At 46.1% G+C, this 71,522-nt stretch overlaps 1 protein-coding gene across 3 annotated transcripts; it reads right to left on the bottom strand.

Moving 5' to 3' along the window:
* Positions 1 to 27,180: 27,180 nt before the first annotated feature.
* LOC129834902 (mitogen-activated protein kinase 6-like) lies at positions 27,181 to 66,096 on the bottom strand. Of its 3 annotated transcripts, XM_055900272.1 has the most exons (8): positions 61,652 to 62,319; positions 53,261 to 54,171; positions 52,483 to 52,800; positions 34,394 to 34,538; positions 32,228 to 32,392; positions 31,661 to 31,856; positions 31,387 to 31,510; positions 27,181 to 31,227 (listed from the first exon to the last, which is right to left on the bottom strand). In XM_055900272.1, exons 2-8 carry the CDS (start codon positions 53,495 to 53,497, stop codon positions 29,878 to 29,880), a joined length of 2,535 nt encoding a protein of 844 aa, XP_055756247.1. In that variant the 5' UTR covers positions 53,498 to 54,171; positions 61,652 to 62,319; the 3' UTR covers positions 27,181 to 29,877. The 3 variants fall into 3 exon arrangements, with proteins under 3 accessions (XP_055756247.1, XP_055756246.1, XP_055756245.1); XM_055900271.1 differs by lacking the exons at positions 27,181 to 31,227; positions 31,387 to 31,510; positions 31,661 to 31,856; positions 61,652 to 62,319 and adding an exon at positions 65,832 to 66,096 and having other exon boundaries at positions 32,186 to 32,392; XM_055900270.1 differs by lacking the exons at positions 27,181 to 31,227; positions 31,387 to 31,510; positions 31,661 to 31,856; positions 61,652 to 62,319 and adding an exon at positions 62,461 to 63,166 and having other exon boundaries at positions 32,186 to 32,392.
* Between the last annotated feature and the right edge of the window lie 5,426 nt (positions 66,097 to 71,522).

Below are 71,522 nucleotides of genomic sequence, written 5' to 3'. Positions count from 1 at the left end.
GACTAGGGGCTGGGTTGGCACTTCGTGGGCTCTGGGCTAGACTAGGGGCTGGGTTGGCACTTCGTGGGCTCTGGGCTAGACTAGGGGCTGGGTTGGCACTTCGTGGGCTCTGGGCTAGACTAGGGGCTGGGTTGGCACTTCGTGGGCTCTGGGCTAGACTAGGGGCTGGGTTGGCACTTCGTGGGCTCTGGGCTAGACTAGGGGCTGGGTTGGCACTTCGTGGGCTCTGGGCTAGACTAGGGGCTGGGTTGGCACTTCGTGGGCTCTGGGCTAGACTAGGGGCTGGGTTGGCACTTCGTGGGCTCTGGGCTAGACTAGGGGCTGGGTTGGCACTTCGTGGGCTCTGGGCTAGACTAGGGGCTGGGTTGGCACTTCGTGGGCTCTGGGCTAGACTAGGGGCTGGGTTGGCACTTCGTGGGCTCTGGGCTAGACTAGGGGCTGGGTTGGCACTTCGTGGGCTCTGGGCTAGACTAGGGGCTGGGTTGGCACTTCGTGGGCTCTGGGCTAGACTAGGGGCTGGGTTGGCACTTCGTGGGCTCTGGGCTAGACTAGGGGCTGGGTTGGCACTTCGTGGGCTCTGGGCTAGACTAGGGGCTGGGTTGGCACTTCGTGGGCTCTGGGCTAGACTAGGGGCTGGGTTGGCACTTCGTGGGCTCTGGGCTAGACTAGGGGCTGGGTTGGCACTTCGTGGGCTCTGGGCTAGACTAGGGGCTGGGTTGGCACTTCGTGGGCTCTGGGCTAGACTAGGGGCTGGGTTGGCACTTCGTGGGCTCTGGGCTAGACTAGGGGCTGGGTTGGCACTTCGTGGGCTCTGGGCTAGACTAGGGGCTGGGTTGGCACTTCGTGGGCTCTGGGCTAGACTAGGGGCTGGGTTGGCACTTCGTGGGCTCTGGGCTAGACTAGGGGCTGGGTTGGCACTTCGTGGGCTCTGGGCTAGACTAGGGGCTGGGTTGGCACTTCGTGGGCTCTGGGCTAGACTAGGGGCTGGGTTGGCACTTCGTGGGCTCTGGGCTCTACCAGTCTGCGTCTTGATCAGAGCCACGGTATGTTTTTGGCCTGTGGTGTGTCAGATATGGGGCATGATGGGTAAGTTGGGCCTGTGGTGTGTCAGATATGGGGCATGATGGGTAAGTTGGGCCTGTGGTGTGTCAGATATGGGGCATGATGGGTAAGTTGGGCCTGTGGTGTGTCAGATATGGGGCATGATGGGTAAGTTGGGCCTGTGGTGGGTCCCAGTTAGAGGATATGATGGGGCTAAAGCCGTGGTAAATTGTGCCTGTGGTGGGTCTCAGAGGATATGATGGGCCTAAAGCCGTGGTAAGTTGGACCGGTGGTGGGTCCCAGTTAGAGGATATTCTGGGCCTAAAGCCGTGGTAAGTCGTGGAATTAGTAGTGGCTAAGAGAGCACGGGTCCTAGTTGGATCCTGGGACTGGGTATGTTTTTGGCCTGTGGTGGGTCAGATCCGGGGTATGGTGGGTCTGTGGTGGGTCAGATCCTGGGGATGTTGGGTCTGTGGAAGGGCTGACGGCTGTACAGCAGGATGTAGGCATTAGGAGACTGCACCAAGAAGTCCACGACCTCGCTCACGGCCGTGTCGTCAAAGTGGTGCCAGCTGCTGGACAGGGGACTGTGGCACAGGGCCGTGTAGTGACCCATGTCCAGGTCTCCTGTGTGGTTCTGGACGGGGGGGTGAAGACACACACCGATGGATTCATGTGTTCATGGTTGGCTGGCTGTTTTTCCAGACAGGAGCATCAGGTGTGTGTATATGTGTTCACATGTGTAGGTGCATGTGTGTCTTTCTGTGTGGGTGGGTGTATCACAGGAGGCTGGTGGCTCATTAACTGGGGAGGACAGGATTGTGGTAATGGCTGGATTGAAATTGGTGGAATGGTATCAAATTCACATTCCCATGAATTTGATGCCGTTCCATCTCTGTTCCAGTCATTATAATGAGCTGTCCTCCCCTCAGTGGTGTGTGTGTGTGTGTGTGTGTGTGTGTGTGTGTGTGTGTGTGTGTGTGTGTGTGTGTGTGTGTGTGTGCGTGTAGAAACTCACCACCACTGCGTAGAGAGAGTAGCTAGTGTGATTGGCTGAGGGGCTGGACAGGAAGGGGGTTAGGTCTAAACTGTCCAATGAGAACAACACGTTGGTCCTCAACTTCCTCTTCTCACTTCCATGGCAACCAAAACTGTAATGTCACACAGGTTGTGTTATTTCTACCGGTTTGTCTCATTGAGATGCATGACAGCAGCAGCAGAGATGGAACTGATTTCTAATGTTACATTATTACTGCCAGGGACCTCTAGTCAGTGTTACATTGACCTCTAGTTAGGGGTTACATTGACCTCTAGTTAGGGGTTACATGGACCTCTAGTTAGGGGTTACATGGACCTCTAGTTAGCTGTTACATGGACCTCTAGTTAGGGGTTACATGGACCTCTAGTTAGGGGTTACATGGACCTCTAGTTAGGGTTACATGGACCTCTAGTTAGGGGTTACATGGACCTCTAGTTAGGGGTTACATGGACCTCTAGTTAGGGGTTACATGGACCTCTAGTTAGGGGTTACATGGACCTCTAGTTAGGGGTTACATGGACCTCTAGTTAGTGTTACATGGACCTCTAGTTAGGGGTTAGATGGACCTCTAGTTAGGGGTTACATGGACCTCTAGTTAGGGTTACATTGACCTCTAGTTAGGGGTTACAGGGACCTCTAGTTAGGGGTTACAGGGACCTCTAGTTAGGGGTTACATGGACCTCTAGTTAGGGGTTACATGGACCTCTAGTTAGGGGTTACAGGGACCTCTAGTTAGGGGTAACATGGACCTCTAGTTAGGGTTACAGGGACCTCTAGTTAGGGGTTACATGGACCTCTAGTTAGGGGTTACATGGACCTCTAGTTAGGGGTTACATGGACCTCTAGTTAGGGGTTACAGGAACCTCTAGTTAGGGGTTACATGGACCTCTAGTTAGGGGTTACATGGACCTCTAGTTAGGGGTTACATGGACCTCTAGTTAGGGTTACATTTACCTCTAGTTAGGGGTTACATGGACCTCTAGTTAGGGGTTACATGGACCTCTAGTTATGGTTACATGGACCTCTAGTTAGGGGTTACATGGACCTCTAGTTAGGGGTTACATGGACCTCTAGTTAGGGGTTACATGGACCTCTAGTTAGGGGTTACATGGACCTCTAGTTAGGGGTTACATGGACCTCTAGTTAGGGTTACATTGACCTCTAGTTAGGGGTTACAGGGACCTCTAGTTAGGGGTTACAGGGACCTCTAGTTAGGGGTTACATGGACCTCTAGTTAGGGTTACAGGGACCTCTAGTTAGGGTTACAGGGACCTCTAGTTAGGGTTACATGTTAATGTGGTTAAAACATGGGGATATGTGAAAGCTACCCCTCAGACTGAAGTGTCCCCACTTGCGCCAGCGATAAGTTAGCTTTTCACATGGGAAAGAATGGTAAGACGCTCCAGAAGGGAGGTCACGTGTGCTGATAGCAAGGCAGAATGCTTGGGTTGGAGCCTCGCTATGAGCCGAATAAGGAGGAAGCTGTACTGTGGGGGCGGCAGGTAGCCTAGTGGTTAGAGCGTTGGCCCAGTAACCGAAAGGTAGCCTAATGGTTAAAGCGTTGGGCCAGTAACCGAAAGGTAGCCTAGTGGTTAGAGCGTTGGGCCAGTAACCGAAAGGTAGCCTAGTGGTTAAAGCGTTGGGACAGTAACCGAAAGGTAGCCTAGTGGTTAGAGCGTTGGGCCAGTAACCGAAAGGTAGCCTAGAGGTTAGAGCGTTGGGCCAGTAACCGAAAGGTAGCCTAGTGGTTAGAGCGTTGGGCCAGTAACCGAAAGGTAGCCTAGAGGTTAGAGCATTGGGCCAGTAGCCAGCAGGTAGCCTAGAGGTTAGAGCGTTGGGCCAGTAACCGAAAGGTAGCCTAGTGGTTAGAGCGTTGGGCCAGTAACCGAAAGGAAGCCTAGTGGTTAGAGCGTTGGGCCAGTAACCGAAAGGTAGCCTAGAGGTTAGAGCGTTGGGCCAGTAAACGAAAGGTAGCCTAGAGGTTAGAGCGTTGGGCCAGTAACCGAAAGGTAGCCTAGTGGTTAGAGCGTTGGGCCAGTAACCGAAAGGTAGCCTAGTGGTTAGAGCGTTGGGCCAGTAACCGAAAGGTAGCCTAGAGGTTAGAGCGTTGGGCCAGTAACCGAAAGGTAGCCTAGAGGTTAGAGCGTTGGGCCAGTAACCGAAAGGTTGCTGGATCGAGTCCCCGAGGTTACAAGGTAAAAATCTGTCGTTCTGCTCCTCAGCCAGGCAGGTCCTCGGGCGCCGAAGACGTGGATGTTGATTATGGCAGCCCCCCGCACCTCTCTGATTCAGAGGGGTTGGGTTAAATGCGGAAGACACATTTCAGTTGAATGCATTCAGTTGTACAACTGACTAGGTATCCCTCTTTCCCACTAAGCGAGCAGCGTGACGTTCTTTCACATTAGCACCAATAGTTCTGTACTCTAGCACGGCCATCTAGCGTGGGGAGAGATGGGTTGGCAGCTACCCACCGTTTGAGGTGCAGCACCAGTATCTCAGGTGGTTTGGTCATGCTGGTGAGGACAGCTGTGTCTCTCTTCACTCCACACTCTGGACACAACTTCTGATCTCCACACGTCAACGTACTCTGCTGGAAGAACAGCGACAGGCAGTCCTACAGGAGGGGGAGAAGAGAGACGTGTGGTTGCTGGCTAGTCTCTATGTGTTTAGTCTGTATGTGTTTAGTCTGTATGTGTTTAGTCTGTATGTCTGTATTTGTTTAGTCTGTATGTGGTTAGTCTGTATGTGGTTAGTCTGTATGTGTTTAGTCTGTATGTGTTTAGTCTGTATGTGGTTAGTCTGTATGTGTTTAGTCTGTATGTCTGTGTGTTTAGTCTGTATGGCTGTGTCTGTTTGGTCTGTATGTCTGTGTGTTTAGCCTGTATGTGGTTAGTCTGTATGTGGTTAGTCTGTATGTGGTTAGTCTGTATGTGTTTAGTCTGTATGTGATTAGTCTGTATGTTTGTATGTGTTTAGTCTGTATGTGTTTAGTCTGTATGTGTTTAGTCTGTATGTGTTTAGTCTGTATGTTTCTATGTGTTTAGTCTGTATGTGTTTAGTCTGTATGTGTTTAGTCTGTATGTTTGTATGTGTTTAGTCTGTATGTGATTAGTCTGTATGTTTGTATGTGTTTAGTCTGTATGTGTTTAGTCTGTATGTGTTTAGTCTGTATGTTTGTATGTGTTTAGTCTGTATGTGTTTAGTCTGTATGTGGTTAGTCTGTATGTGTTTAGTCTGTATGTGTTTAGTCTGTATGTGTTTAGTCTGTATGTGGTTAGTCTGTATGTGTTTAGTCTGTATGTGATTAGTCTGTATGTTTGTATGTGTTTAGTCTGTATGTGTTTAGTCTGAATGTGGTTAGTCTGATTGTGGTTAGTCTGTATGTGTTTAGTCTGTATGTGTTTAGTCTGATTATGGTTAGTCTGTATGTGGTTAGTCTGTATGTGGTTAGTCTGATTGTGGTTAGTTGTACCTGTAGGGAGCACTTGTATGAGTCAAGTGGTATTGGCAGAGACAGGATGGTGAAGACCTGGTTGCTGTGAGAGTGTCCGTCGCAGCGCAGACACAGCATCTGGTAGCTGAGTTGTCCCTCGAAGAGACGTGTCACCACCGTAGAATCCCCCGCCGCTGGCGCCGAGCTGAGCGACTTCCTGCCCAGACACAACCGCTGGGAAGAACGTGTCTGACGCCTCTCCCCCTTCTGTAGCAAGGGAATCATACATGCACACACACATTGTAGAATAACAGTGAAGACATCAAAACTATGAAATAACACATATGGAATCATGTAGTAACCAAAAAAGTATTTTATATTTTATATTCTTCAAAGTAGCCATCCTTTGCCTTTATGACAGCTTTGTACACTCTTGGCATTCTCTCAACCAGTTTCATAAGGAATGCTTTTCCAACAGTCTTGAAGGAGTTCCCACATATGCAGAGCACTTTGCTGGTGATGCTGTCTGTGATTTATTCAAGGCACACTTAACCAGCATGGCTACCACAGGATTCTGCAGCGATACGCCATCCCATCTGGTTTGCGCTTAGTGGGATCATTTGTTTTTCAACAGGACCTCCAGGCTGTTTAAGGGCTATTTGACCAAGAAAGAGAGTGATGGAGTGCTGCATCAGATGACCTGGCCTCTACAATCCCCCGACCTCAATCCAATTGAGATGGTTTGGGATGAGTTGGACTGCAGAGTGAAAGAAAAGCAGCCAACAAGTGCTCTGCATATGTGGGAACTCCTTCAAGACTGTTGGAAAAGCATTCCTTATGAAACTGGTTGAGAGAATGCCAAGAGTGTACAAAGCTGTCATAAAGGCAAAGGATGGCTACTTTGAAGAATATAAAATATAAAATACTTTTTTGGTTACTACATGATTCCATATGTGTTATTTCATAGTTTTGATGTCTTCACTATTATTCTACAATGTAGAAAATAGTAAAAATAAAGAAAAACCCTTGAATTAGTAGGTATGTTCAAACTTTTGACTGGTACTGTACACACACACGCACACGCACACGCACACGTACACACACACGTACACACACATGTACACACAAACAGAGACACACACACAAAGGAGAAACACACTGTCTGAATAGCAAATCAGCCCCTAGCCCTCATCTCCTAGGCACTTATCCACCATCGCCTAGACACTTATCCCCTAGATACGTATCCCCTATCCACTAGACACTTATCCCCTAGAGACCTATCCCCTAGACCCTCATCCCCTAGACACTTACCCCCTGACACTTATCCCCTATCCCCTGACACGTATCCCCTGACACTTATCCACTATCCCCTGGACACTTATCCCCTGGACACTTATCCCCTATCCCCTGACACGTATCCCCTGACACTTATCCACTATCCCCTGGACACTTATCCCCTGGACACTTATCCCCTGACACTTATCCCCTATCCCCTGGACACGTATCCCCTGGACACGTATCCCCTGGACACGTATCCCCTGACACTTATCCCCTAGACACTTATCCCCTGACACTTATCCCCTATCCCCTGGACACTTATCCCCTGGACACTTATCCCCTGACACTTATCCCCTAGACACTTATCCCCTATCCAATAGGTTTTGAGGAGCAGGGAGTCAAGAAAGACAATGAGGCAGAGCCTTTGACCGTGTGGAAGGAGCCGTGTGGAAGGAGTCGTGTGGAAGGAGTCGTGTGGATGGAGTCGTGTGGATGGAGTCGTGTGGATGGAGTCGTGTGGAAGGAGTCGTGTGGAAGGAGTCGTGTGGAAGGAGTCGTGTGGAAGGAGTCGTGTGGAAGGAGTCGTGTGGATGGAGTCGTGTGGATGGAGTCGTGTGGATGGAGTCGTGTGGATGGAGCCGTGTGGATGGAGCCGTGTGGATGGAGCCGTGTGGATGGAGCCGTGTGGATGGAGCCGTGTGGATGGAGCCGTGTGGATGGAGTCGTGTGGATGGAGTCGTGTGGATGGAGTCGTGTGGATGGAGTCGTGTGGATGGAGTCGTGTGGAAGGAGTCGTGTGGAAGGAGTCGTGTGGAAGGAGTCGTGTGGATGGAGTCGTGTGGATGGAGTCGTGTGGAAGGAGTCGTGTGGATGGAGTCGTGTGGATGGAGCCGTGTGGAAGGAGTCGTGTGGTGGCAGGATTGTGTGTGTGTGTGTGTGTGTGTGTGTGTACATTCTTGAGGTCGTCATGCAGGGCGTTGAGCAGGAGGAGGAGTAGCTCCTGGGCGTCCTGCTGTGATTGGTTGTTGAACTGGGGGTGCAGGGAGGAGACCAAGGCCCTCACCTTCTCTGGGGAGGTGAAGCTGGTACCCCCCTGACCCTGCCACACCTCCTGGAGGAGGTGCACAAACACCCCCGCTACAGGACTGTTACGCCTGGAGGAGGAGGAGGGGGAAGAGGAGGAGGAGGGAGAATAGTGGCATGGGAGGGAGGAGGAGGAGAGGGGAGGAGGAAGAGGGAGAATAGTGGCATGGGAGGGAGGAGGAGGAGAGGCATTGGAGGATATAAGTTTCCCCCCATCTAATGTAAAGTGCTTGGAGCACCTGGTTAAAAAGTACTATACAAAATCTAAGACAGACAGACAGACAGGGTCTTACTTGGCCAGCTGGGAGCGTTTGTGTGAGCTGAGGAGGTGTTCCACCAACGGCACAGTGGAGAAGAGACACTGCAGCACAGCGTTCATGTAGCAGGAGTTACCACTGTTAACCAGACCACACACCCCCGCCAGCCGCCTGTCCTCTCTCTTCCCCTGCTCCCCCCTCCCCCCACATCCTGAGCTACAGTCCCACTCCTCCATGGGCATCACCTGACCATGAACACCGCTGGGATTGGCTGCACTGGTAACCAATGAGAAGAGACAGAGAGAAAGAGGTGAAAGGTCAGTGCTGTAGCAGGCAGGTGTCAAGGCTGTGTGCTGAAAAACCTGGGTGGTGAAGTTCAGGGCTTGTGGTGCTCCTTTAAATGTATTTAGCCTCTTTTCACTTCCAGTTTTGGGAGATTGAGTAGATACATGCCTGTCTGGTTGTGCTCCTTAAGGTGTTGTCATGCCAGAGACAGCAGAACCAGACAGGCTGAGGACAAAATGGATGGTCTCTTGGACAATGGGTTCTTCATTCTCTTAGGCTGAGTCCCAAATAGCACCCTATTCCCTGTTTAGTGCACTACTTTTGACCAGGGCCTCTGATCGTAATTAGTGCACTAAATAAGGAATAGGGTGTCATTTGGGTCTCAATCTTAGGCTTGAGGAATTATCTAACCATGTCGACTAGGCGCAGTCAACACTGTCCACTCACACAGACTCACACTAACACATGCATGTCTCAGAGACACCTTCAAACAGACAGACGAACCCTCAGACAGACTGACTGACTGGGACCTGACTGACTGGGACCTGACTGACTGGGACCTGACTGACTGACTGACTGACTGATAGGGACCTGACTGACTGACTGACTGACTGACTGGGACCTGACTGACTGACTGACTGACTGACTGAGAGGGACCTGACTGACTGACTGACTGACTGAGAGGGACCTGACTGACTGACTGACTGATAGGGACCTGACTGACTGACTGACTGACTGGGACCTGACTGACTGACTGACTGATAGGGACCTGACTGACTGACTGACTGACTGGGACCTGACTGACTGACTGAGAGGGACCTGACTGACTGGGACCTGACTGACTGACTGATAGGGACCTGACTGACTGACTGACTGGGACCTGACTGACTGATAGGGACCTGACTGACTGACTGACTGACTGACTGGGACCTGACTGACTGACTTACTGATAGGGACCTGACTGACTGACTGACTGACTGATAGGGACCTGACTGACTGACTGACTGACTGACTGGGACCTGACTGACTGACTGACTGATAGGGACCTGACTGACTGACTGACTGACTGACTGACTGATAGGGACCTGACTGACTGACTGTCTGACTGACTGGGACCTGGGACTCATCTCAACTGTCTTAACTGTGCCTCTCTGCTCTGTGCCTCTTTCTCCCACTGCTGGGAGTCTGAGACAGTGTTCTGAACTACTCTCAATTCAGACAGATACTCGTGTGTGTGTGTGTGTGTGTGTGTGTGTGTGTGTGTGTGTGTGTGTGTGTGTGTGTGTGTGTGTGTGTGTGTGTGTGTGTGTGTGTGTGTGTGTGTGTGTGTGTGTGTGTGTGTGTGTGTTTGAGAGAGAACTCAGCTAGAAGACAGTGTCTTAGCAACCCATCAACACTGACATCAAGCACGGTCTCTTGTGTCTTTCATGTTTAATCATGATCATGCTGTACATCTTCAAACTGCTGTGTACTGGATACACTAACAAAAGCACACTTGTCATTCCCAGGCATTTTACTGAGAAGGTGAATAGGCTAACACCTTGTCTGTCTGGATAGTCAAAGCTATTTAGTTTAAAACAGTTTATTAAAGCAGTCAGTTCTGAAGTGAACTCACCTCCCATTGGAATCATCCATGTAGCTTCATGGCTTGTAGAGAAGACTTCCCTCTGATACACGACTGACCTTTATGACATCATAGTAATCTAAGGCCTCTGTTGGTTTGTCCAGGTTCTATATATGACATCATAGTAATCTAAGGCCTCCAAGGCCACTGTTGGGTTGTCCAGGTTCTATACTCTATATGACATCATATAAATCTAATCTCTAACTCAAAACCAACGGTGTTATTTTCTTGTATTTGATGGGTTTTCTGATCAATTAGATAAATCAACTATTAATTGATTGCTGTTGAATCTAATTGTCTGTCTGCTATCTGCTTTGGCAACATTGCTGACATAACTGATGAAAGTACAGCAAAGCAGGACATCGTTCAAAAGGAGAGGCAGACAGAAACAGGCTAACAATATCTGGTGCTGAGGAGGGAGGAGCACCATGGCTATTTTATATCCAGCAACAGCAGGCAAGTCGTCGTGACAACAATCACCCACACAGTGTTCTCTCTGGCACGGCAGCCAGGGACGTCGCAATTACCCACAAGCCTCCAGCACAGCCAGCTCTGCTCTGTTACATAAACCCAATGCAGTTTTCATGGTCCCAAATTGTCTGTGTACTGCACTACCAGGACCCAAAGGGCACTACTTAGAGCACAGGGCGCCATTTGGGACCCAGACCATGCCCAGTTATCCACACCAGGCAGAGTAGAATATGTTAATGCATAGAGAGCTGTTAGCCTCACTCAGCTCCTAAGTAGAGGCTACAGATACAATGTGTGCTTCCTCTCTCTCTCTAACCCTCAGGCTATTGACTAGCCGTGGTGCTACAGAGACATTCACTTTTTCCCTGTTTCGCCAAACAAGCCAATATGGCAACGTAATGTTTTTTAGACGGAGGATCAGTCTGGCACACAGGCTAGAACCCACGCTAGAACCCAGGCTAGAACCAAGACTAGAACTCACGCTAGAAGCCAGGCTAGAACCCAGGAAAGGGCCCATGCTAGGCTTTTGATATCAAATCAAATCAAACAATAATCAAATGTTATTGGTCACGTACACGTGATTAGCAGATTTTATTGCGGGTGTAGCGAAATGCTTGTGCTTCTAGTTCCGACAGTGCAGTAATATCTAACAAATTACACAACATATACCCAATACACACACATCTAAGTAGGAATCAATTAAGACTATATACATATGGACGAGCGATGTCAAAGTGGAACGGACAAAGATACAGTAGAATAGTATAGAATACAGTATATACATATGAGATGAGTAATGCCAGATATGTAAACATTATTAAAGTGACTAAGATGCAGTAGAATAGTATAGAATCCAGTATATACATATAAGATGAGTAATGCCAGATATGTAAACATTATTAAAGTGACTAGTGTTCCATTCCTTAAAGTGGCCAGTGATTGCTAGTCTATGCCTATAGGCAACAGCAGCCTCTGCGCTAGTGATGGCTGTTTAACATCTTGATGACCTTGAGATAAAAGCTGTTTTTCAGTCTCTCTGTCCCAGCTTTGATGCACCTGTACTGACCTCGCCTTCTGGATGATAGCGGGGTGAGAACAGGCAGTGGCTCAGGTGGTTGATGTCCTTGATGATCTTTTTGGCCTTCCTGTGACATCAGGTGCTGTAGGTGTCCTGGAGGATGGGTAGTTTGCCCCCGGTAATACGTTGGGCAGACCGCACCACCCTCTGGAGAGCCTGGCGGTTGCAGGCGGTGCAGTTGCCGTACCAGGCGGTGATAGGCTACGGTCTAATGATTCTGAAGTGATTCAGTTTGTTCTGTTCTGCATGGTACCCACACAGTGACAGACTGGGACAAAATAAACGGACGATAATTTCCGTCATCTAGCCTATCTCACGTAGGAGGAGGCCTTAATGACATGTGACTGGTCTAAATGCAGCCATGGAACACACCTACACAGTTTGTCCTCGGAAATGCCGCTGGTTCTGCCAAAGTACCACAGTTGGAGGGACTACAGTTGTGTATAAGCCATATGATTGGTATATAGGCCTGCTGCTCTGGTTTGGTGCGAGTATGGAACATGAGGAAAGGAACAGATGGAACTGATTGGCCACCTATCTGTTCTGATCTTTAATTTCTTTTCAATAGTGGTTAGTTTTCCATGACTGTATCATGCCAGAGCCTGCAGACATGTCCACAGCAATGAATCATTAATCTACCACAGATCTAGGATCAGCTTGCCTGCTCTACCACAGATCTAGGATCAGCTTGCCTGCTCTACCACAGATCTAGAATCAGCTTGTCTGCTCTACCACAGATCTATGATCAGCTTGCCTGCTCTACCACATATCTAGGATCAGCTTGCCAGCTCTACCACAGATCTAGGATCAGCTTTCCTGCTCTACCACAGATCTAGGATCAGCTTGTCTGCTCTACCATAGATCTAGGATCAGCTTGCCTGCTCTACCATAGATCTAGGATCAGCTTGCCTGCTCTACCACAGATCTAGGATCAGCTTGCCTGCTCTACCATAGATCTAGGATCAGCTTGCCTGCTCTACCATAGATCTAGGATCAGCTTGCCTGCTCTACCATAGATCTAGGATCAGCTTGCCTGCTCTACCATAGATCTAGGATCAGCTTGCCTGGATGGATTTTGGGAAACGCTGCCCTAAGGAATGGCTTGGGGAACACAGCTCCAGTTTAGAAGACCATCATTCAACATGAATGACAGCTAGTCAGAATACAGAACTAATCAAAGTATATTTTCTGGCTCAGTAATGTGTTTCCACGCAGACACACAGGGGACTGCATAGCATTCCATCGAGACAGGAAGTTCCATGAGAGAGTGGAACATTTTTGACGAAACTGTTTTTCTTTATGTGATTACATTATGGCTCTAGTGTAGTTTATACCCTGGTGACAATTCATCTTCTAACAGATACGTAAAGTACGTGCTGTAGCAACAACAGAACATGTAGAGAGGAGCATGCCGAGCTTGTTCAGAGTGTGGGAACATGCTATGATGTGTGTGTGTGTGTGTGACCCCTGAGTTATATACATTATGTTGTTCTCTCTGTCTCTCTCTCTCTCAATTTTTCAATTCAAGGGGCTTTATTGGCATGGGAAACATATGTTAACATTTCCAAAGCAAGTGAAATGGATAAACAAACATGAAATAAACAATAAAAAGTGAACAGTAAATATTACACTCTCACAAGTTCCAAAAGAATGAAGACATTTCAAATGTCATATTATGTCTATATACATTGTTGTAACAATGTGCAAATAGTTTAAAGTACAAAAGGGAAAATAAATAAGCATAAATATGAGTTGTGTTTGTTCTTAACTGGTTGACCTTTTCTTGTGGCAACAGGTCACAAATCGTGCTGCTGTGATGTCACACTGTGGTATTTCACCCAGTAGATATGGGGGTTTATCAAAACTGCGTTTGTTTTCAAATTCTTTGTGGATCTGTGTGATCTGAGGGAAATATGTGTTTCTAATATATGTGGCAGAAGGTTAGGAAGTGCAGCTTAGTTTCCACCTAATTTTGTGGGCAGTGTGCACATAGCCTGTCTTCTCTTGAGAGCCAGGTCTGCCTACGGCGACCTTTCTCAATAGCAAGGCTATGCTCACTGAATCTATACATAGTCAAAGCTTTCCTTAATTTAGGGTCAGTCAGAGTAGTCAGGTATTCTGCCGCTGTGTACTCTCTGTTTAGGGCCAAATAGCATTCTAGTTTGCTCTGTTTTTTTGTAAATTCTTTCCAATGTGTCAAGTAATTATTTTTTTGTTTTCTCATGATTTGGTTGGGTCTAATTGTGTTGCTGTCCTGGGGCTCTGTGGGGTCTGTCTGTCTTGTAAACAGAGCCCCAGGACCAGCTTGCTTAGGGGACTCTTCTCCAGGTTCATCACTCTGTAGGTGATGGCTTTGTTACGAAGGTTTGGGAATCGCTTCCTTTTATGTGGTTGTAGACTTTAACATCTCTTTTTTGGATTTTGATAATTAGCGGGTATCGTCCTAATTCTGCATGCATTATTTGGTGATTGACCTTATACGAGGAGGATATTTTTGCATTTAGTATCAATTTGGTTTTTGTCACATCGGGTTCTTGGTCACTTCCCTGACTAAGGCACTTCTCCCCCGATTGCTCAGTTTGGCCGGGCGGCCAGGTCTCAGAAGAGTCTTGATGGTTCCAACCTCCTTCCATTTAAGAATGATGGAGGCCATTGTGTTCTTGGGGACCTTCAATGCTGCAGAAATGTTTTGCTACCCTTCCCCAGATTTGTGACTCGACACAATCCTGTCTCGGCACACCACAGACAATTCCTTCCACCTCATGGCTTGGTTTTTGCTCTTACTGACAACTGTGGGTCCTTACATAGCCAAGTGTGTGCCTTTCCAAATTATGTACAATCAATTGAATTTACCACAGGTGGACTCCAATCAAGTTTTAGAAATATCTCAAGGATGATCATTGGAAACAGGATGCATCTGAGCTCAATTTCAAGTCTCATAGCAAAGGGTCTGAACACTTATGTGAATAAGGTATTTCAGTTTTTTTTCTAAAAACCCTTTTTTGCTTTGTCATTATTGGGTATAAAATATTTTTTATCCTTTAAAGAATAAGGCTGTAACATAACAAAATGTGGAAAAAGTCAAGAGGTCTCAAAACTTTCCGAATGCACTGTATGTTGAAGAGGGTGGGGCTCAAGCTGCATCCCTGTCTCACCCCACGGCCCCGAGGAAAGAAATCTGTGTGTTTATTGCCAATTTTAACTGCATACTTGTTTGTGTACATTAATATTATAATTATGCTTTCCCCCCAACACCGCTTTCCGTCAATTTGTATAGCAGACCTTGCCAAATTGAGTCAAAAGCTTTTTTGAAATCAACAAAGCATGAAAAGACTTTGCTTTTGCTTTGTTTGTTTGTCAGTAAGGGTGTATATGTGGTCTGTCGCACAATATTTTAATGAGAAGACAATTTGACATTTGCTGAGGACATTGTTTTCACTGAGGAATGTTGGAGTCTGCTGTTGATGATACTGCAGAGGATTTATCAGAGATTGCTGCTAATGCATATTCCACTTTTGTGGATTGGGGTGGGATCAGGCCTTGGATCCAAATATTAGGGAATATGCCAGAGCTGAGGATAATGTTGAAAAGCTTAAGAATAGCCCATTTGAATTTGTGGTCTGGATATTTTATAATTTTGTTTAGTATAACACAGGGTTTGGAGGGTTTGTATTTTGTCCTCTATTTCAGTCAATGTAATTGGAGAATCCAGTGGGTTCTGGTAGTCTTTAATAGCTGATTATAAGTTTTGTACATTATCATGCATATGTTTTCGCTCTTGTTTCTTTGCTATATGGCTAAAAACGTTGGAGAAATGGTTCATCCATACATCTCTATTTTGGATAGATACAGTTGAAGTCGGAGTCATTAAAACTGATTTTTACACCACTCCACAAATTTCTTGTTAACAAACTAGAGTTTTGGCAAGTCGGTTAGGACATCTACTTTATGCATGACACAAGTAATTTTCCCAACAATTGTTTACAGACAGATTATTTCACTTATAATTCACTCTATCGCAATTCCTGTTGGTCAGAGGTTAACAAACACTAAATTGACTGTGCCTTTAAACAGCTTGGAAAATTCCAGAAAATGATGTCATGGCTTTAGAAGCTTCTGATAGGCTAATTGACATCATTTGAGTCAATTGGAGGTGTACCTGTGGATGTATTTCAAGGCCTACCTTCAAACTCAGTGCCTCTTTGCTTGACATCATGGGAAAATCTAAAGAAATCAGCCAAGACCTCAGAAAAAAAATTGTAGACCTCCACAAGAACACTACAGTACAGCCAAGCTATCCATTTAGTTCCAGAACACTACAATACAGCCAAGCTATCCATTTAGTTCCAGAACACTACAGTACAGCCAAGCTATCCATTTAGTTCCAGAACACTACAGTACAGCCAAGCTATCCATTTAGTTCCAGAACACTACAGTACAGGCAAGCTATCCATTTAGTTCCAGAACACTACAGTACAGGCAAGCTATCCATTTAGTTCCAGAACACTACAGTACAGGCAAGCTATCCATTTAGTTCCAGAACACTACAATACAGGCAAGCTATCCATTTAGTTCCAGAACACTACAGTACAGGCAAGCTATCCATTTAGTTCCAGAACACTACAGTACAGGCAAGCTATCCATTTAGTTCCAGAACACTACAATACAGGCAAGCTACACATTCTCTTTCACAATAATGACCTGGAAAAACCGGAACAAATCTCTGTACACTTCCTGTCAGATGCACGTGTATTTTAAAATAATCATCTGACTGGAAGTGTGCAGAGATTTGTTCCAGTTTTTCCAGGTCATTATTGTGAAAGAGAATGTGTTCTCAGTTACTCAACTGGTCAAATAAAAGCAAAGAAATACACATTGCAATGTAATTCACCTGATGAGGAAACACTGACCGTGCACTTTGACATATTATAAGGTGTATAAACTATAGCCTGAGTCCAGAGGCTGTTTGAGCTGTCTTGACAACTCCATTGCTGTCATTTGAGAGAGAGGGAGAGATGCAGAGAGAGAGAAAGAGGGGTGGATAGATGCAGAGAGAGGGAGAGATGCAGAGAGAGAGAAAGAGGGGTGGAGAGATAGCTGCAGAGAGAGGGAGAGACGTAAAGAGAGAGAAAGAGGGGTGGAGAGATAGCTGCAGAGAGAGGGAGAGACGTAAAGAGAGAGAAAGAGGGGTGGAGAGATAGCTGCAGAGAGAGGGAGAGACGTAAAGAGAGAGAAAGAGGGGTGGAGAGATAGCTGCAGAGAGAGGGAGAGACGTAAAGAGAGAGAAAGAGGGGTGGAGAGATAGCTGCAGAGAGAGGGAGAGACGTAAAGAGAGAGAAAGAGGGGTGGAGAGATAGCTGCAGAGAGAGGGAGAGACGTAAAGAGAGAGAAAGAGGGGTGGATAGGTGCAGAGAGAGGGAGAGACGCAGAGAGAGAGAAAGAGGGGGATAGGTGCAGAGAGAGGGAGAGAAGCAGAGAGAGAGAAAGAGGGGGATAGGTGCAGAGAGAGGGAGAGAAGCAGAGAGAGAGAGAAAGGGGGGAGAGATAGCTGCAGAGAGAGGGAGAGACGCAGATAGAGAGAAAGGGGGGGAGATATAGCTGCAGAGAGAGGGAGAGACGCAGATAGAGAGAAAGGGGGGAGAGATAGCTGCAGAGAGACGCAGATAGAGAGAAAGGGGGGAGAGATAGCTGCAGAGAGAGAGAGTGGGATGGAGAGAGACAGAGAGAGAAAGACAGAGAGAGAGAGAGTGGGATGGAGAGAGACAGAGAGAGAAAGACAGAGAGAGAGAGAGTGGGATGGAGAGAGACAGAGAGAGAAAGACAGAGAGAGAGAGAGTGGGATGGAGAGAGACAGAGAGAGAAAGACAGAGAGAGAGAGAGTGGGATGGAGAGAGACAGAGAGAGAAAGACAGAGAGAGAGAGAGTGGGATGGAGAGAGACAGAGAGAGAAAGACAGAGAGAGAGAGTGGGATGGAGAGAGACAGAGAGAGAAAGACAGAGAGAGAGAGAGTGGGATGGAGAGAGACAGAGAGAGAAAGACAGAGAGAGAGAGAGTGGGATGGAGAGAGACAGAGAGAGAAAGACAGAGAGAGAGAGTGGGATGGAGAGAGACAGAGAGAGAAAGACAGAGAGAGAGAGAGTGGGATGGAGAGAGACAGAGAGAGAAAGACAGAGAGAGAGAGTGGGATGGAGAGAGACAGAGAGAGAAAGACAGAGAGAGAGAGTGGGATGGAGAGAGACAGAGAGAGAAAGACACAGAGAGAGAGAGTGGGATGGAGAGAGACAGAGAGAGAAAGACAGAGAGAGAGAGTGGGATGGAGAGAGACAGAGAGAGAAAGACAGAGAGAGAGAGAGTGGGATGGAGAGAGACAGAGAGAGAAAGACAGAGAGAGAGAGTGGGATGGAGAGAGACAGAGAGAGAAAGACAGAGAGAGAGAGTGGGATGGAGAGAGACAGAGAGAGAAAGACAGAGAGAGAGAGTGGGATGGAGAGAGACAGAGAGAGAAAGACAGAGAGAGAGAGTGGGATGGAGAGAGACAGAGAGAGAAAGACAGAGAGAGAGAGAGTGGGATGGAGAGAGACAGAGAGAGAAAGACAGAGAGAGAGAGTGGGATGGAGAGAGACAGAGAGAGAAAGACAGAGAGAGAGAGTGGGATGGAGAGAGACAGAGAGAGAAAGACAGAGAGAGAGAGTGGGATGGAGAGAGACAGAGAGAGAAAGACAGAGAGAGAGAGAGTAGGATGGAGAGAGACAGAGAGAGAAAGACAGAGAGAGAGAGTGGGATGGAGAGAGACAGAGAGAGAAAGACAGAGAGAGAGAGTGGGATGGAGAGAGACAGAGAGAGAAAGACAGAGAGAGAGAGTGGGATGGAGAGAGACAGAGAGAGAAAGACAGAGAGAGAGAGTGGGATGGAGAGAGACAGAGAGAGAAAGACAGAGAGAGAGAGTGTGGGATGGAGAGAGACAGAGAGAGAAAGACAGAGAGAGAGAGTGGGATGGAGAGAGACAGAGAGAGAGAGTGGGATGGAGAGAGACAGAGAGAGAGAGAGTGGGATGGAGAGAGACAGAGAGAGAGAGTGGGATGGAGAGAGACAGAGAGAGAAAGACAGAGAGAGAGAGTGGGATGGAGAGAGACAGAGAGAGAAAGACAGAGAGAGAGAGTGGGATGGAGAGAGACAGAGAGAGAAAGACAGAGAGAGAGAGAGTGGGATGGAGAGAGACAGAGAGAGAAAGACAGAGAGAGAGTGGGATGGAGAGAGACAGAGAGAGAAAGACAGAGAGAGAGAGTGGGATGGAGAGAGACAGAGAGAGAAAGACAGAGAGAGAGAGTGGGATGGAGAGAGACAGAGAGAGAAAGACAGAGAGAGAGAGTGGGATGGAGAGAGACAGAGAGAGAAAGACAGAGAGAGAGAGTGTGGGATGGAGAGAGACAGAGAGAGAAAGACAGAGAGAGAGAGTGGGATGGAGAGAGACAGAGAGAGAGAGTGGGATGGAGAGAGACAGAGAGAGAGAGTGGGATGGAGAGAGACAGAGAGAGAGAGAGTGGGATGGAGAGAGACAGAGAGAGAGAGTGGGATGGAGAGAGACAGAGAGAGACAGAGAGAGAGAGAGTGGGATGGAGAGAGACAGAGAGAGAGAGTGGGATGGAGAGAGACAGAGAGAGAGAGACAGAGAGAGAGAGTGGGATGGAGAGAGACAGAGAGAGAGAGACAGAGAGAGAGAGAGTGGGATGGAGAGAGACAGAGAGAGAGAGTGGGATGGAGAGAGACAGAGAGAGAGAGTGGGATGGAGAGAGACAGAGAGAGAGAGACAGAGAGAGAGAGTGGGATGGAGAGAGACAGAGAGAGAGAGTGGGATGGAGAGAGACAGAGAGAGAAAGATGAAAACAATGTACTGAGCAAATGTCAAATTGGCTTTTTACCAAATTACCGTACAACAGACCATGTATTCACCCTACACACCCTAATTGACAACCAAACAAACCAAAACAAAGGCAAAGTCTTCTCATGCTTTGTTGATTTCAAAAAAGCCTTTGACTCAATTTGGCATGAGGGTCTGCTATACAAATTGATGGAAAGTGGTGTTGGGGGTAAAACATACGACATCATAAAATCCATGTACACAAACAACAAGTGTGCGGTTAAAATTGGCAAAAAACACACACATTTCTTCACACAGGGTCGTGGGGTGAGACAGGGATGCAGCTTAAGCCCCACCCTCTTCAACATATATATCAACGAATTGGCGCGGGCACTAGAACAGTCTGCAGCACCCGGTCTCACCCTACTAGAATCCGAAGTCAAATGTCTACTGTTTGCTGATGATCTGGTGCTTCTGTCACCAACCAAGGAGGGCCTACAGCAGCACCTAGATCTTCTGCACAGATTCTGTCAGACCTGGGCCCTGACAGTAAATCTCAGTAAGACCAAAATAATGGTGTTCCAAAAAAGGTCCAGTCGCCAGGACCACAAATTCCATCTAGACACCGTTGCCCTAGAGCACACAAAAAATTATACACACCTCGGCCTAAACATCAGCACCACAGGTAGCTTCCACAGAGCTGTGAACGATCTGAGAGACAAGGCAAGAAGGGCATTCTATGCCATCAAAAGGAACATAAATATCAACATACCAATTAGGATCTGGCTAAAAATACTTGAATCAGTCATAGAGCCCATTGCCCTTTATGGTTGTGAGGTCTGGGGTCCGCTCACCAACCAAGATTTCACAAAATGGGACAAACACCAAATTGAGACTCTGCATGCAGAATTCTGCAAAAATATCCTCCGTGTACAACGTAGAACACCAAATAATGCATGCAGAGCAGAATTAGGCCGATACCCACTAATTATCAAAATCCAGAAAAGAGCCGTTAAATTCTACAACCACCTAAAAGGAAGCGATTCCCAAACCTTCCATAACAAAGCCATCACCTACAGAGAGATGAACCTGGAGAAGAGTCCCCTAAGCAAGCTGGTCCTAGGGCTCTGTTCACAAACACAAACACACCCCACAGAGCCCCAGGACAACAGCACAATTAGACCCAACCAAATCATGAGAAAACAAAAAGATAATTACTTGACACATTGGAAAGAATTAACAAAAAACAGAGCAAACTAGAATGCTATTTGGCCCTAAACAGAGAGTATACAGTGGCAGAATACCTAACCACTGTGACTGACCCAAACTTAAGGAAAGCTTTGACTATGTACAGACTCAGTGAGCATAGCCTTGCTATTGAGAAAGGCCGCCGTAGGCAGACATGGCTCTCAAGAGAAGACAGGCTATGTGCTCACTGCCCACAAAATGAGGTGGAAACTGAGCTGCACTTCCTAACCTCCTGCCCAATGTATGACCATATTAGAGAGACATATTTCCCTCAGATCACACAGATCCACAAAGAATTCGAAAACAAATCCAATTTTGATAAACTCCCATATCTACTGGGTGAAAGTCCACAGTGTGCCATCACAGCAGCAAGATTTGTGACCTGTTGCCACCAGAAAAGGGCAACCAGTGAAGAACAAACACCATTGTAAATACAACCCATATTTATGTTTATTTATTTTAACTTGTGTGCTTTAACCATTTGTACATTGTTACAACACTGCATATATATATAATATGACATTTGTAATGTCTTTATTGTTTTGAAACTTCTGTATGTGTAATGTTTACTGCTCATTTTTATTGTTTATTTGACTTTTGTATATTATCTACCTCACTTGCTTTGGCAATGTTAACACATGTTTCCCATGCCAATAAAGCCCCTTGAATTGAATTGAATTGAATTGAAAGAAAGAGAGTGGGATGGAGAGACAGAGAGAGAGAGAGAGAGTGGGATGGAGAGAGACAGGGAGAGAAAGAGAGAGAGTGGGATGGAGAGAGACAGCGAGAGAAAGAGAGAGAGAGTGGGATGGAGAGAGAGAGTGGGATGGAGAGAGACAGGGAGAGAAAGAGAGAGAGAGCAACATGTCTATTTATGAGAGCACTTTGTAATATTACAGCCTAGTGTTCTCTGGCCCCGGTCCAGTCCCTCTCAGCTCAGAGCTGTTCTGGGGTCAGCTGGATGGACAGAACACATAACAGACCCGCTGGATCCAAACAGTATGTGTTTGTTTGTCCAAATATGTTACGTGTGTCTGATTTAGCTTGGCTGTACTGTAGTGTTCTGGAACTAAATGGATAGATTGCCTGTATTGTAGTGTTCTGGAACTAAATGGATAGCTTGGCTGTATTGTAGTGTTCTGGAACTAAATGGATAGCTTGGCTGTATTGTAGTGTTCTGGAACTAAATGGATAGCTTGCCTGTACTGTAGTGTTCTGGAACTAAATGGATAGCTTGCCTGTACTGTAGTGTTCTGGAACTAAATGGATAGCTTGCCTGTACTGTAGTGTTCTGGAACTAAATGGATAGCTTGCCTGTACTGTAGTGTTCTGGAACTAAATGGATAGCTTGCCTGTACTGTAGTGTTCTGGAACTAAATGGATAGCTTGCCTGTACTGTAGTGTTCTGGAACTAAATGGATAGCTTGCCTGTACTGTAGTGTTCTGGAACTAAATGGATAGCTTGCCTGTACTGTAGTGTTCTGGAACTAAATGGATAGCTTGCCTGTACTGTAGTGTTCTGGAACTAAATGGATAGCTTGCCTGTACTGTAGTGTTCTGGAACTAAATGGATAGCTTGCCTGTACTGTAGTGTTCTGGAACTAAATGGATAGCTTGCCTGTACTGTAGTGTTCTGGAACTAGTAGTGCCAAAACAGTAAACATCACCCACCAAATGGCCTGCTGGGTGAACAAATATATATTTTTTAATGAACATTTCTGTAAAAGTGCTAGATTTTGCCAGCTGACTAGTTGTCTTCTGTAGTCCATGGGCAGATAGATAAGATTTAAGGAAGCATCATAAACATTTCACATTATGAAGACAGATACATGTGCACTAAAGGCTCAAGTCAGAGATTGATGTCAAAGTGAGACTTGGGGATAAGTCAGAATTCTGCTCTTAGGTTATCCATGTAAGATTTTAGTAACCAAATGTCCTCCTACTTTGGCCACATCCTACCTGCACTCAGCCCACTGGAGTTATTTTAGTCCCTTACTAGAAGGAAGCCTTAGCTGCCATTTCCACCTGGCGCTAATATTGTCACATTGGTTTTAATTGGTCTTCCAGGAAAGAGAGAGCGAAAGGGAGCTGTTGGCCTAGTGTCAGGAATGCTTTTGGGGGTTAACTAATTATCTACTGACAACAGACAGCTAGTGACATCAGCCCAGGCAGCATGGAGCTGTCTCAAGGGAGAAGTTGGCTAAAGTTGTGTAAGCAATGACGTATCTACTTACAATTCTGTGTGCAGTGGTCATTGGATAGCTTGCCTGTACAATTGGTGAATGTGTGTCTCTCATACTCTGGTAAGAGTTGACCTAGGATCAGCTTACCCTCTCTGAATCCCAGACATTATTAGTGCAAGTCCAGACCTTCACCTGAGACGGGTCAACTTCAGGTGGGTTAGTCATTTAGGAGACGTTTGCATACATTTCCGTAAGGGTGGTCCCAGGGGCAATGGAATCCACCATCCTGGCATTGCTAGCGCCGTGCTCTACCAACTGAGCCAGACAGGACCCTGTTTCAAAACTGCCGATTCAAAAATATCTGACCTTGTATCAGAGATGAAGAGGCGAAGCAAGAGGACTTACTCGGGCCCCAAAATCTATCCGCGTGAGATACAGTGCCGTCAAAGTATTCACACCCCTTGACTTTTTCCACGTTTTGTTGTTACAGCCTGAATCACCCCAAAAAGTGTCACTGGCCTAAACACAATATCCTATAACATCAAAGTGGAATTATGTTTTTAGACATTTTTACAAATGAATAAAACGTTTAAAGCTGAAATGTTGAGTCAATAAGTATTCAGCCCATTTGTTATGGCAAGGAGCCTAAATAAGTTCAGGAGTAAAAATGTGCTTAACAAGTCACATAAGTTGCACGGATTCATTGTGTGCAATAATAGTGTTTAACATGAATGACTACCTCATCTCTGTACACCACACATGCAATTATCTGTAAGGTCTCTCATTCAAGCAGTGAATTTCAAACACAGATTCAACCACAAACACCAGGGAGGTTTTCCAATGCCTCACAAAGAAGGGCACCTATTGGTAGATGGGTAAAAAAAAAAAAAAAGAAGCAGACATTGAATATCGCTTTGAGCATGGTGAGGTTATTAATTACACTTTGGATGGTGTATCAATACACCCAGTCGCTACAATGATACAGGCGTCCTTCCTAACTCAGTTGCTGGAAAGGAAAGAAACCGCTCAGGGATTTCACCATGACACCAATGGTGACTTTTAAACAGAGTTTAATGGCTGTGACAGGAGAAAACTGAGGATGGATCAACGTTGTAGTTACTCCACAATACTAACCTAATTGACAGAGTGAAAAGAAGGAAGCCTGTACAGAATAAAAATATTCCAAAACATGCCTCCTGTTTGCAACAAGGCACTAAAGTAATACTGCAAAATGTGGCAAAGCAATTCCCTTTTTGTCCTGAATATAAAGCCTTATGTTTGGGGCAAATCCAATACAACACATTACGGAGTAATACTCTCCATATTTTCAAGCATAGTGGTGGCTGCATCATGTTATGGGTATGCTTGTAAGGACTGGCAAGTTTTTCAGGATGAAAAAGAAACTGAATGGAGCTAAGCACAGGCAATAATGCTAGAGGAAAACCTGGTTCAGTCTGCTTTCCACAATGTGAGATGAATTCACCTTTCAGCAAGACAATAACCTAAAAAACAAGGCTGAATCTAAACTGGACTTGCTTAACAAAAAGACATTGAATATTCCTGAGTGGCAGTTTAGACATAAATCTACTTGAAAATCTATAGCAAGACCATAAAATGGTTGTCTAGCAATGATCAACAACCAATTTGACAGAGCTTGAAGAAATTTGAAAATACTATGTGCCAATGTTGCTTTATCCAGGTGTGAAATTAAAAGGTCTAAGAGACTCACTCAGAAAGACTCACAGCTGTAATCGCAGCCAAAGCTGCTTCTACAAAGCGTTGACTCAGGGATGTGAATACTTGTGTTAATTAAATAGAATCCTGAATGAATTGTGAATAAAGAGTGAGAATCCTGAATGAATTGTGAATAAAGAGAGGGTCAAAAGGTCAGACTTAAGTCATTATTGGTCATCTTCTTCAAGGGTGTCAAGTTCAGAACCCCACTGTAAATGACAGCCAATTCAGGACACATTTCATTTACAACCCTGGATATGAAACGGGTCAGACCGAAACTCTCAGGCTGAACGTGGGCCAGACTGAAACAGGAGGCAGTGGTAAATATATGGCTCTGCCTAGCAGGCTAGCACCCGTAAACCATTCAAGTGTAGACTGATGAGTTGTTACTATAACAACAAAGGAGGAACAGTCAGTACTATGCCAGTGTTCCGGAACTGTTAGGCCAAGTGGGAATAGGTGTTGTAACTGCAGTCATAAGCCCAGGCATACCAACAGTGATACATTAACCCAGTCCTAGTGAGGTGTTGGGTAGAGTGCTGGTAAACCAACAGTGATACATTAACCCAGTCCTAGTGAGGTGTTGGGTAGAGTGCTGGTATACCAACAGTGATACATTAACCCAGTCCTAGTGAGGTGTTGGGTAGAGTGCTGGTAAACCAACAGTGATACATTAACCCAGTCCTAGTGAGGTGTTGGGTAGAGTGCTGGTAAACCAACAGTGATACATTAACCCAGTCCTAGTGAGGTGTTGGGTAGAGTGCTGGTAAACCAACAGTGATACATTAACCCAGTCCTAGTGAGGTGTTGGGTAGAGTGCTGGTATAGATCAGGGCCCGAGGGGGTAGACAGTCCAGGTGCATCCCAAATGGCATCATGTTCCCTTGGCCCATAAGGCTCTGGTCTAAAAGTAGTGCACCATACAGGGAACAGGGTGCAGAGCTACATGTAGCTGTTGGTTCAGTGGCTGGGTGCGTCCATGTTGCTGTGCAATAAAACCAGTCTACTGGGACATTGTAAAACTGGACCCTACAATAGGGGACTGCAGTCAGCACTTTACACACAGGAGAGGGAGGCGAGAGAGAGACAGGAGAGGGAGGAGAGAGAGAGAAGGGAGACAGGAGAGGGAGGAGAGAGAGAGAAGGGAGACAGGAGAGGGAGGAGAGAGAGAGAAGGGAGACAGGAGAGGGAGGAGAGAGAGAGAAGGGAGACAGGAGAGGGAGGAGAGAGAGAGAAGGGAAACAGGAGAGGGAGGAGAGAGAGAGAAGGGAAACAGGAGAGGGAGGAGAGAGAGAGAAGGGGAACAGGAGAGGGAGGAGAGAGAGAGAAGGGAAACAGGAGAGGGAGGAGAGAGAGAGAAGGGAGACAGGAGAGGGAGGCGAGAGAGAGAAGGGAGACAGGAGAGGGAGGCGAGAGAGAGAAGGGAGACAGGAGAGGGAGGAGAGAGAGAGAAGGGAGACAGGAGAGGGAGGAGAGAGAAGGGAGACAGGAGAGGGAGGAGAGAGAGAGAAGGGAGACAGGAGAGGGAGGAGAGAGAGAGAAGGGAGACAGGAGAGGGAGGAGAGAGAGAGAAGGGAGACAGGAGAGGGAGGAGAGAGAGAGAAGGGAGACAGGAGAGGGAGGAGAGAGAGAGAAGGGGAACAGGAGAGGGAGGAGAGAGAGAGAAGGGGAACAGGAGAGGGAGGAGAGAGAGAGAAGGGAAACAGGAGAGGGAGGAGAGAGAGAGAAGGGAGACAGGAGAGGGAGGAGAGAGAGAAGGGAGACAGGAGAGGGAGGATAGAGAGAAGGGAGACAGGAGAGGGAGGAGAGAGAGAAGGGAGACAGGAGAGGGAGGAGAGAGAGAAGGGAGACAGGAGAGGGAGGAGAGAGAAGGGAGGAGAGAAGGGAGGAGAGAGAGAAGGGAAACAGGAGAGGGAGGAGAGAGAGAGAAGGGAAACAGGAGAGGGAGGAGAGAGAGAGAAGGGAGACAGGAGAGGGAGGAGAGAGAGAGAGAAGGGAGACAGGAGAGGGAGGAGAGAGAGAGAGAAGGGAAACAGGAGAGGGAGGAGAGAGAGAGAAGGGAAACAGGAGAGGGAGGAGAGAGAAGGGAGGAGAGAAGGGAGGAGAGAGAGAGAAGGGAAACAGGAGAGGGAGGAGAGAGAGAGAAGGGAAACAGGAGAGGGAGGAGAGAGAGAGAAGGGAAACAGGAGAGGGAGGAGAGAGAGAGAAGGGAGACAGGAGAGGGAGGAGAGAGAGAGAGAAGGGAAACAGGAGAGGGAGGAGAGAGAGAGAGAAGGGAAACAGGAGAGGGAGGAGAGAGAGAGAAGGGAAACAGGAGAGGGAGGAGAGAGAGAGAAGGGAAACAGGAGAGGGAGGAGAGAGAGAGAAGGGAAACAGGAGAGGGAGGAGAGAGAGAGAAGGGAAACAGGAGAGGGAGGAGAGAGAGAAGGGAAACAGGAGAGGGAGGAGAGAGGAGACAGGAGAGGATGCATGAAGATGTGTTTGTCCATAGCGCTTTTTCAACAGTTGTCCTTGAAACAAATGGTTTCAAATCCTTTCTAAAACAGAGACGAAAGAAAAAGACAGTATTGTTTGCTGGTCATGTTTATTAAATGAGATATTTCATAGAACAGGGGAACCGATTATTACAAAATGGAGAGGCAGCTTTAAGGCAAAAACTAATGTCCTCATGTTGTACATGCTACACCTTCAGAACTTAATCGCATCATGCTTGGAAACTTAAATATGTAATAAAAACACAATTAAATGTAATGATGTACACCATTAACTTCTTTTTAATGTACCTCCTGTTTCTTCCATGCACACGATTTTAACAATTTACATTTAAAAAAAATTAAGACTTAGGCGCTTCTCATGAAGCAGTCCACCCCTAAACACCCTCCCCCCCAAAAAAACAGAATGCACCTATAAATAAAAATAATGACAAATGATTGAAAATGGAAAGCTTCTATAACTTAAACAGATGAATTCATTATTAACTTGCATCCTACCATAACTAATGAGTCACCACAGTGACACAGTGAAAAATGGGATGTCCTTCCATCTCCCTCCCCCGTCCCTCTGGTCAAAACGCCTCGGTGTCCAGAACAGTTACAATGAAATAACACGTTGTCCCGTTCAAATAAATATCTGATAGAAATAAATAATGGAAACACGACTGTCAAAACAGAAGAGAAGGTCACTATGTCAATGCAATGTGTGTGGTGTATGAGGATGGTAGTGTGTGTGTGTGTGTGTGTGTGTGTGTGTGTGTGTGTGTATGAGGATAGTAGTGTGTGTGTGTGTGTGTGTGTATGAGGATAGTAGTGTGTGTGTGTGTGTGTGTATGAGGATAGTAGTGTGTGTGTGTGTGTGTGTATGAGGATAGTAGTGTGTGTGTGTGTGTGTGTATGAGGATAGTAGTGTGTGTGTGTGTGTGTGTGTGTATGAGGATAGTAGTGTGTGTGTGTGTGTGTGTGTGTATGAGGATAGTAGTGTGTGTGTGTGTGTGTGTGTGTGTGTGCGTGTGTGTGGTGTGTGTGTATGAGGATGGTAGTGTGTGTGTGGTGTGTGTGTATGAGGATGGTAGTGTGTGTGTGGTGTGTGTGTATGAGGATGGTAGTGTGTGTGTGGTGTGTGTGTATGAGGATGGTAGTGTGTGTGTGGTGTGTGTGTATGAGGATGGTAGTGTGTGTGTGGTGTGTGTGTATGAGGATGGTAGTGTGTGTGTGGTGTGTGTGTGTAAAGCACTAGTGTGGCTTCGAATGTCTCTCGCTGCTGTTACCTTGAGGTAGATAACACATTTACAAAAGGTCCAGGTGTAATGGTTCGCTGCTGGCATCATGTGTCAAAAGAATTACAGTATGAAATGAGGGGGTTTCAGGAAGCCTCTTTTGGGAAATTATACAGAAATAAATTAAACACTTGGTAAAAATAATTAAAGTACATTTTCAAATAAAACTTTTATTTTGATGAAAAGCCTGTCTCCCCCCTCCCTAGTGAAAAGACCTACAGCGATGGTGATGTCAGTATGACTACGTCTCCCACAATACACCTCTCTCCTTTAGTACACAATGCCCTCCATCTTCTCACATTGGCCCTGTTAAGATATGTATCCTTCCCATGGAGATATAGAGATCATTACTTGGAAATAACCTGTCTTTGCATGGACATTTCCATTGAGGGCTTCCACCATTTTAAAGTATTGAACTGGGTGGGGATTCCTATGGGTTGGGAGCGATCAGCTGATGAGCTGAGCATTGTCTTCTTCAAATTGGTTTGCCTAGTTTGTAAATGGCATTAAGGAATATGACCGCCATCTAGTGGCCACAATAAATTAATAACACGATTTGGTTCAAGACTCGAAGACTGCAGGTGGTGGTAAGTCACCAATATTAGCGTTACACTCTTCAAACATCAAAAGAAGAAGAAAATATACTACTTTAAAATGGAGATAGCCTCAATGGCCCTGGCCATGCTGTCACAGACACCAGAATGGCCCTGGGCATGCTGTCACAGACACCAGAATGGCCCTGGGCATGCTGTCACAGACACCAGAATGGCCCTGGGCATGCTGTCACAGACACCAGAATGGCCCTGGCCATGCTGTCACAGACACCAGAATGGCCCTGGCCATGCTGTCACAGACACCAGAATGGCCCTGGCCATGCTGTCACAGACACCAGAATGGCCCAGATACAAAGCTGTGATTTCTATACATCTCTTCCTGCGTTGACCACATCACTGATCTGAGACGGTCAGATTGGTTGAAGTAATAGGGTGCAAACTTTCCTTTCACTTATTCAGCCAGGTGTCAGATCAGTGATGAGCTCAGGGGAAGGCTGCAGGATGAACAGTTCAGCTAGCATAGCACCACTTCTCATCTCCCTCGATTATCTCCTATCCAATTCTCCACCTCTCTTCCCCAGTCCTCCTCTCCTTTAGTCTACAGTACTCAGGGTGCAGTGTAAATGCTGCCAGTTGGTGGATGCTGAGGGATAATTGGGGAGATCAACTCAGGTAGGCCCAGTGAACCCAGAGGTAATAACTCTGATGTTTGATCTGTTAGCAACTTTCAACCCAGTCTATTTTACCTTTAACTCCTACAACTAAAAAAAAAAAAATACAAAATAAAAGTGTATATTTTAAAAAGGAGCCATACGATAAGGTATGAAATGATTCAAGTAAAATAACATTACTATCATAATGAAATAAAATACAAGGACAACAGAACAGAACCAGCCTAGAGATCTTGCACTGTGAGGAGCATGGTATCGTTTATGTTTCTAATTGAGATGCTTGAAGAAGCTGCTGTAGGTTGTGTGGGCGATCTGAGGAGAGCACTTGACCGTGGAGGGAGCGAGGGAGGCCTGGATGGATTTGACCGTGGAGGGAGCGAGGGAGGCCTGGATGGATTTGACCGTGGAGGGAGCGAGGGAGGCCTGGATGGATTTGACCGTGGAGGGGGCGAGGGAGGCCTGGATGGATTTGAGCGGCGCGTCGGTCGTAGCATCGAACCCCGGCAGCGCCAGAGAGTCCAGCTGCATGTTAAACATGATTTCTCCACTCCGCGCCAGGAAGCCCCCCTCGTCCCGTTCCCTCTCCCCTCCCACATCCGAGGGCTCGGGTTCTGGGGTGTCGGCGCTAGCAGCACTCTCCCCGCTGCCCTCGTCCTTCCTGCTGAACAGTCTGTCCAGGTAGCTGGTGTAGGAGCTGTCCTTCTGGAGCTGCTCCTCTTTCCCAACGTCCCAGCGCCCCGCCCCGTCCATCAGACACCCACCTCTCCGCTCCTCCACCCTCTCCCCCCCTCCGAAGCTCTCCCAGGGGTGTGCGGGACGCACCCCAGACCCAGCGGTCCCCACGGTGATGCTGACCTGAGCAAAGTTGACCAGACACTTCTCCTCCTTCTCCTGGCTAATGGTTTTGGACATGGAGCCTGACCGCGGAGCCTCCAGCTGGGACACAGACGAGTTGAGCTCGTTCAGGAGGCCCACCTCGTTCAGGAGGCCCACCTCGCTCAGGAGGCCCACCTCGCTCAGGAGGCCCACCTCGCTCAGGAGGCCCACTTCCACCTCGCTCAGGAGGCCCACGTCCCCCAGGAGTCCAACGTCGCTGGGCTCAGTTCGCAGGCTCAGTTTGATGGTGCCGGCGATGAAGGAGTCAAAGTCAAAGCCTTGATTCTGTTGAGTAGTTTGGGTCTGGTTCTTCTCTTGCTGGGAGTCCTTCTCCACGGGGCCCTTCTCTACCTGTAGAACCATCTGAGCCTTCACCAGGCCGTTCTTCTCACACTTGCTCTTCTGGGCCTTGTGCTCCTTGTCTCTGCCTGCAGCCTGGGCCTGTTTCTCTCTACTCTGCTGCTCCTTCCAGTTGGACAGATCTATAATGAGTTTGGGCTCGTAGTAGTGGTTGACCTCGCTGTCTCTCCAGATCAGATTATCCAGGTAGGATGGAGACGCCACCTTGTAGTTACAGGTGTGGGAACACTCCAGGTCACAGTACTTGTTCTCGTGGTGAAGGTCCAAGTGTTCGTCATCGGGGTCGGGCCACGAGCGTTCGGGAGTGAAGAGGGAGGAGTAGCCGTAGGAAGGATCGTCCAGGAACTCCCGGTCTCCGTCTGCATACTTACGAGGGTCCACCTGGAGGGACAGGGGTTAGGGTGGTGACTTGAGGAAGGTGTGTGTGTGTGTGTGTGTGTGTGTGTGTGTGTGTGTGTGTGTGTGTGTGTGTGTGTGTGTGTGTGTGTGTGTGTGTGTGTGTGTGTGTGTGTGTGTGTGTGTGTGTGTTTCTCTCCGTACCTGGACCTCCTCCTCGTCAGTTTGGTCAGACAGAGCCCGAGGGTCCACCTGTACCTCGTCAGTGTCCAGAGTGCTGTGGGTGTGGAGGTGCCAGTCCCCTTCAGAAAGCTGGCTGTCACGGTACCTGATGGCAGGAGGGAGATAAAGAGTTAAGACAACCCAAGCACAAACCCCTGTGTTTGACATCCACAGTAAAGAAACCCTCTTCTATAACTAGCTAGCTATGGAACCCAGTTGTAAGTATGTATGTAGAATGCAGTATGTCTCCATGTACCTGTCCCAGGTGTGGCTGTGACCCTGGTCCATCAGTAAGATATCATCCACCTCATCCTCTATGTGGAAGGGGTGCAGGGAGACGGGTTCGTCCAGGGGGAAGGAGTAGTCAGACATGTAGGGGTGGGCTAGGGCTTCTTCTGCTGTCAGACGGTCCATGGGGTTAAAGGTCAGGATCTTTTGCAGGAAATCCAGGGCTGGAAGGGAAGAGGAACATTTACCATGGTGCAGTGTGGCATGTCTGGGGCTTTACAATATGGTATAGAATAGGAGTGTGTTAGTTTGTGTGTGTTCACCTGGTGGTATGATGTCAGGCATCAGTTTGTCCAGTGTGTGTGTTTACGTCACGAGTTTGAATGTGTGTCTAGACTCACCCTGTGGGCTGACGTCGGGTAGTAGCTTGGCCAGTGGGTTGTGTGGCTGGGACATGTCACTGTGTATGTGTCTACACGAGTGCGAGTCTAGACTCACCCTGTGGGCTGACGTCGGGCAGCAGCTTGGCCAGTGGGTTGTGTGGCTGGGACATGTCACTGTGTATGTGTCTACACGAGTGCGAGTCTAGACTCACCCTGTGGGCTGACGTCGGGCAGCAGCTTGGCCAGTGGGTTGTGTGGCTGGGACATGTCACCGTGTATGAAGACAGGGATAACACTGTGTAACTCCTGCCTGTCCTCTTCTCTCAGCACAGGGATGGACTCCAGGATCAGCTGCATCTGCTCCAGCTCATGGGCTCCTGCAGAACACCGGTTCAAAACAGGGTTAAAAACACAGGACACGGGTTATTACAGGATAACACAGGGTTTGTTTACACCCGACTGTCGGATCACCAACTCAGTGGCCTTGTGGTTAGTGTGTCCACCGTGAGATTGAAAGGTCGGGATGTGTAGTATCCTTAAAGTCTTCTTAGAGTTATGACTCATGAGACTTAAGTACGGTTTAGTATTTAATTGTAACTTAGAATTACATTCTCTAATGCACCTGGCTTAAGCTACCTGAAGCTTTCTTAATCATAGTTATATAGGCAGACATAGGAAATAGCTACGGATAGCGGGAAGCAAACCTATTGGTAAACATAAATATACCAGGTTACTACAGGATGGTTTGATCCCTGGTCGAGTGAGTGATACCAAAGACTCTAAAAATAGGACCTGATGCTTCTCTGTCTGTTCACTAAGCACAAGATTCAGTCAGTTAGCCAACTGCCAAAGTTACCTCAGGTTAGCCAGCCAACTGCCAAAGTTACCTCAGGTTAGCCAGCCAACTGCCAAAGTTACCTCAGGTTAGCCAGCCAACTGCCAAAGTTACCTCAGGTTAGCCAGCCAACTGCCAAAGTTACCTCAGGTTAGCCAGCCAACTCTCCAGGTTACCTCAGGTTAGCAAGCCAACTCTCCAGGTTACCTCAGGTTAGCAAGCCAACTCTCCAGGTTACCTCAGGTTAGCAAGCCAACTCTCCAGGTTACCTCAGGTTAGCAAGCCAACTCTCCAGGTTACCTCAGGTTAGCAAGCCAACTCTCCAGGTTACCTCAGGTTAGCAAGCCAACTCTCCAGGTTACCTCAGGTTAGCAAGCCAACTCTCCAGGTTACCTCAGGTTAGCAAGCCAACTCTCCAGGTTACCTCAGGTTAGCAAGCCAACTCTCCAGGTTACCTCAGGTTAGCAAGCCAACTCTCCAGGTTACCTCAGGTTAGCAAGCCAACTCTCCAGGTTACCTCAGGTTAGCAAGCCAACTCTCCAGGTTACCTCAGGTTAGCAAGCCAACTCTCCAGGTTACCTCAGGTTAGCAAGCCAACTCTCCAGGTTACCTCAGGTTAGCAAGCCAACTCTCCAGGTTACCTCAGGTTAGCAAGCCAACTCTCCAGGTTACCTCAGGTTAGCAAGCCAACTCTCCAGGTTACCTCAGGTTAGCAAGCCAACTCTCCAGGTTACCTCAGGTTAGCAAGCCAACTCTCCAGGTTACCTCAGGTTAGCAAGCCAACTCTCCAGGTTACCTCAGGTTAGCAAGCCAACTCTCCAGGTTACCTCAGGTTAGCAAGCCAACTCTCCAGGTTACCTCAGGTTAGCAAGCTAACTCTCCAGGTTACCTCAGGTTAGCAAGCTAACTCTCCAGGTTACCTCAGGTTAGCAAGCTAACTCTCCAGGTTACCTCAGGTTAGCAAGCTAACTCTCCAGGTTACCTCAGGTTAGCAAGCTAACTCTCCAGGTTACCTCAGGTTAGCAAGCTAACTCTCCAGGTTACCTCAGGTTAGCAAGCTAACTCTCCAGGTTACCTCAGGTTAGCAAGCTAACTCTCCAGGTTACCTCAGGTTAGCAAGCTAACTCTCCAGGTTACCTCAGGTTAGCAAGCTAACTCTCCAGGTTACCTCAGGTTAGCAAGCTAACTCTCCAGGTTACCTCAGGTTAGCAAGCTAACTCTCCAGGTTACCTCAGGTTAGCAAGCTAACTCTCCAGGTTACCTCAGTTAGCTAGCTAACTTTCAAGGTTACACACCACCCCCCCCCCCCCCCCCCCCCCCCGCCCCCGCAAGAGTTAACACCGATATAGACAAGCAGCTCCATATCCATACCCCCGTGGCACCACTTCACTGTCTGCCCCATATCAGTTACGCCATGTCAGTCAGTGTGAGCTCTGCCAGAACCCACGTGCCATGAAGCCGGTGGCCTACATTTCTGCCCCATAGTTCAGTGGCACAGTCACCTGCCTCACGGGTCACCAGTGTGAGTCTGTGCTTGACTGACCTGCGAAGAGCGTTTTCCCGGTGAGCATCTCGGCGAAGATGCATCCGGCAGCCCACATGTCAATGGCCTTGGTGTAGTTGTTAGGGGAGAGCAGCAGGCGAGGAGACCGGTACCATTTAGACACCAAACCCTCAGAAAGATGACCCTGGAGAAGGAGGGAGAGAGGAAAAGGGGGGGGTGAGTTGAGTCTTTAGTGAGAAGTGCACACTAATAGTTGAATGGGAGTAAGAGCCTGATAAACATGAATTCATAGGACCCCTCCCTCTCTGTTCAGAATGACTCAACTAGAAGTCGACCGATTAATCGGAAGGGCCGATTTCAAGTTTCATAACAATTGGAAATCGGTATTTTTGGGCGCCGATATTTTAAATATTTTTTTATATATATTTTTATACCTTTATTTAACTAGGCAAGTCACTTAAGAACACTCTTATTTTCAATGACGGCCTAGGAACGGTGGGATAACTGCCTTGTTCAGGGGCAGAACGACAGATTTTCACCTTGTCAGCTCGGGGGATACAATCTTGCAACCTTACAGTTAACTAGTCCAACGCAACAACGACCTGCCTCTCTCTCGTTGCACTCCACAAGGAGACTGCCTGTTACGCGAATGCAGTAAGCCAAGGTAAGTTGCTAGCTAGCATTAAACTTATCTTATTAAAAACAATCAATCATAACCACTCGTTAACTACACATGGTTGATGGTACTAGGTATTATCTAGCGTGTCTTGCGTTGCATATAATCTGACTGAGCATACAAGCATACAAGTATCTAAGTATCTGACTGAGCGGTGGTAGGCAGAAGCAGGCGCGTAAACATTCATTCAAACAGCACTTTCGTGCGTTTTGCCACCAGCTCTTCGTTGTACGCCAAGCATTGCGCTGTTTATGACTTCAAGCCTATCAACTCCCGAGATGAGGCTGGTGTGACCAAAGTGAAATGGCTAGCTAGTTAGCGGGGTGCGCGCTAATAGCGTTTCAAACGTCACTCGCTCTGAGCCTTCTAGTAGTTGTTCCCCTTGCTCTGCATGGGTAACGCTGCTTCGATGGTGGCTGTTGTCGTTGTGTTGCTGGTTCGAGCCCAGGGAGGAGCGAGGAGAGGGACGGAAGCTATACTGTTACACTGGCAATACTAAAGTGCCTATAGGAACATCCAATAGTCAAAGGTTAATGAAATACAAATGGTATAGAGGGAAATAGTCCTATAATTCCTATAATAACTACAACCTAAAACTTCTTACCTGGGAATATTGAAGACTCATGTTAAAAGGAACCACCAGCTTTCATATGTTCTCATGTTCTGAGCAAGGAACTTAAACGTTAGCTTTCTTACATGGCACATATTGCACTTTTACTTTCTTCTCCAACACTTTGTTTTTGCATTAATTAAACATGTTTCATTATTTACTTAAGGCTAAATTGATTTTATCGATGTATTATATTAAGTTAAAATAAGTTCATTCAGTATTGTTGTAATTGTCATTATTACAAACAAAAAATTATTATTATTATTATTATTTATTTTTTTAATCGTCCGATTAATCGGTATCGGCTTGTTTGTCCCCTAATAATTGGTATCGGTGTTGAAAAATCATAATCGGTCGACCTCTAAACTCAACCCCCCCTCTCTGTTCAGAATAACTCAACCCCCCCTCTCTGTTCAGAATGACTCAACGCCTCTCTCTCTGTTCAGAATGACTCAACCCCCCTATCTCTCTGTTCAGAATGACTCAACCCCCCTATCTCTGTTCAGAATGACTCAACCCCCCTATCTCTCTGTTCAGAATGACTCAACCCCCCTATCTCTCTGTTCAGAATGACTCAACCCCTCTCTCTCTGTTCAGAATGACTCAACCCCTCTCTCTCTGTTCAGAATGACTCAACCCCCCTCTCTCTGTTCAGAATGACTCAACCCCCCCCTCTCTGTTCAGAATGACTCAACCCCTCTCTCTGTTCAGAATGACTCAACCCCCCCCTCTCTGTTCAGAATGACTCAACCCCTCTCTCTGTTCAGAATGACTCAACCCCCCTCTCTCTGTTCAGAATGACTCAACCCCCCTCTCTCTGTTCAGAATGACTCAACCCCCCTCTCTCTGTTCAGAATGACTCAACCCCCCTCTCTGTTCAGAATGACTCAACACCTTTGTGTGTGTTCAGAATGTGACTGAAACAGGTTTATCAGCTCTTATGAGATACACCTAAAACACAGACCCATAGCTTACTAGTTTATTTATATTAATGAAACAGTTGTCATCCTACTGTACTGCAGTGTGTGTGTGTGTGTGTGTGTGTGTGTGTGTGTGTGTGTGTGTGTGTGTGTGTGTGTGTCTCTCTCTCTCTCTCCAGGCTTGTATTGACTTCAAAAGCACCATTGATCCTGTTAACTACATTCAGCTAATGACCTCTTAATGGTTGAGAAGCAGAGACTCAAAGCTGTATCGACAGAACAAGCTGCTTCTGGATGCTTCCCCTATAGCCCCCTATTCCCTACATGGACCCTGGTCAACAGTAGTGCACTGTAAAGCCCTATGGCTCCCTATTCCCTACATGGACCCTGGTCAACAGTAGTGCACTGTAAAGCCCTATGGCTCCCTATTCCCTACATGGACCCTGGTCAACAGTAGTGCACTGTAAAGCCCTATGGCTCCCTATCCCCTACATGGACCCTGGTCAACAGTAGTGTACTTTAAAGCCCTATGGCTCCCTATTCCCTACATGGACCCTGGTCAACAGTAGTGCACTGTAAAGGGAATAGGCTGCCATTTGGGAGACAGCCGCCGTCGCTGTTTGTTTCTGTTACCCAGCGGCCAGTCACCCACCTTGGTAGATCAAAGCTACTAGAGCTCTGCTCAGGCCCTGTCACATTAGACCTGCCTGCAGTCTCCTCAGTGACGATAGGTTATACACGTACGTGTCCCAGAGCTCAATCCCACCCACTGCAGCCTCGCCCCTGGCCACTGCAGCCTCGCCCCTGGCCACTGCAGCCTCGCCCCTGGCCACTGCAGCCTCGCCCCTGGCCACTGCAGCCTCGCCCCTGGCCACTGCAGCCTCGCCCCTGGCCACTGCAGCCTCGCCCCTGGCCACTGCAGCCTCGCCCCTGGCCACTGCAGCCTCGCCCCTGGCCACTACAGCCTCGCCCCTGGCCACTACAGCCTCGCCCCTGGCCACTACAGCCTCGCCCCTGGCCACTACAGGGGAAAAAAGGGAGAGAAAGAGGGAGGAGACATACACAGGCCCAGTCAGCAGCCACAGAAAGCAGGATAATCCCCTTGTCTCTCACACACACACACCAATCTGTACTTCCGGGACACTAGAGTCAGCAACAATACGCTGCCTGCCAGTCTGCCCTCAGGCCCTGCAACACAAAAGGCACCCGCCAAACCAGTGCCCTGTCTTGTTCTTCCATCCTCAAAAGTCCCCACAGGGACAGTAAAACAAGATCACAGCCACAAGGACAAAGGCTATTTTAAGCTTAAGGGTTAGCAGTTAGGGAAAATATGATTTTGAATGGAAATCAATTATAGATCCCCACAATGTCCCATGCTGTGGGGTGTGTGTGTGTGTGTGTGTGTGCGCGTGTGTGTTACATCGGTAAAACAACACTCTCTGATCTGGGGAGAAATCATTAGGTCGAAAACATTTCACAACTGAAACCATTTAATCTAAATGGAAATCATTTTGCAACGAAAACAAGTTTCTATTGGACAAATTCAGGTAGGTCCCTCCCCGTTGGGTTCCATTTGCTTCTGTTTGGTTCCCTACTACGTCAGAGTGGTGTGCTGGCTGTCTCGGTCTCTGTCGCTAGAAACGCTCACTCACTCACTGTGTGTCAGTCAGAATATCATTATACAATTCTGACAAGCACAGGTTGTCCTGACCTTCTAAATGTAATGAACACCAGTCTGTAACCATGGCCTCCTTCATTATGGATATACCAATAAATCAATGGATTAGCTCAGGTAGGATAGTCCCACACTAAACAGCCTAATGTCTTCAGCTCATAACAAGGCTCAGCTAGCGGGCCAAGGGACAACGAGGCTCAGCTAGCGGGCCAAGGGACAACGAGGCTCAGCTAGCGGGCCAAGAGACAACGAGGCTCAGCTAGCGGGCCAAGAGACAACGAGGCTCAGCTAGCGGGCCAAGAGACAACGAGGCTCAGCTAGCGGGCCAAGAGACAACGAGGCTCAGCTAGCGGGCCAAGAGACAACGAGGCTCAGCTAGCGGGCCAAGAGACAACGAGGCTCAGCTAGCGGGCCAAGAGACAACGAGGCTCAGCTAGCGGGCCAAGAGACAACGAGGCTCAGCTAGCGGGCCAAGAGACAACGAGGCTCAGCTAGCGGGCCAAGAGACAACGAGGCTCAGCTAGCGGGCCAAGAGACAACGAGGCTCAGCTAGCGGGCCAAGAGACAACGAGGCTCAGCTAGCGGGCCAAGAGACAACGAGGCTCAGCTAGCGGGCCAAGAGACAACGAGGCTCAGCTAGCGGGCCAAGAGACAACGAGGCTCAGCTAGCGGGCCAAGAGACAACGAGGCTCAGCTAGCGGGCCAAGAGACGAGGCTCAGCTAGCGGGCCAAGAGACATGTGGACCAACTGGAAATGATCTAGGTTGAATGACAGAATGATCTAGATGTAGAGACAGGAGAAATGATCTAGTCAATAAAAGCTGGTGGATATTTTAAGCAGCACCAGGGCCAGGTTGGCTGGGTGGGTATATTTAGAAATGGGTAGATGTCTCTCTTGCATCAGCAGCTTCTAAGCAACTGAAGGAGCAGTCAGAAAACCAGCCAGCCAGAACAGTCTGCCAGCAGAATGTCATGAAATCAGTCAATACACTATGACAAATGAGGAAACTCCAAGCAGTTCCCAGCAGTGACAACTGCAGTCAGAGATTTAGCAACAACAAGCATGGTAGCCTGCCTGTAATGTTGCAGAAGAAGTCTAGAATGAAAGAGGTTCTGAGAATCCACAACAACAAGCATGGTAGCCTGCCTGTAATGTTGCAGAAGAAGTCTAGAATGAAAGAGGTTCTGAGAATCCACAACAACAAGCATGGTAGCCTGCCTGTAATGTTGCAGAAGAAGTCTAGAATGAAAGAGGTTCTGAGAATCCACAACAACAAGCCTGGTAGCCTGCCTGTAATGTTGCAGAAGAAGTCTAGAATGAAAGAGGTTCTGAGAATCCACAACAACAAGCCTGGTAGCCTGCCTGTAATGTTGCAGAAGAAGTCTAGAATGAAAGAGGTTCTGAGAATCCACAACAACAAGCCTGGTAGCCTGCCTGTAATGTTGCAGAAGAAGTCTAGAATGAAAGAGGTTCTGAGAATCCACAACAACAAGCCTGGTAGCCTGCCTGTAATGTTGCAGAAGAAGTCTAGAATGAAAGAGGTTCTGAGAATCCACAACAACAAGCCTGGTAGCCTGCCTGTAATGTTGCAGAAGAAGTCTAGAATGAAAGAGGTTCTGAGAATCCACAACAACAAGCCTGGTAGCCTGCCTGTAATGTTGCAGAAGAAGTCTAGAATGAAAGAGGTTCTGAGAATCCACAACAACAAGCCTGGTAGCCTGCCTGTAATGTTGCAGAAGAAGTCTAGAATGACAGAGGTTCTGAGAATCCACAACAACAAGCCTGGTAGCCTGCCTGTAATGTTGCAGAAGAAGTCTAGAATGACAGAGGTTCTGAGAATCCACAACAACAAGCCTGGTAGCCTGCCTGTAATGTTGCAGAAGAAGTCTAGAATGACAGAGGTTCTGAGAATCCACAACAACAAGCCTGGTAGCCTGCCTGTAATGTTGCAGAAGAAGTCTAGAATGAAAGAGGTTCTGAGAATCCACAACAACAAGCCTGGTAGCCTGCCTGTAATGTTGCAGAAGAAGTCTAGAATGAAAGAGGTTCTGAGAATCCACAACAACAAGCCTGGTAGCCTGCCTGTAATGTTGCAGAAGAAGTCTAGAATGAAAGAGGTTCTGAGAATCCACAACAACAAGCCTGGTAGCCTGCCTGTAATGTTGCAGAAGAAGTCTAGAATGAAAGAGGTTCTGAGAATCCACAACAACAAGCCTGGTAGCCTGCCTGTAATGTTGCAGAAGAAGTCTAGAATGACAGAGGTTCTGAGAATCCACAACAACAAGCCTGGTAGCCTGCCTGTAATGTTGCAGAAGAAGTCTAGAATGACAGAGGTTCTGAGAATCCACAACAACAAGCCTGGTAGCCTGCCTGTAATGTTGCAGAAGAAGTCTAGAATGAAAGAGGTTCTGAGAATCCACAACAACAAGCCTGGTAGCCTGCCTGTAATGTTGCAGAAGAAGTCTAGAATGACAGAGGTTCTGAGAATCCACAACAACAAGCCTGGTAGCCTGCCTGTAATGTTGCAGAAGAAGTCTAGAATGAAAGAGGTTCTGAGAATCCACAACAACAAGCCTGGTAGCCTGCCTGTAATGTTGCAGAAGAAGTCTAGAATGAAAGAGGTTCTGAGAATCCACAACAACAAGCCTGGTAGCCTGCCTGTAATGTTGCAGAAGAAGTCTAGAATGAAAGAGGTTCTGAGAATCCACAACAACAAGCCTGGTAGCCTGCCTGTAATGTTGCAGAAGAAGTCTAGAATGAAAGAGGTTCTGAGAATCCACAACAACAAGCCTGGTAGCCTGCCTGTAATGTTGCAGAAGAAGTCTAGAATGACAGAGGTTCTGAGAATCCACAACAACAAGCCTGGTAGCCTGCCTGTAATGTTGCAGAAGAAGTCTAGAATGACAGAGGTTCTGAGAATCCACAACAACAAGCCTGGTAGCCTGCCTGTAATGTTGCAGAAGAAGTCTAGAATGACAGAGGTTCTGAGAATCCACAACAACAAGCCTGGTAGCCTGCCTGTAATGTTGCAGAAGAAGTCTAGAATGAAAGAGGTTCTGAGAATCCACAACAACAAGCCTGGTAGCCTGCCTGTAATGTTGCAGAAGAAGTCTAGAATGACAGAGGTTCTGAGAATCCACAACAACAAGCCTGGTAGCCTGCCTGTAATGTTGCAGAAGAAGTCTAGAATGAAAGAGGTTCTGAGAATCCACAACAACAAGCCTGGTAGCCTGCCTGTAATGTTGCAGAAGAAGTCTAGAATGACAGAGGTTCTGAGAATCCACAACAACAAGCCTGGTAGCCTGCCTGTAATGTTGCAGAAGAAGTCTAGAATGAAAGAGGTTCTGAGAATCCACAACAACAAGCCTGGTAGCCTGCCTGTAATGTTGCAGAAGAAGTCTAGAATGAAAGAGGTTCTGAGAATCCACAACAACAAGCCTGGTAGCCTGCCTGTAATGTTGCAGAAGAAGTCTAGAATGAAAGAGGTTCTGAGAATCCACAACAACAAGCATGGTAGCCTGCCTGTAATGTTGCAGAAGAAGTCTAGAATGAAAGAGGTTCTGAGAATCCACAACAACAAGCCTGGTAGCCTGCCTGTAATGTTGCAGAAGAAGTCTAGAATGAAAGAGGTTCTGAGAATCCACAACAACAAGCCTGGTAGCCTGCCTGTAATGTTGCAGAAGAAGTCTAGAATGAAAGAGGTTCTGAGAATCCACAACAACAAGCCTGGTAGCCTGCCTGTAATGTTGCAGAAGAAGTCTAGAATGAAAGAGGTTCTGAGAATCCACAACAACAAGCCTGGTAGCCTGCCTGTAATGTTGCAGAAGAAGTCTAGAATGAAAGAGGTTCTGAGAATCCACAACAACAAGCATGGTAGCCTGCCTGTAATGTTGCAGAAGAAGTCTAGAATGAAAGAGGTTCTGAGAATCCACAACAACAAGCCTGGTAGCCTGCCTGTAATGTTGCAGAAGAAGTCTAGAATGAAAGAGGTTCTGAGAATCCACAACAACAAGCCTGGTAGCCTGCCTGTAATGTTGCAGAAGAAGTCTAGAATGAAAGAGGTTCTGAGAATCCACAACAACAAGCCTGGTAGCCTGCCTGTAATGTTGCAGAAGAAGTCTAGAATGAAAGAGGTTCTGAGAATCCACAACAACAAGCATGGTAGCCTGCCTGTAATGTTGCAGAAGAAGTCTAGAATGAAAGAGGTTCTGAGAATCCACAACAACAAGCCTGGTAGCCTGCCTGTAATGTTGCAGAAGAAGTCTAGAATGAAAGAGGTTCTGAGAATCCACAACAACAAGCCTGGTAGCCTGCCTGTAATGTTGCAGAAGAAGTCTAGAATGAAAGAGGTTCTGAGAATCCACAACAACAAGCCTGGTAGCCTGCCTGTAATGTTGCAGAAGAAGTCTAGAATGAAAGAGGTTCTGAGAATCCACAACAACAAGCCTGGTAGCCTGCCTGTAATGTTGCAGAAGAAGTCTAGAATGAAAGAGGTTCTGAGAATCCACAACAACAAGCCTGGTAGCCTGCCTGTAATGTTGCAGAAGAAGTCTAGAATGACAGAGGTTCTGAGAATCCACAACAACAAGCCTGGTAGCCTGCCTGTAATGTTGCAGAAGAAGTCTAGAATGACAGAGGTTCTGAGAATCCACAACAACAAGCCTGGTAGCCTGCCTGTAATGTTGCAGAAGAAGTCTAGAATGAAAGAGGTTCTGAGAATCCACAACAACAAGCCTGGTAGCCTGCCTGTAATGTTGCAGAAGAAGTCTAGAATGACAGAGGTTCTGAGAATCCACAACAACAAGCCTGGTAGCCTGCCTGTAATGTTGCAGAAGAAGTCTAGAATGAAAGAGGTTCTGAGAATCCACAACAACAAGCCTGGTAGCCTGCCTGTAATGTTGCAGAAGAAGTCTAGAATGAAAGAGGTTCTGAGAATCCACAACAACAAGCCTGGTAGCCTGCCTGTAATGTTGCAGAAGAAGTCTAGAATGACAGAGGTTCTGAGAATCCACAACAACAAGCCTGGTAGCCTGCCTGTAATGTTGCAGAAGAAGTCTAGAATGAAAGAGGTTCTGAGAATCCACAACAGATTACAACAAGTGAACATTCTAGCTAGTGCTTTGTCTAACTCATTTCAGGAGAATTCACACACACACACACACACACACACACACACACACACACACACACACACACACACACACACACACACACACACACACACACACACAGCCGGAGTGACGCAGCAAGTCATTTCTCCAGACCAAAGCCACAGGTTTGCAACAGTCAGAGAGGCAGTGTTATCTAGCCCAGTGTTTGACAGAGAGAAAAACCTGTTTCCACTCACTGAGCGCTGTGCTGTTCTCACTACCTGACTAGTGGGTCGTCCATTCAAGACAGAAAGTACAGCCATGCTATGGTTCTCTATGTAAAGCCTTTATCTGTGTACAATAGTTTACATTTTTACTTCAGCTTCATTTGTGCAAAGTGGTTTAGGAAAAAAATACGTCATATATGTTTCTGTCTCAGATGGGTGGCTAACATCTCAGTGGAAGGAAGGGGGGAGTGAGGAGAGGAAGGGAGGATGAAAAGGGAGTGTAGAGGAAGGGAGGAGGAAAAGGGAGTGTAGAGGAAGGGAGGAGGAAAAGGGAGTGTAGAGGAAGGGAGGAAGGCAGCAGTTGTAGAGTACTATAGGGTTGTAGTTATAGTACTATAGGGTTGTAGTTATAGTACTATAGGGTTGTAGTTAGAGTACTATAGGGTTGTAGTTAGAGTACTATAGGGTTGTAGTTAGAGTACTATAGGGTTGTAGTTAGAGTACTATAGGGTTGTAGTTAGAGTACTATAGGGTTGTAGTTAGAGTACTATAGGGTTGTAGTTATAGTACTATAGGGTTGTAGTTAGAGTACTATAGGGTTGTAGTTATAGTACTATAGGGTTGTAGTTATAGTACTATAGGGTTGTAGTTAGAGTACTATAGGGTTGTAGTTATAGTACTATAGGGTTGTAGTTATAGTACTATAGGGTTGTAGTTAGAGTACTATAGGGTTGTAGTTAGAGTACTATAGGGTTGTAGTTAGAGTACTATAGGGTTGTAGTTAGAGTACTATAGGGTTGTAGTTAGAGTACTATAGGGTTGTAGTTATAGTACTATAGGGTTGTAGTTATAGTACTATAGGGTTGTAGTTAGAGTACTATAGGGTTGTAGTTATAGTACTATAGGGTTGTAGTTAGAGTACTATAGGGTTGTAGTTAGAGTACTATAGGGTTGTAGTTAGAGTACTATAGGGTTGTAGTTAGAGTACTATAGGGTTGTAGTTAGAGTACTATAGGGTTGTAGTTAGAGTACTATAGGGTTGTAGTTAGAGTACTATAGGGTTGTAGTTAGAGTACTATAGGGTTGTAGTTAGAGTACTATAGGGTTGTAGTTAGAGTACTATAGGGTTGTAGTTAGAGTACTATAGGGTTGTAGTTAGAGTACTATAGGGTTGTAGTTAGAGTACTATAGGGTTGTAGTTAGAGTACTATAGGGTTGTAGTTAGAGTACTATAGGGTTGTAGTTAGAGTACTATAGGGTTGTAGTTAGAGTACTATAGGGTTGTAGTTAGAGTACTATAGGGTTGTAGTTAGAGTACTATAGGGTTGTAGTTAGAGTACTATAGGGTTGTAGTTAGAGTACTATAGGGTTGTAGTTAGAGTACTATAGGGTTGTAGTTAGAGTACTATAGGGTTGTAGTTAGAGTACTATAGGGTTGTAGTTAGAGTACTATAGGGTTGTAGTTAGAGTACTATAGGGTTGTAGTTAGAGTACTATAGGGTTGTAGTTAGAGTACTATAGGGTTGTAGTTAGAGTACTATAGGGTTGTAGTTAGAGTACTATAGGGTTGTAGTTAGAGTACTATAGGGTTGTAGTTAGAGTACTATAGGGTTGTAGTTAGAGTACTATAGGGTTGTAGTTAGAGTACTATAGGGTTGTAGTTAGAGTACTATAGGGTTGTAGTTAGAGTACTATAGGGTTGTAGTTAGAGTACTATAGGGTTGTAGTTAGAGTACTATAGGGTTGTAGTTAGAGTACTATAGGGTTGTAGTTAGAGTACTATAGGGTTGTAGTTAGAGTACTATAGGGTTGTAGTTAGAGTACTATAGGGTTGTAGTTAGAGTACTATAGGGTTGTAGTTAGAGTACTATAGGGTTGTAGTTAGAGTACTATAGGGTTGTAGTTAGAGTACTATAGGGTTGTAGTTAGAGTACTATAGGGTTGTAGTTATAGTACTATAGGGTTGTAGTTATAGTACTATAGGGTTGTAGTTATAGTACTATAGGGTTGTAGTTATAGTACTATAGGGTTGTAGTTATAGTACTATAGGGTTGTAGTTATAGTACTATAGGGTTGTAGTTATAGTACTATAGGGTTGTAGTTATAGTACTATAGGGTTGTAGTTATAGTACTATAGGGTTGTAGTTATAGTACTATAGGGTTGTAGTTATAGTACTATAGGGTTGTAGTTATAGTACTATAGGGTTGTAGTTATAGTACTATAGGGTTGTAGTTATAGTACTATAGGGTTGTAGTTATAGTACTATAGGGTTGTAGTTATAGTACTATAGGGTTGTAGTTATAGTACTATAGGGTTGTAGTTATAGTACTATAGGGTTGTAGTTATAGTACTATAGGGTTGTAGTTATAGTACTCTAGGGTTGTAGTTAGAGTACTCTAGGGTTGTAGTTAGAGTACTCTAGGGTTGTAGTTAGAGTACTCTAGGGTTGTAGTTAGAGTACTCTAGGGTTGTAGTTAGAGTACTCTAGGGTTGTAGTTAGAGTACTCTAGGGTTGTAGTTAGAGTACTCTAGGGTTGTAGTTAGAGTACTCTAGGGTTGTAGTTAGAGTACTCTAGGGTTGTAGTTAGAGTACTCTAGGGTTGTAGTTAGAGTACTCTAGGGTTGTAGTTAGAGTACTCTAGGGTTGTAGTTAGAGTACTCTAGGGTTGTAGTTAGAGTACTCTAGGGTTGTAGTTAGAGTACTCTAGGGTTGTAGTTAGAGTACTCTAGGGTTGTAGTTAGAGTACTCTAGGGTTGTAGTTAGAGTACTCTAGGGTTGTAGTTAGAGTACTATAGGGTTGTAGTTAGAGTACTATAGGGTTGTAGTTAGAGTACTATAGGGTTGTAGTTAGAGTACTATAGGGTTGTAGTTAGAGTACTATAGGGTTGTAGTTAGAGTACTATAGGGTTGTAGTTAGAGTACTATAGGGTTGTAGTTAGAGTACTATAGGGTTGTAGTTAGAGTACTATAGGGTTGTAGTTAGAGTACTATAGGGTTGTAGTTAGAGTACTATAGGGTTGTAGTTAGAGTACTATAGGGTTGTAGTTAGAGTACTATAGGGTTGTAGTTAGAGTACTATAGGGTTGTAGTTAGAGTACTATAGGGTTGTAGTTAGAGTACTATAGGGTTGTAGTTAGAGTACTATAGGGTTGTAGTTAGAGTACTATAGGGTTGTAGTTAGAGTACTATAGGGTTGTAGTTAGAGTACTATAGGGTTGTAGTTAGAGTACTATAGGGTTGTAGTTAGAGTACTATAGGGTTGTAGTTAGAGTACTATAGGGTTGTAGTTAGAGTACTATAGGGTTGTAGTTAGAGTACTATAGGGTTGTAGTTAGAGTACTATAGGGTTGTAGTTAGAGTACTATAGGGTTGTAGTTAGAGTACTATAGGGTTGTAGTTAGAGTACTATAGGGTTGTAGTTAGAGTACTATAGGGTTGTAGTTAGAGTACTATAGGGTTGTAGTTAGAGTACTATAGGGTTGTAGTTAGAGTACTATAGGGTTGTAGTTATAGTACTATAGGGTTGTAGTTATAGTACTATAGGGTTGTAGTTATAGTACTATAGGGTTGTAGTTATAGTACTATAGGGTTGTAGTTATAGTACTATAGGGTTGTAGTTATAGTACTATAGGGTTGTAGTTATAGTACTATAGGGTTGTAGTTATAGTACTATAGGGTTGTCTCAGAGAACCTGGTGACAGAGGATTAGTAGCTAGATTTCCTCAGAGAACCACACGAAGCTAGCTGTACACACACACACACACACACACACTGACTGGTTTTATATACACACACACAGCTTTAATCCCCAGGGGATATGTGTTGGCCATGTCTTTATATACACACAGCTTTAATCCCCAGGAGATGTGTGTTAGCCATGTCTTTATATACACACAGCTTTAATCCCCAGGAGATGTGTGTTAGCCATGTCTTTATATACACACAGCTTTAATCCCCAGGAGATGTGTGTTAGCCATGTCTTTATATACACACAGCTTTAATCCCCAGGGGATATGTGTTAGCCATGTCTTTATATACACACAGCTTTAATCCCCAGGGGATATGTGTTAGCCATGGCTTTATATACACACAGCTTTAATCCACAGGAGATGCGTGTTAGGCATGTCTTTATATACACACAGCTTTAATCCCCAGGAGATGTGTGTTAGGCATGGCTTTGTGGGTCAAAATAAAACGTGTTGATTAGAGAGAATGGTTTCTTTTAGAGCTGTTGCTCTGCTTAAACGTGAACACACACGACTCAAGTCATTTCTCCCCTGCCATTTTAAAGGCCTTGTGAACCTTCGAGTGGAAGCGGCGAGCCAAGCGGAGCTGTGTGTGTTGCTATAGCTGGGTAATTGGGTCAACGTGAGTACGTGTGTCATGGGAGGAGGACTGCGGTGGAGTGATCCGAGCTACAGCAGGAAACATGTGTGGTGGTGGAATGACGATCTCTCCCGTTCATCTTTCCCTTCCTCCCCCTCTTAGTCCCCCCGCTGTCTTAGTCCCCCCACTCTCTCTCTCAATAACATTCCAGGAAATGTACACCTGCACATCAAGAGCAGCTACCATCTGCAAGCTTAACTGTCTCTCTGCTGCTTCTTCATAATGACACACAGGCCTGGAGGGTTTTAGGGAAAATACGTCTCATTCACAACAACGTCTTTTCAGGGTTTTACATGAAAAGGACTTGTTTGGAAAATGACTAACTTAGCTTGGTTTAAAAAAAACACCACTTAAACCACTTGTTGCTCACATGTAAAAGACCGTCATGTTATTGTCTAACTTCCTAGAACAAAACTGGGTTCAATAAAACATTTATATTCCTATAAACAAACCCTTCAGTATGTATGTCAAGGCCATGTTGCATTAAGAAATCTTCAGGGTTGGATTACATCTTGTAAATAGGAGGTCAAGTTGCCTCACTGAGCAGATGTCATATAACTCAGCTAATGCTAGTCTACACAGCCCTGCCCCTTGCCCTGCCCCTTGCCCTGCTTCACTGAAGGGCGCACTTACGCTAAGCTAACTGCTAAGCTAGCTAACTCTGGTCTACAGCCGGCAGAGTCCCTGCCATGCTCACTGTGCTAAGCCGAAAGGGATGCTATTGCTAATGCTAAGCTAACGGATGCAAATGCAATGCTTTTGACAACCCATGCGTCTAGTCAGCCAAAGGGCACGATAAGCTAAATGCTAAACTAACACTGGTTGTAACAGCGGAGCCCATGTTCCCTGCTTAACCTCAGGGCATGATTATGCTACGCTAGCAGCTTGAGAGCAGCTCTAGCCTTGGAGAAAGGCTCCCACGATAGGCAGGACAAAGGAATGATAGACTGACTGGCTGGGAGGGAAATGCACAGGATGCTTGATTCCTGCCTGCACGTGAATTCCAGACATTCTTGGTGGCGGGCCACTGGGTGTTAGACTGCTGCGGGTCCCACAGAAGCAAGCTGAGGAGGCTCTGAGAAACTCAACACACAACAGGCTCTCTCACACACACCACTCAACATACAGAACCACTCAACCTCTAACAAAGTTTAGAATATTTATAAGGGTGGGGGGGATGGGACAAATTCTGAGAACTTCAATAAGAGCCTAAAAGAAGTCTGAGAAACGGACAATGTAATCTCCATAAGAACCCAATCACCTAAACCCAATCAGAGACAAATGGTGGCCATATTAGGCCAATCAGGGCCCATCTCTGGTCCTATTAAGCCAATCAGGGCCCATCCCTGGTCCTATTAAGCCAATCAGGGCCCATCTCTGGTCATATTAAGCCAATCAGGGCCCATCTCTGGTCATATTAAGCCAATCAGGGCCCATCTCTGGTCATGTACAACGCAGGACATGGAGTAGGTCTAGCTGAAGATATAAAAATATAAACTGGATGTTGATTGGCTAACAGCCGTGGTATATCAGACCGTATACCACAGGTATGACAAAACATACATTTTTACTGCTCTAATTGCGTTAGTAACCAGTTTATAATAGCAATAAGGCACCTCAGGGGTTTGTGGTATATGACTAATATACCACGGCTAAGGCTGTATGCAGGCATTACATCATGCCATATACCACACCCTCTCGGGCCTTATTGCTCAAATATAGCATCTATATAGACACTATAGAATATCTATACATTTAGACGTGTGCAGGTTCTTGCCAGTGTTCCAAGAGAGACAGAGATCAAGGTTAGTTGCTGCAAATGGACTGGTTCTTTATTTAGAGAGTGAGCTGTACAAATAGCATGCAGAGAGGCAGAGCCAGCCAGCTACCCCAACAGCAGGGCAGACAGGGGCACGGGAGTCAAGTGAGTCCACTCAGGCTGTGTGTGTGTCCAGGCTCTCTGGATGGTACATGGAATGCGGCACCAAATGGCCGTGATTCTCTGCAGAGAGAAGCGTGTCCACACACACACACACACACACACACACACACACACACACACACACACACACACACACGAGCTTCTGCAGTCCAACAGAAATACAAAAATAGTTGACATCAGCAGAGGGTCTTTTCAATAGGCCGTTCCCTTGCCTCCATGTCATCAATACAAAACCTGCTTATATGGGGAAAAGCCACAGCAGAACAGAGCAGAGCTGCTATAGGGGCTAGGAGAGGGAGGAAGAGGAGGGAATATGGAGGGGTGTCTGGCTACAGAGACTGAAGATCGTGAGAAAATCTCTCTTGAACTTCAAACATGCACCTGTAGCACGCACACACACACTGAAATGGAAGTGCCAGTTTCCTGCCGTGTCCCCAGCACGATTACTATTCAAATGAGAGCGTTCTCAGCGATGAGTCACTGGAGCGTAGCGAGTCAACACTTGATCTGTGATATGAGCCACTAAAACCAGCTGCTGTTGGGCTGTGTGTGTGTGAAGCTGTGGCCTAGCTGTAAAAGACTCTGGCTTGGGGCTGTGTGTGTGTGTGAAGCTGTGGCCTAGCTGTAAGACTCTGGCTTGGGGCTGTGTGTGTGTGTGAAGCTGTGGCCTAGCTGTAAGACTCTGGCTTGGGGCTGTGTGTGTGTGTGAAGCTGTGGCCTAGCTGTAAGACTCTGGCTGTTGGGGCTGTGTGTGTGTGAAGCTGTGGCCTAGCTGTAAGACTCTGGCTGTTGGGGCTGTGTGTGTGTGAAGCTGTGGCCTAGCTGTAAAAGACTCTGGCTTGAGGCTGCGCAGTGTGTGTGAGAAAGTGTGAGGCCTAGCTAACTGTAAAAGTCCTGAGTGTATCCTGTGTGGTGCCAGAGAGAGGGCCGAGTCCCACACCAGACATGCCCTGGTGATGACTAATCTAAGACACCTGTAGCTGCACGGTGACTACTCCACTCCTACAGCTCTCTTCCCTACTTTCTTTCTTCTTCCTCTCTCAGCTCTCCTCCCTGCTTTCTTTCTTCTTCCTCTCTCAGCTCTCCTCCCTGCTTTCTTAATTCTTCCTCTCTCAGCTCTCCTCCCTGCTTTCTTCATTCTTCCTCTCTCAGCTCTCCTCCCTGCTTTCTTCATTCTTCCTCTCTCAGCTCTCCTCCCTGCTTTCTTTCTTCTTCCTCTCTCAGCTCTCCTCCCTGCTTTCTTCATTCTTCCTCTCTCAGCTCTCCTCCCTGCTTTCTTCATTCTTCCTCTCTCAGCTCTCCTCCCTGCTTTCTTCATTCTTCCTCTCTCAGCTCTCCTCCCTGCTTTCTTCATTCTTCCTCTCTCAGCTCTCTCTCCTTTCTTCAGTGACCCCTGCTCTCCCCTCAGAGTCCTGTCCAAAGAGCAGTGTACGGCTGGAGAAAGACCCACCTCAACCTACATTCTCCCAGAGCCAGACATCTCAGCCTAATCTCCATATCTCTGAAGTTTGAACGCCCGACTGGTGCACAATCTACAACACGGCCTGGTCGACACCGCCACGCGGCCTGGTCGACACCGCCACGCGGCCTGGTCGACACCGCCACGCGGCCTGGTCGACACCGCCACGCGGCCTGGTCGACACCGCCACGCGGCCTGGTCTACTACATCACACAGCCTGGTCTACTACATCACACAGCCTGGTCTACTACATCACACAGCCTGGTCTACTACACCACACAGCCTGGTCGACTACACCACACAGCCTGGTCGACTACACCACACAGCCTGGTCGACTACACCACACAGCCTGGTCGACTACACCACACAGCCTGGTCGACACCACACAGCCTGGTCGACACCACACAGCCTGGTCGACACCACACAGCCTGGTCGACACCACACAGCCTGGTCGACACCACACAGCCTGGTCGACACCACACAGCCTGGTCGACACCACACAGCCTGGTCGACACCACACAGCCTGGTCAACACCACACAGCCTGGTCAACACCACACAGCCTGGTCAACACCACACAGCCTGGTCAACACCACACAGCCTGGTCAGCACCACACAGCCTGGTCAGCACCACACAGCCTGGTCAACACCACACAGCCTGGTCTACACCACACAGCCTGGTCAACACCACACAGCCTGGTCAACACCACACAGCCTGGTCAACACCACACAGCCTGGTCAACACCACACAGCCTGGTCAACACCACACAGCCTGGTCAACACCACACAGCCTGGTCAACACCACACAGCCTGGTCAACACCACACAGCCTGGTCAACATACAGTCTAAACTCTTGTCCTCAGCACCGGGGCAGGATGTGGATGCGGTTTCCCTCCCCTCAACAGAAATATTGGTTCCCAGGGCCCTTATCTCAGCGGAAACGGAGGCGCGACTTCAGGAACTACCGTACATCCTTGTTTACTTCCTGTGGTGCAGTGTGGTGTGATCGGGTGACGCTATCAGCCTAGGGATTAGCCCAGTTGGTTTCTGGGCAATAAAGCCAGAACGCTATGCAGGTATCACACGGTTATTACAGACGGTAATGAATGTTAGTTTAACTAGTCTCCGTTTTAGCCTCTTACCTTGTGTGAGTAGTGAGGATCCATGATCCGGGCCAGCCCAAAGTCTCCTATCTTCAGCACCAGGTCCTCTGTGTTGACGAACAAGTTGGCAGGCTTCAGGTCTCTGTGCAGTACGTTGGCAGAGTGGATGTACTTGAGGCCTCGCAGCAGCTGGTACATGAAGAGTCTGGCGTGGTCCTCAGAGAGAAGACCCCTCTCCAGGAGCTGACACAGGTCTGTCTCCATGTACTCCTGGACGATGTACACAGAGTTCACCTCTGTCAGAGAGACCATGTCCTCTGTTAGGTGACGACCGCTGGGCCCTAGCGTCTCAAATACCTGGCAGAGGGAAGTAGAGAATATTATCTGTTAGGTGGCGACTGCTGGGCCCTAGCGTCTCAAATACCTGGCAGAGGGAAGTAGAGAATATTATCTGTTAGGTGGCGACTGCTGGGCCCTAGCGTCTCAGATACCTGGCAGAGGGAAGGTGTTCATATGTTAACATCAACTCATATGAGCAGATATACCTGCATGTGTGCAGTGTAACTCACATCCTGCCTCTGTTCAGCACTAACTAGTGTGAGGTAGTCCAACAATTGGAAGTGACTTGTATTGTTCAACTCAGGCCAAGTCATATGACGGCAGTTTGATGTTGCAGTGTGACTTGAGCAGGGGAGTTCCCCCACTGTCTGCAGTGTTAGGAGCTGACCCATTCCACTGCTGTCCTGACTAAACACAACTCCATATGAATGGCCAATAAAAAGTACTGTACAGTTGGTTACTGCATTTCCTGTGTTACCTTGACAGTGTTGTCGTGGTCCAGCCTTCTGATGATCTTGATCTCTCTCAGGGCGTGTTTGACGCTCTGAGGATCCGTCAGGATGATCTTCTTCACCGCCACGCGTTTGTCGCAGTCCGTGTCAACGGCTGAGAACACCAGGCCGTTCCCGCCGTAGCCCAGAGGCTTCAGGTCCATGTAACGTGGGCCCAGGTCAAACCCATGGATGTTCATCAGAGACTCAAACTTCTCCGCCATCTTGGATTTGATGTTTTGACTAAGTTTCTATTGACTTTGGGGTTGTTCAATACAAAATGGACAAACTGACTGGTAATAAGCTAAAGAAGGTCTTAACTGGTGTGTAATATTGTGAAAATATAAATGTGGGTGATACAACCCTTACAGAAGACTACTGTTTCCCCCTGTCTAACCCTCACAGAATCACACGGCTCTCTGACTCACAACCAAAGTAGAAAGTCATGTTTGTTTGACAAATGGTGCAAGTTTTTCCAGGCCTAATATGAATAACTTTTTCAAAATCGTTTTTTTTTTGTTGGCGCTTCTCCGGTTATTAAACCGTTTTTAGGCGTTTAGTGTTTAACAGCCAGTGATAATGGAATGAACGCAAGAGGCCAATTCAAAACCTACAGCAGCATCTCGTTGCATCCTCACAGTACAGATATATTCAGTGATAGACTCACTCTGTGTAGCTGCATTGATTCTAATTGCGCCAAAAAGCACTACAATTTTAAATTCTATTTTTTTTTGTTTTTTTTGTATTTACTTAATCTTCTTCCTGTTGAAACTACCGCTCATCCAAAATGGTGTCTTGCCTTTTAGTCTTCACAGAGTAGTCTGGCCCTCAACAATCGGGTGGCTCAAGCTCACCACAGTCGCAATCAAAGCTATCCTCCATTTTACATGGGCGTAACCTGAAACAGAAACAACACAATGCTTTAGGTCAGCAATCAGACAACAATCAGACAATAGTAACACTGCCATGGCTGGCTGACTTGACATAGTTCCATTCAACCGTTTAACACCCTGACGTCAAATGGACTAAACGACTGTCACTGTCCAATTTAAGATGACCCAAAAGAGAAATACATGTAGAGAAATGCTAGCTAATACGTTTCAAAACTTTCAAACTAGGTTTTTCATCCAATTAGCGACAGATTTTCACACAAATATTCTAAAATCGGCATAAAAACTATATGCAAATCTTCCCACCAGATATGAGTTTCCATCAAATTGACTTGTGCACGATTTACATAGTGCGCATCAAAATACATTTTACGGTTAAATTCCCATGTAAAAAAAAAAAAAGAAAAAAAAAAGCAGGTTAATTGGGTTCATCACATTTTCAACTCTACTGATTGTTTTCACAAAAAACAGATGTTGTATAGCAAGTGTGTCCATTCTGGTATTGGCGCGTGTGCTCTAGACAACCGCTCACAGATACAGTGCGGGTATAAAACTACAACTGGATTATTATTTGACAAAAGAGAGAGATTATCTTTATTTGTAAAACGGCAGCCGAGCGTCGATGATCACGTCAACAGAATAAGACCCTTGATATTTATTGGAAAATAGTCTTATATTTTAACTATTTGAGGAAAATGTCCAGTTTTAGTCAATAAACTACAAAAAAATTGCTAGCTCGCTGGCTTTGCAATCCAGCCACGTTGCAATAAAGACCATATGGTCTGCGGAAAGTCGCTAGGCAGATGTTAGAAGGGGCTAAAGTAGTTTGGGAAAGGGGGATACCTAGTCAGTTGTACAACTGAATGCCTTCAACTGAAATGAGAGGTTCAGGGGGCTGCCTTAATCCACATCTTTGGCGCCCGGGGAACACACTGGGTTAACTGCCTTGCTCAGGGGCAGAATTACAGATTTATACCTTGTCAGCTCGGGGATTCGATCCAGCAACCTTAACGATTACTGGCCCAACGCTCTAACTTAAGCGACTGAGCGTGGTATGATCGTCGGTGCCAGGCATGCTGGTTCCAGTATCTCAGAAACGGCCGGCCTCCTAGACTTTTCACGCACGACAGTGTCTAGGGTTTACCGAGAATGGTGCGACAAACAAAAAGCATCCGGTCAGCGGCTGTCCTGTGGGCGAAAACAGCTCGTTGATGAGACGTCTAAAGAGACTGTCAAATGTTTTCCTGGCATACGTTAGGTCCCTTGATACCAATTGAGCAATGTTCCCATGCCCAGAAGAATTCAGGCCGTTCTGGATGCAAGGGGGGGTCTGACCCAGTACTAAATTGGTGTACCTAATAAACTGGCCACAATGTATATGGCAAACATTAGCCAGTTAACCGCCTAGAGTCAAGGGCCACGGCCATGCGGAGAACTAATTAGCTTAATAAACAAATTCCCATCAAAATCCACCTGTTTAAGCTGGAGACATTTGCCACTGGCTGCGTCTCAATACAATCTGTTATTCAATGGGTTTCTATGAGCTAATAGCAGTAAGGCCAAATTCAATGTTTCATATATATATATATATATATATATATATACTGCTCAAAAAAATAAAGGGAACACTTAAACAACACAATGTAACTCCAAGTCAATTACACTTCTGTGAAATCAAACTGTCCATTTAGGAAGCAACACTGATTGACAATACATTTCACATGCTGTTGTGCAAATGGAATAGACAAAAGGTGGAAATTATAGGCAATTAGCAAGACACCCCCCAAAACAGGAGTGATTCTGCAGGTGGTGACCACAGACCACTTCTCAGTTCCTATGCTTCCTGGCTGATGTTTTGGTCACTTTTGAATGCTGGCAGTGCTCTCACTCTAGTGGTAGCATGAGACGGAGTCTACAACCCACACAAGTGGCTCAGGTAGTGCAGTTCATCCAGGATGGCACATCAATGCGAACTGTGGCAAAAAAGTTTGCTGTGTCTGTCAGCGTAGTGTCCAGAGCATGCAGGCGCTACCAGGAGACAGGCCAGTACATCAGGAGACGTGGAGGAGGCCGTAGGAGGGCAACAACCCAGCAGCAGGACTGCTACCTCCGCCTTTGTGCAAGGAGGACCACTGCCAGAGCCCTGCAAAATGACCTCCAGCAGGCCACAAATGTGCATGTGTCAGCATATGGTCTCACAAGGGGTCTGAGGATCTCATCTCGGTACCTAATGGCAGTCAGGCTATGCTCTGGACACTACGCTGACAGACACAGCAAACCTTTTTGCCACAGTTCGCATTGATGTGCCATCCTGGATGAACTGCACTACCTGAGCCACTTGTGTGGGTTGTAGACTCCGTCTCATGCTACCACTAGAGTGAGAGCACCGCCAGCATTCAAAAGTGACCAAAACATCAGCCAGGAAGCATAGGAACTGAGAAGTGGTCTGTGGTCACCACCTGCAGAATCACTCCTGCTTTGGGGGGTGTCTTGCTAATTGCCTATAATTTCTACCTTTTGTCTATTCCATTTGCACAACAGCACGTGAAATTTATTGTCAATCAGTGTTGCTTCCTAAGTGGACAGTTTGATTTCACAGAAGTGTGATTGACTTGGAGTTACATTGTGTTGTTTAAGTGTTCCCTTTATTTTTTTGAGCAGTATATATATATATATATATATATATATATATATTATACCTAAAGAGGTCCTAAATTTAAAAAAATGTAATAGATAAATGATCCTTGGTAGGACCATCTTAAAACAATTCCATATGTTGTGGTCCCGTGTCCCGTGTGGCTCAGTTGGTAGAGCATGGCGCTTGCAACGCCGGGGTTGTGGGTTCATTCCCCACGGGGGGACCAGGATGAATATGTATGAACTTTCCAATTTGTAAGTCGCTCTGGATAAGAGCGTCTGCTAAATGACTTAAATGTAAATGTAATATGTTAGCTTAGTTTTCAGTCAGACATTCACACTTTCCATAGAGTTGAAATATCTAGCCAACCTTTTTTTATTGAATTACATTGGTTGTTAACGTCGGCCGATTTGACACTTTAGCTTTGGTTGAAAGGCAAATACAAATGCATACTAGTAGTGGTCATCGCTCCTGCTCGAGTCTACACAATCTCGGTGATGTGAAACAACATCATCATCTCACTGGCTTCTCTAACGAGCTCTCATTGGCTATAGATAATCACCGTTCTCAGACAAAATGTGTCGTTGCACATTTCACACTACAAGAGCATTGCAGAGTTTGTGCCGTTAAAATCAAACGTTTGAAAATATTGGGATGTCTGGGACTGCTCATAGATTGGATGGGAAAAGCTCAGATTGCGTCTCTGACCCGCTCACATTAAACGAGCGTTGGTGACAGCCGCGCACCTCAAGCAGGCAACGACATGGGGATTCCGTATCCGAGCTCAGAAACTTGTCTGGGACAACAACGTGGTCTCAAGAGTATTTCACATTAAAACTGTAAGCAAATTCGAGACACTCCATTTAGTATGGTATGCATTCATTGTTGGATGTCCTTTATACATTTCATATGATATGTTACAGTATGATATGTTACAGCATTCAAAAGTGACCAAAACATCAGCCAGGAAGCATAGGAACTGAGAAGTGGTCTGTGGTCAACACGTGCAGAACCACTCCTTTATTGGGGGTGTCTTGCTAATTGCCTATAATTTCCACCTTTTGTCTATTCCATTTGCACAACAGCATGTGAAATGTATTGTCAATCAGTGTTGCTTCCTAAGTGGACAGTTTGATTTCACAGAAGTGTGATTGACTTGGAGTTACATTGTGTTGTTTAAGTGTTCCCTTTATTTTTTTAAGCAGTGTATGTTCCAAATTTGCTAAACATATGATATTCCAATTTGTTGTGATCATTTTTTGCTAAGTGGCTAACGTTAGCTAACCTTTCCCCTAACCCCTAAAGCTAACGTGCTAAGTAGTTGCAAAATAGCTATAAAAAAAAGTAGTAAGTAGTTGCAAAGTTCTAATTAGATCAAATGCAATCTTCAGGTTGCTATACGTTCTCGTTATACGCCCACCCAATCACGCTCCTTTAATTTATGCCTTAAGTAACCTATCTTATGTAACAATACCAAACGTAACATATCATACTAATTTGAGTGTCCCGGATTTACTTTTACTATGTTACGTCTAGTCTATGACCCAGTCTGGGGACTGCTAAATCGGGGGCAAAATCATGTAGTGTACAGTCGTGGCTAAAAGTTTTGAGAATGACACAAATATTCATTTTCCCAATGTCTGCTGTCTCAGTTTGTATGATGGCAATTTGCATATACTCCAGAATGTTATGAAGAGTGATCAGATGAATTGCAATTAATTGCAAAGTCCCTCTTTGCCATGCAAATGAACTGAATCCCCAAAAAACATTTCCACTGCATTTCAGCCCTGCCACAAAAGGACCAGCTGACATGTCAGTGATTCTTTCGTTAACACAGGTGTGAGTGTTGACGAGGACAAGGCTGGAGATCACTCTGTCATGCTGATTGAGTTCGAATAACAGACTTGACGCTTCAAAGGGAGGGTGGTGCTTGGAATCATTGTTCTTCCTCTGTCAACCATGGTTGCCTGCAAGGAAACACGTGCCGTCATCATTGCTTTGCACAAAAAGGACTTCACACGCAAGGATATTGCTGCCATTAAGATTGCACCTAAATCAACCATTTATTGGATCTTCAAGAACTTCAAGGAGAGCTGTTCAATTGTTGTGAAGAAGGCTTCAGGGCATCCAAGAAAGTCCAGCAAGCGCCAGGACAGTCTCCTAAAGTTGATTCAGCTGCGGGGTCGGGGCACCACCCGCACAGAGCTTGCTCAGGTATGGCAGCAGGCAGGTGTGAGTGCATCTGTACGCACAGTGAGGCGAAGACTTTTGGAGGATGGCCTGGTGTCAAGAAGGGTAGCAAAGAAGCCACTTCTCTCCAAGAAAAACATCAGGGACAGACTGATATTCTACAAAAGGTACAGGGATTGGACTGCTGGGGACTGGGGTAAAGTCATTTTCTCTGATGAATCCCCTTTCCGATTGTTTGGGGCATCTGGAAAAAAGCTTGTCCGAAGAAGACAAGGTGAGCGCTACCATCAGTCCTGTGTCATGCCAACAGTAAAGCATCCTGAGACCATTCATGTGTGGGGTTGCTTCTCAGCCAAGGGAGTGGGCTCACTCACAATTTTGCCTAAGAACACAGTCATGAATAAAGAATGGTACCAACACATCCTCCGAGAGCAATTTCTCCCAACCATCCAGGAAGTTTGGTGACGAACAATGCCTTTTCCAGCGTGATGGAGCACCTTGCCATTAGGCAAAAGTGATAACTAAGTGGCTCGGGGAACAAAACATCGATATTTTGGGTCCATGGCCAGGAAACTCCCCAGACCTTAATCCCATTGAGAACTTGTGGTCAATCCTCAAAAAGCGGGTGGACAAACAAAAACCCACAAATTCTGACAAACTCCAAGCATTGTTTATGCAAGAATGGGCTGCCATCAGTCAGGATGTGGCCCAGAAGTTAATTGACAGCATGCCAGGGCAGATTGCAGAGATCTTGAAAAAGAAGGGTCAACACTGCAAATATTGACTCTTTGCATCAACTTCATGTAATTGTCAATAAAAGCCTTTGGCACTAATGAAATGCTTGTCATTATACTTCAGTATTTCATAGTAAAATCTGACAAAAATATCTAAAGACACTGAAGCAGCAAACTTTGTGGAAATTCATATTTGTGTCATTCTCAACTTTTGGCCACGACTGTACACCTGTCTTAAATGTGGGAGGACTGGACCTCCGACCTCACATAAAACGACAGTTTTTATAAAAAAATACTTATTTCAGCACCCAAAGAATAGCGTTAGTCTGCAATTACACAGAACAATGTATGTAATTGCTGGCTATTCTTTGGGTGCTGAAATCAGTAGTTTAAAAAAAAAAAACTTAATTTTAAATGTGACTCCACACTCCAGTGTTGCCAATTTAGCAAGTCAGATCCTTCCAGCGACTTTTATTGGCAAAAGAGTAGAGACAAATTTAAATACTTTTTAAAGGCTGCCCCAGTGACTTTCGGTTGATTTGATTTAACTAGGCAAGTAAGTTCAGAACAAATTCTTATTTACAATGACCGCCTACCCAGGCCAAACCCGGACGACGCTGGGCCAATTGTGCGCCGATCTATGGGACTCCCAATCAAGGCCGGATGTGATACAGCCTGGATTCGAACCAGGTACTGCAGTGTCTAAGCCCCCTACGCCACTCGGGATTTAGTGACTTCCGTGTTTGTGTGCCTGCCGGTCTAAACTCAGCTGCTCTTCTCCTGCTCCACTGAGTTAGCGCCACTCTAGCCTCTTGGTCCTCACCCCTCTGCTGCAGCGAGTTTAGTTAATTTATTAAATAGGCTCCTTGTTAAGTGGCACCACAGCTCTCTAAGGCATAAACAATAATAACAAGTAAAAAATTAAAATAAAGTGTATACTATTTTCAAAACAAGTACTTGCTGTTTTTTTATGTGCATTTAAATTATTTAATCGGGTCATTTTTGTTCTCCTTCACCTTCAAACATTCCATTTAGTTTTGCTTTGGGGAATGTCTCATTGCATGAGAGGACTGAGGGACAGCATAAACGTAAAAACAAATCCCTATTACGTCATCTAGGGACAAACGCTACTTTCCTTTAAAAAAAATGGATGTTAACACTGCGCTGCTCAACTCCATCGTAAATCGTGGAGTTGAGTCGGCTAGCAAGCTAGCTAAACGTTACTGTAGCATCGTTCGCTAACTAGCTACACACTTTCTGTCCAAAACGGAGCTAGCCAGAAAACACCGAATTGTTTAAATGTAAATAACATGGCGATAGCAGCTTGCCAACAAAACATATTCGCCGTATTGTTGACTATAGGTTATTTTGTGTTAAACTAGTTCATCGTAATAACGTTTTTTTTCAGATAGCCACTGCTAGCCAAGTTAACCATGTGATCGCTCCCCCATAAGTCATGAACCTCCGACTCCTGTGATATTTCGGTGAACAGACCCCTAGTTGACTGTTAGCTTATCCTACCTTACAGGTGAAATGAAATATCGTTGATATTCAGCCAACGGCTTCTATATAACGTTACCCATATAAACATTACATCGAATCAAATGACCAACGTTTATCCTCATATTTGGTTGATAGAGAGCTTGCCAACGATCCCGTGACATGAACAAAGGCGCCCGTTGTTGGCTTGAGGGTCTTTAGTTTAGCTGGCTAACCTCACAAACCAGTCGCTAGCTAGCTTCGTCGGCTACGTGGTCGTACCTCTGAGGTATAAAAGAGCGGATCCTACTCCCTCCTAACACAAAGCCGTTGCCAAACCGACGTCGAAAATGAACGTAATCTGCCGTTTAAAAACATAATATGACCTTCCCACATAACAATGCACTTATACGTAGCACTTACAAGAAATAGTATTGAATCACTTACTGTTCTCGTCCGTTTCATTTGATATAGCTATGTTTTTCAAGGCGATATAAGGTCGGGCTGCGCTCCGTTCGCACTGCCCTGCGAGTCTGTTACAATCGCCATTCAGACTGGCTGCTTGCGTCAGCGTCATTCAAGAGACGTGGAGAATGGAGATGATGGGAAATCGGGCGGTAAATTCAAAATATTGGAATAAAACAAATATTTAGGGCGATTCTATCTTCTAATGTTTGTTTGATGTTATTTTACTGACTGTGTTTTTTGTTATGTTTAAAAATAGCCTAGTATCCGAATAAACTGTTATTTTACGCTGTGGGCCCTGAAGTTATTGACAGCCGGGCAGAATCTTATCCTAAATAGATAGCCCCAATACAAAGGAAAAACACTAACAGGCCGTCAGCACTATTGAATGGAGGATCAAAGCGGCCTTGGGAAACCTCAAACGCAAAACAGTTAAACATTAAGCAACAGTCATTAAAACAGTTACAAATCAATTAACAGCCATTAAAACAGTTAACGTCAATTCATTATTAAACTGCTGATAGTTAGGATTATGTTAATTCAGAAGGTCAATGTTTTTAGACGTAGGCCTGTATATAAAACAATGCATAGGCCTAATTGACAACCTGTCATGTTCAGCCTATAGGCCTATTTAAAGCCTATAGCCTAACATAATGCATAGCCTATAGGCCTAATTGACAATCATATTGAGCCTATATCTTATGTTTATAGTAAACACAGAGACTATGCGGTCTCAATCAATCATTTAATCATGACCTATAGTTTCTGTATTTCTCTCGCATGTATTTTACCTGTTATTGACTGGGCACAGGTGCAGTGCCTGTTACATTTGGACCATATGTCACACACAGTTGCTGAGACGGAGGATTATATTTATATTTTCAAAATAAATATTCAATATCAACACTCAAGAGAGATACTAATATTTGTGTCAACTTCCAAGCAAGTCAGTCAGACAAGACAGACAAACTTGTTTTGGAAATTCCTCTGCTTGCGGAAGACTGCGGATGTGCTGCCGTTGTTTTTCATCCTTCAGCAGCAATGCAGTGTTTTCTGAGCGCTGCCTAATGCTATTTTCAGATTATGGTACACAGTACTGGGTTATTAGCCGCGTTAGAGATAAAAGTCCCTCGGAAAGGTTACTGGTGCTGCGTGAGGATTTAGATAGTCCATCTGTCATGATGCGCTTGTCGCCTTTTTCTGCTGTTTTTTTTAGTCTTCTTTTTTCCCCCGACTAGCGGTATGTGGAATCTCTCGCACTGCGATCTACCTACATCCTCCCGAAATTAATATTCCGAATAAACAAATAAAAATCACACAGAAATAAAACAGAATAGGCAAAATTCGGATCCAGAGATATTCAGATATATTCTGCAGGTCTGGGGTCCGTGTCTGCTATGCAGTAGCTTCAGCAGTCAGTCTGTGAGCCAGTGTGATGTAACAACATCAGCATAGGCAGCACCAGAGCAGGGGAGAGCGGCGGGGAAGGAGGATATGTAGGATAAGTTGATGAATGAACGAGCAACAGAATCGGCCAGTTTAATGAGAGGACCGGAAGAGGCGGGACGCAGAAGCAGCAGGAGCAATAGGGTAGGTTGCTCCCATCAACTGGAGTGTCCATCAACAGGGCCAGCACACCATGTGAAGAGCCATGTGGCTGAGAATGGTGCAGAACGTTACCTGACCCAGCCTGGGATGATGATGTAGACTAGTGGGATGGAGAGACAGGAAGGATGCTTAGTCTATTATGCGACAGACATGGCGACGTGAGGTGAGCATTTTGAGACTGTCCAAGGAGCAGGCTAAAGATCAGCTGTGTTCTCTGTCAGTTCCATATGTAGGAGAAAAGAAAAATAGCTGAATGGAATTCTGACCAATACTACAAATTGCCTACACACACTCACACATAGATCAATAACTATGACATAGATCAATAACTACAGTAATATATAGATCAATCACTACAGTAATATATAGATCAATAACTATGACATAGATCAATAACTATGACATAGATCAGTAACTACAGTAATATATAGATCAATCACTACGGTAATATATAGATCAATCCCTACGGTAATATATAGATCAATCACTACAGTAATATATAGATCAATCACTACGGTAATATATAGATCAATCACTACAGTAACATATAGATCAATCACTACAGTAATATATAGATCAATAACTATGACATAGATCAATAATTACAGTAATATATAGATCAATCACTACAGTAATATATAGATCAATCACTACAGTAAGACATAGATCAATAACTATGACATAGATCAATCACTACAGTAAGACATAGATCAATAACTATGACATAGGTCATTCGGGCTCCCGAGTGGGAGTGGTCTAAGGCACTGCATCTCAGTGCAAGAGGTGTCACTGCAGTCCCTGGTTCGATTCCAGGCTGTATCACATCTAGCTGTGATTGGGAGTCCCATAGGGCGACGCACAATTGGCCCAGCGTCGTCCGGGTTTTGGCGGGGTAGGCCATCATTGTAAATAAGAATTTGTTCTTAACTGACTTGCCTCGTTAAATAAAGGTAAAAAGAAAAAAAAAGGTCAATCGAAGTTGCTGAAAATGTCCCAGTGTACTAATGAGTCCTCACACTTTAAACCTCTCCTCCCCCCTCACCTCCCCCTCTCATATCTCCTCCTCCTCTCCTTCCCCTCCTTCTCACCTCCCCCTCTCATATCTCCTCCCGCTCTCCTCTTCTCCTCCCCCTCTCATATCTCCTCCCCCTCTCCTCTTCTCCTCCCCCTCTCATATCTCCTCCCCCTCTCTTCCCCTGTTTCCTCCCCATCTCCTCCTCCTCTCTTCTCAAGGTTAGTCTACAGTATCATTTGTTGAGGCCCTTAGACTCCCTCTCAAAGAGCATGTGATTGTGTCAACCTGCTGAGGTTGAAGTAGTAGGATATCCATCACACTGGCTTATGTAACTAATGTTGATATGTTGAAACTGAAGCCGTATCACGACGCAGATGGTCAGTATGAAGTAGCACCATAGACAGTGGGAGCTGATTTGACAAAATAACGTTGCCGTGACTTTGATATCAAATGGAAACTCTATCCTAATGCACATAGGGACAACCCACCTGTGTCTACACTGTTACTACAGAACCACTTTGTATCGATGTGCTGTGCTTTACGGGCTAAGACGTCCCTCTCTGAGTCCCAGGATGCGTTACAAATAGTACCCTAGGGCATAGGGGTCTATTTGGGACTTAATTCCAGTGTTATTTCATCTGCACAGAATGTTCTCTGTTCTCAGAGTGTGAAGAGTGGTTCTGACTACCGTGTCTCCAAGGAGATGTGAAAATTCTGTTTACACCCGTCTGTCACTGCTGCTGTGATGATGACAGCGGGAATAATCAAAGGAAGCTCATCACAAGCCTGCCTGCATGCCTGTCTTTCTGCCTGCCTGCTTGTCTGCCTGTCTGTCTTTCTGCCTCCCTCAGCCTCGACTCATGCTTCCAGCTCACCATCTCACCACAGAGAGAGAAAAAGAGAGACATACAGAGATCTCTAGCGCTCGTTGTTCATCTACAATCGTCAAAAACTAAATTGCTATTCGGCTGAAACAGACAGTCATGTCTCTTAGACTCTCCTACATGCCCAGCCAACAAACCTCTCATGTCTCTTAGACTCTCCTACATGCCCATCCAACAAATCTCTCATGTCTCTTAGACTCTCCTACATGCCCATCCAACAAACCTCTCATGTCTCTTAGACTCTCCTACATGCCCAGCCAACAGACCTCTCATGTCTCTTAGACTCTCCTACATGCCCAGCCAACAAACCTCTCATGTCTCTTAGACTCTCCTACACGCCCAGCCAACAAACCTCTCATGTCTCTTAGACTCTCCTACACGCCCAGCCAACAAACCTCTCATGTCTCTTAGACTCTCCTACACGCCCAGCCAACAGACCTCTCATGTCTCTTAGACTCTCCTACATGCCCAGCCAACAGACCTCTCATGTCTCTTAGACTCTCCTACATGCCCAGCCAACAGACCTCTCATGTCTCTTAGACTCTCCTACATGCCCATAGAACACTTCAACCAGAGTCCCTCTGCACTTATACTGTTGTTCTGCTGTGTTCAACTTAGTCTGTAACTGGATATTGCAGCCGTCTATCTCTCTTACCATGGTTGAAATCCTCCCGGAGTGTCAGGAACGCCATGGTACAGAACAGCAGTTAATCCATACAGTTATGCACTAAGGAAAGAGACCAATATCCAACGGTCCAGCACGGCTTGTCCCACAGTCCACAGGGCTTACAGCAGCCCCTCAGCAGCCAGGCAAAGGGAAGTAGACAGTTGCCAGACAGACAGACAGACAGTCCACTAGTAGCCTGTGGAGTGATACAGTACTGTGTAGAAATAGATTGTCACAGTCTTGGTGATATGTTGTGTTGCTCAATGTGAGTCAGTCTGGGTTGGGAGGTGGAGCTCCATGAAGACCATGTGAGTCAGTCTGGGTTGGGAGGTGGAGCTCCATGAAGAGTACATATAGGCTGAACATGGAGAGAGGGAGGGAGAGAGAGGGGGGGAGGGAGGAGCAAAGGGGAAGAGGGGGGAGAGACAGGGAGGGAGGGAGAGGGGGAGGAGTGAGGGAGCGAATGAGAGAGGGGGAAGAGAGAGGGAGGGGGAGAGAGGGGGGGAGAGAGCAAAGAGAGGGTGGGAGACTGAAGGGGGAGGAGAGAGAAAGTAGAGATGGAGGGAGAGAGGGACATTGAGAGAGAGGGAGAGTGGGGGGAGAGCGGGAGAGTGGGGGTAGGTGCATCTGGCTGCATCTCTCTCTCTCTGTCTCTCTCTCCCTGCATCTCTCTCTCTCTCTCTCTCTCTCTCCCTGCATCTCTCTCTCTCTGTCTCTCTCTCCCTGCATCTCTCTCTCTTTCCCTGCATCTCTCTCGCTCTCTCTCGCTCTCTCTCTCCCTGCATCTCTCTCTCTCTCTCTCTCTCTCTCTCTCTCTCTCTCTCTCTCTCTCTCTCTCCTTGCATCTCTCTCTCTGTCTCCCTGCATCTCTCTCTCTCTCCCTGCATCTCTCTCGCTCTCTCTCGCTCTCTCTCTCCCTGCATCTCTCTCTCTCTCTCTCTCTCTCTCTCTCTCTCTCTCTCTCCCTACATCTCTCTCTCTCTCCCTGCATCTCTCTCTCTCTCCCTGCATCTCTCTCTCTCTCCCTGCATATCTCTCTCTCTCTCTCCCTGCATATCTCTCTCTCTCTCTCCCTGCATATCTCTCTCTCTCCCTGCATATCTCTCTCTCTCTCCCTGCATATCTCTCCCTCTCTCCCTGCATATCTCTCCCTCTCTCCCTGCATCTCTCTCTCTCTCTCTCCCTGCATCTCTCTCTCTCTCTCTCTCTCTCTCTCTCTCTCTCTCTCTCTCTCTCCCTGCATATCTCTCTCTCTCTCCCTGCATATCTCTCTCTCTGTATCTCTCTCCCTCTGCATATCTCTCTCTCTCTCTCTCCCTGCATATCTCTCTCTCTCCCTGCATATCTCTCTCCCTGCACATCTCTCTCTCTCCCTGCATATCTCTCTCTCTCTCCCTGCAGCTCTCTCTCTCTGCATCTCTCTCTCTCTCTCCCTGCATATCTCTCTCTCTATCTCTCTGCATATCTCTCTCCCTGCATATCTCTCTCTCTCTCTCCCTGCATATCTCTCTCTCTCTCTCTCTCTCTCTCTCTCTTTCTTAAGAAGTGAGGTTGCTGTATAATCACACCATATTCGTTTCCTTAATACTCTTCTTTTGCAAAGGGCAGTGCAGAGATGCTTTGATCTGTTCTGGTAGATATATAGTACCAGTCAAAAGTGTGGACACACTTACATTTCAGGTGAAGCTGGTTGAAAGAATGCCAAGAGTGTGCAAAGCTGTCAACAAGGCAAAGGGTGGCTACTTTGAAGAATCTCAAATATAAAATATATTGTGATTTATTTAACACTTTTTTAAATTTTTTATTCTACAATGTAGAAAATAGTAAAAATAAAGAAAAACCCCCGACTCAGGAGGTGTGTCCAAACTGTTGACTGGTACAAGAGGTGTGTCCAAACTGTTGACTGGTACAGGAGGTGCGTCCAAACTGTTGACTGGTTAGGAGGTGTGTCCAAACTGTTGACTGGTTAGGAGGTGTGTCCAAACTGTTGACTGGTACAGGAGGTGTGTCCAAACTGTTGACTGGTTAGGAGGTGTGTCCAAACTGTTGACTGGTACAGGAGGTGTGTCCAAACTGTTGAATGGTACAGGAGGTGTGTCCAAACCGTTGACTGGTACAGGAGGTGTGTCCAAACCGTTGACTGGTAGGGGAGGTGTGTCTAAACTGTTGACTGGTACAGGAGGTGTGTCCACACTGTTGACTAGTACAGGAGGTGTGTCCAAACTGTTGACTGGTATAGGAGGTGTGTCCAAACTGTTGACTGGTACAGGAGGTGTGTCCAAACTGTTGACTGGTACAAGAGGTGTGTCCAAACTGTTGACTGGTACAGGAGGTGTGTCCAAACTGTTGACTGGTATAGGAGGTGTGTCCAAACTGTTGACTGGTACAGGAGGTGTGTCCAAACTGTTGACTGGTACAGGAGGTGTGTCCACACTGTTGACTAGTACAGGAGGTGTGTCCAAACTGTTGACTGGTACAGGAGGTGTGTCCAAACTGTTGACTGGTGCAGGAGGTGTGTCCAAACTGTTGACTGGTACAAGAGGTGTGTCCAAACTGTTGACTGGTACAGGAGGTGTGTCCAAACTGTTGACTGGTATAGGAGGTGTGTCCAAACTGTTGACTGGTACAGGAGGTGTGTCCAAACTGTTGACTGGTACAGGAGGTGTGTCCAAACTGTTGACTGGTACAGGAGGTGTGTCCAAACTGTTGACTGGTACAGGAGGTGTGTCCACACTGTTGACTGGTACAGGAGGTGTGTCCAAACTGTTGACTGGTACAGGAGGTGTGTCCAAACTGTTGACTGGTATAGGAGGTGTGTCCAAACTGTTGACTGGTACAGGAGGTGTGTCCAAACTGTTGACTGGTACAGGAGGTGTGTCCAAACTGTTGACTGGTACAGGAGGTGTGTCCAAACTGTTGACTGGTATAGGAGGTGTGTCCAAACTGTTGACTGGTACAGGAGGTGTGTCAAAACTGTTGACTGGTACAGGAGGTGTGTCCACACTGTTGACTGGTACTGTGTTTAGTCATTTCGTCCTGGCTTTGTGTGGCTGGCGCGAGAATGGAGAAAGGATGTTGGGTGTATTAGTGTGGTGTTACAGGGTAGTAATATGATGGTAGTGATGTGGTGTTACAGGGTAGTAATATGATGGTAGTGATGTGGTGTTACAGGGTAGTAATATGATGGTAGTGGTGTGGTGTTACAGGGTAATAATATGATGGTAGTGATGTGGTGTTACAGGGTAGTAATATGATGGTAGTGGTGTGGTGTTACAGGGTAGTAATATGATGGTAGTGGTGTAGTGTTACAGGGTAATAATATGATGGTAGTGGTGTGGTGTTACAGGGTAGTAATATGATGGTAGTGGTGTGGTGTTACAGGGTAGTAATATGATGGTAGTGGTGTGGTGTTACAGGGTAGTAATATGATGGTAGTGGTGTGGTGTTACAGGGTAGTAGGATGATGGTAGTGGTGTGGTGTTACAGGGTAGTAATATGATGGTAGTGGTGTGGTGTTACAGGGTAGTAATATGATGGTAGTGGTGTGGTGTTACAGGGTAGTAATATGATGGTAGTGGTGTGGTGTTACAGGGTAGTAATATGATGGTAGTGGTGTGGTGGTGTGGTGTTACAGGGTAGTAATATGATGGTAGTGGTGTGGTGTTACAGGGTAGTAATATGATGGTAGAGGTGTGGTGTTACAGGGTAGTAATATGATGGTAGTGGTGTGGTGTTACAGGGTAGTAATATGATGGTAGAGGTGTGGTGTTACAGGGTAGTAATATGATGGTAGAGGTGTGGTGTTACAGGGTAGTAATCTGATGGTAGTGGTGTGGTGTTACAGGGTAGTAATATGATGGTAGTGGTGTTACAGGGTAGTAATATGATGGTAGTGGTGTGGTGTTACAGGGTAGTAATATGATGGTAGTGGTGTTACAGGGTAGTAATATGATGGTAGTGGTGTGGTGTTACAGGGTAGTAGGATGATGGTAGTGGTGTGGTGTTACAGGGTAGTAATATGATGGTAGTGGTGTGGTGTTACAGGGTAGTAATATGATGGTAGTGGTGTGGTGTTACAGGGTAGTAATATGATGGTAGTGGTGTGGTGTTACAGGGTAGTAATATGATGGTAGTGGTGTGGTGTTACAGGGTAGTAATATGATGGTAGTGATGTGGTGTTACAGGGTAGTAATATGATGGTAGTGGTGTGGTGTTACAGGGTAGTAATATGATGGTAGTGGTGTGGTGTTACAGGGTAGTAATATGATGGTAGTGGTGTGGTGTTACAGGGTAGTAATATGATGGTAGTGGTGTGGTGTTACAGGGTAGTAATATGATGGTAGTGGTGTGTTGGTGTGGTGTTACAGGGTAGTAATATGATGGTAGTGGTGTGTTGGTGTGGTGTTACAGGGTAGTAATATGATGGTAGAGGTGTGGTGTTACAGGGTAGTAATATGATGGTAGAGGTGTGGTGTTACAGGGTAGTAATATGACGGTAGTGGTGTGGTGTTACAGGGTAGTAATATGATGGTAGTGGTGTGGTGTTACAGGGTAGTAATATGATGGTAGTGGTGTGGTGTTACAGGGTAGTAATATGATGGTAGTGGTGTGGTGTTACAGGGTAGTAATATGATGGTAGTGGTGTGGTGTTACAGGGTAGTAATATGATGATAGTGGTGTGTTGGTGTGGTGTTACAGGGTAGTAATATGATGGTAGTGATGTGGTGTTACAGGGTAGTAATATGATGGTAGTGGTGTGGTGTTACAGGGTAGTAATATGATGGTAGTGGTGTGTTGGTGTGGTGTTACAGGGTAGTAATATGATGGTAGTGATGTGGTGTTACAGGGTAGTAATATGATGGTAGTGGTGTGGTGTTACAGGGTAGTAATATGATGGTAGTGGTGTGGTGTTACAGGGTAGTAATATGATGGTAGTGGTGTGGTGTTACAGGGTAGTAATATGATGGTAGTGGTGTGGTGTTACAGGGTAGTAATATGATGGTAGTGGTGTGGTGTTACATGGTAGTAATGTGATGGTAGTGGTGTGGTGGTACAGGGTAGTAATATGATGGTAGTGGTGTGGTGTTACAGGGTAGTAATATGATGGTAGTGGTGTGGTGTTACAGGGTAGTAATATGATGGTAGTGGTGTGGTGTTACAGGGTAGTAATATGATGGTAGTGATGTGGTGTTACAGGGTAGTAATATGATGGTAGTGGTGTGGTGTTACAGGGTAGTAGGATGATGGTAGTGGTGTGGTGTTACAGGGTAGTAATATGATGGTAGTGGTGTGGTGTTACAGGGTAGTAATATGATGGTAGTGGTGTGGTGTTACAGGGTAGTAGGATGATGGTAGTGGTGTGGTGTTACAGGGTAGTAATATGATGGTAGTGGTGTGGTGTTACAGGGTAGTAATATGATGGTAGTGGTGTGGTGTTACAGGGTAGTAATATGATGGTAGTGGTGTGGTGTTACAGGGTAGTAATCTGATGGTAGTGGTGTGGTGTTACAGGGTAGTAATATGATGGTAGTGGTGTGTTGGTGTGGTGTTACAGGGTAGTAATATGATGGTAGTGGTGTGGTGTTACAGGGTAGTAATATGATGGTAGTGGTGTGGTGTTACAGGGTAGTAATATGATGGTAGTGATGTGGTGTTACAGGGTAGTAATATGATGGTAGT

Source organism: Salvelinus fontinalis, chromosome 35 (genome assembly GCF_029448725.1).
Source record: "Salvelinus fontinalis isolate EN_2023a chromosome 35, ASM2944872v1, whole genome shotgun sequence".
Taxonomy (NCBI): domain Eukaryota; kingdom Metazoa; phylum Chordata; class Actinopteri; order Salmoniformes; family Salmonidae; genus Salvelinus; species Salvelinus fontinalis.
The sequence above is the reverse complement of the archived record's forward strand: the minus strand, read 5'-3'. Positions and strand labels throughout refer to the sequence as shown.

Coding starts and splice junctions, on each gene's coding strand:
- LOC129834902 (XM_055900272.1), bottom strand. CDS start 53,497: ATGGCGGAGAAGTTTGAGTCTCTGATGAACATCCATGGGTTTGACCTG. Junction 31,857..32,227: donor GCCCGACGTCAGCCCACAGG/GTGAGTCTAGAC, acceptor CTTCCCTTCCAG/CCCTGGATTTCCTGCAAAAG. Junction 31,228..31,386: donor CTGACGAGGAGGAGGTCCAG/GTACGGAGAGAA, acceptor CTGTCCCTCCAG/GTGGACCCTCGTAAGTATGC.